We start from the raw sequence: 72,089 nt of genomic DNA, 5'->3' as shown, positions 1-72,089 counted from the left end.
CCGTCTCCGCACCAAAGATCCCATAGGGTGATTTCACGAAAGGTCACTGGATCATAGATCCTCACCCACGTGACCGCAAAATCCAACTGGGGTACAAGCGTCACTTCCAGTACATGTTATTGATGCTGAAAACGCGCACTTTCAAACCGGTTAAAAACCGCGAAAACGGCCCGTTTTTGAGCTGTAAATGACTGTGCCAGTCGGGGTGACCGTGAGGCACAATTATCTTACTTTAGAGTCCAAAAGATAATGAAAAACGAAGGTAAATACAAGAGGGAGTTGAAGGGGCAACAACAGCAGAAGTGTTTAGCGGATATTGGCCGTGGAGATATAAAGATAGAAAATATCGGGAATTATCGCCTTTGCTCACTGCATTTCATCAAAAGTAAGGCTTATGTTTTATCTTTATTCATTTGTTATATAAAAAGTTTTAAAAGTGAAAAATCCATCATTAAAATTGCAAAATCTTCCATGGTTCTCAGGTGGGTTTTAACATGCAAAAAGAAAATGTTTCTGAAGCTACATTTACCATTTAAATAATCGTAAACCATCAATGCGTTTTGAAATGAATTTTACTCAGATGCAAGCTAAGGAATGGGATAATTGTCAGCTGTTAATTGGATAATAATAATAAAATGTCCTGATTTTGTCCAATGAACAGCTGACAATTATCCCATTCCTTAGCTTGCATCTGAGTAAAATTCATTTCAAAACGCATTTATGGTTTACGATTATTTAAATGGTAAATGGAGCTTCAGAAGCATTTTCTTTTTGCATGTTAAACCCCAGGGCCAGGGAACCAGAAGCAAGAGTTACTCCAGGGAGTTACATAGAAACATAGAAAATAGGTGCAGGAGTGATTTGACTATGGGATGATCTTGCAGGAGTAGGCCATTCGGCCCTTTGAGCCTGCACCGCCATTCGATATGATCATGGCTGATCATCCAACTCAGTATCCTGTACCTGCCTTCTCTCCATACCCCCTGATCCCTTTAGCCACAAGGGCCACATCTAACTCCCTCTTAAATATAGCCAATGAACTGTGGCCTCAACAACTTTCTGTGGCAGAGAATTCCAGAGATTCACAACTACTCCAGATCCAGGGTCAGGGAGTGATTCTGCGTTGGTTTTCAGCGGTTGGGGCGAGGTGGCGAACGGACAGCAATGGCGGCCAGATCTCCCACAATTCAAAGCCAGGGAGAAAGTGCCCAGGGCCGACCAGTTGCCGTGGCAGTGCGCATGCGCAGGGGGAGGGTATGCTGGCTGTAGCAGTGCGCATGTCCAAGGCGGCCTGCCCTGCCGGTGGATGAGGAGTGAGTGGAGAGCGGGGCCCGGCGGTCCGGATACGGACGGCGGGCGGAGACTGACACAGACAAAGAGAGAGATAGAGAGGGGGGCCCCCCCAGAGTTGAACGGCTGGTGTCCTGCCTTGGTTGGAGGCCCTCTAGATTTCGAGGCCCTAGGCTTTAACCTATGAATCCTATACGTAAATCAGGCCCTGGCTAAATGTCTAACCAAGAATTCCAATCCCACTTGAGAATCTAAAATGCCTTTCCACAGTTAAACTAGAGGACAACAAAATAGTTATATTTCCTTACCCGGAGAGGCACTGAGAATGAGACCAGCTACCAGGATCACAAGGCAATTCATCTTTGGATTTGAACAGCTGAGCTTCGAGAGCAAGAGAGAGAACTGGAAAAATTTCTGAACAGAAATCTTCAAATTCCCTGAAATCTGTAGAAGGATCCCAACTGGAAACGTCACCAGTCCGTGTTCTCCAGAGATGCTGCCCGACTCGCCGAGTTACGCCAGCACTCTGACCTTTATTGAAAATACCTTGTGATTTTGACTATGGGATGGTCTTACAGAGGTAGATGGAGGAGGCAAGGAAAAGACCAAATTACTGATGACTACATGATACAGGCCTGTATGAAGCTTTTCAAAAAGGGGAATGGCATGACAGGATTACAACATCTTTTAATGTCCCTCGATGCTGGGGTCCTGGAAGCTCAGGGGTTTTAGATGCTCTCTGATGCATTCTGAGCCTTATTTTGGAGCATTTTTGCACCAAATTTATGACCAATATTTCAGAAATTAACAGGAATCTGAGAGGTAGCTTTTTCACACAAAGGGTGGTAGGTGTATGGAACGAGCTGCCAGAGGAGGTAGTTAAGGCTGGGACTATCCTAATGTTTAAGAGACATTTGGACACGGACATGGATAGGACAGGTTTAGATGGACGTGGTCCCAGCTGGGGGAGGGGGAGGAGGAGGATGACGTGGTCCCAGCTGGGGGAGGGGGGAGGGGGGGGAGGATGACGTGGTCCCAGCTGGGGGAGGGGGAGGGGGGAGGATGATGTGGTCACAGCTGGGGGAGGAGGAGGATGACGTGGTCCCAGCTGGGGGAGGAGGAGGATGACGTGGTCCCAGCTGGGGGAGGGGGAGGTGGAAGAAATGCGGTCGGCAGCCGGCCATGTAAATGGATCCATTCCGATTGGACATCTGCGAGCATCGGGCATTGCGACTGGACATCTGCGAGCATTGGGCATTGTGACATCGCACGACGGGAACGAATCGAAAGGCAGAAAGGCAGCCGGACGGATGTCGGACGGATGGGACGAGAGTTTTATATATTAACTAGACCAAGTGCAGACCCGTTGGGTCTGTTTCCCTAACGGCGTTTGCGGGGGGGGGGGGGGGGGGCTGCGGCATCACACTCACATTAACCACCCCCCAAAGACACAGGTGGGGGGAGGGTAGGTGAGAAGAGGGGAGGGAGGGGAGAGGAGGAGGAGGAAACGGGACAGATTTGGGAGGGAAAGGAGAGCGGGGTAGGGGGTGAGAGAGGGGGATGGGGAGAGAGATGTGGGGGAGGGGGAGGGTGGGGAGGTAGGGGAGGAGGGAGGGAGTGGGAGAGGGGTGGGGGGGAGAGGGGAAAGAGTGGGGAGGGAGAGGAGGGGGAAGGGGGAGAGGTGGAAGAGTGGGGAGGGAGTGGGAGAGGGGTGGGGGGGAGAGGGGAAAGAGTGGGGAGGGAGAGTGGAGGGGGAAGGGGGAGAGGTGGAAGAGTGGGGAGGGAGGAGGAGAGGGGTAGGGGGAGTGATGGAAGAGGGACAGAGGGGTAGGAGGAAGTGGGCGGGTGGAGAGAGGGAAGGGGGTGGCGTAGAGAGGGAAGGGGGGTGGGGGAGAGAGGGATGGGTGCGAGAGGGAGAGGGGTGTAAAGAGGGAAACAGAACCATAGAAATTAAGTGCAGGAGTAGGCCATTCGGCCCTTCGAGCCTGCACCACCATTCAATATGATCGTGGCTGATCATCCAACTCAGTATCCTGTACCTGCCTTCTCTCCATACCCCCTGATCCCTTTAGCCACAAGTGCCACATCTAACTCCCTCTTAAATACAGCCAATGAACAGGCCTCAACTACCTTCTGTGCCAGTGAATTCCAGAGATTCACCACTCTCTGTGTGAAAAATGTTTTTCTCATCTCGGTCCTAAAAGATTTACCCCTTATCCTTAAACTGTGACCCCTTGTTCTGGACTTCCCCAACATCGGGAACAATCTTCCTGCATCTAGCCTGTCCAACCCCTTAAGAATTTTATACGTTTCTATAAGATACCCCCCAATCTTCTAAATTCTAGCATGTACAAGCCGAGTCTATCCAGTCTTTCTTCATATGAAAGTCCTGACATCCCAGGAATCAGTCTGGTGAACCTTCTCTGTACTCCCTCTATGGCAACAATGTATTTGAGCATTGGGCATTGTGACATCACACGATGGAACGTTCACCGGGGGCTGGGGCTGGGGCTGCTTCTATGGGTGAGAAGCCAGTTTATTTTTGAAATATTGGGGGGGGGGGGGAAGGATTTGATTTAAAACGTGCACTTAAACACGACGAAATGTAATGAGGAGCGGATACTTAGAAAGAAAAGTGAAATCTCTACCGAAATGGAAAAGATGTCGGCGATTCTGCTTTCCCCCTTATCCTTATACTTTGACCCCTTGTTCTGGTCTTCCCCAACATCGGGAACAATCTTTCTGCATCTAGCCTGTCCAACCTGTGAGGAAAGAGTTAACAGACATGGTTGATTTAGACTAGGGATAGAAATATAACAGAAAGAAATAAGATGTCAGCAGAAGCCAGACTGCTAGTAGAATAGAAAGTAACGATACAAAGAACAGAGAGAAATTCTAGATAATAGCAGCAAGTACAGATGGTGACATTTCAAGGATGAGAGTCAGAAGATAACCACAGTCAGACAAGAACATAACGGGAACTGGGGGAAGGGGCATGAACTACTCTGTCATGCACTTGCTTGATGAGATTCCATGAAAATGTACTCACACCCACTATGACAAGATGCCTAATTTAAATGCACATGCGATGCATGTTAGGGGAGGTGCCTTTGACGTTGGGTGGGCGTTCCACGACGTTCTCGTGGGAATCTGGGCTTTATGTTATGATTGGAAGAAGCCCAATGGGGAGAGATGAGAATGTGATAATAATGAAAAGAAATGTATAAAGATAGAAGACATCCCGATCCTCGGTGTGCCTCTAGGGGACATCAGTGGAGAGGCACCTATTCTGCAGAATATGAAATTAATAAAAACACTTCTTTGTCTGAATTTGTCTCAAGAGCATTTGTGATTTTTGAATCTCACAACTTGGGGGCTCGTCCGGGATCCAATACTCTAGACAGCTGACGGGAGTAGACGGACGAAGGGAAGGTGCACCCTGCTGAGTTCAGCGGTCTCAGACTCCTTGCTTGCTGTCAGCTGTTTAAGCAGTAGTATCCGGACCAAACAGAGACTCGGCAAAGAAGTGAGAGTGATAGGAGATCGCGAAAATCGAGTGATTCTGTGCAGAGACCCCGGTAAGAAACTTTTACTATTATAGTATTACCTGGGCAATTTGATAAGAGATCGGAGAGGAATTCCGATCGAGAGAATGGGAAATGTAAATGAAAAGCCTAAAAGGGAGGGGAAAGGCCGTAAGCCAAATCCCCGCATTCTGCCCAATAGTCCGTTGGGGCGAATGCTGAACCGCTGGGGGACAGGAAATACCCAGGGGTTGGAGAAGACAACAATGATAAGGTATTGTTATATTGAATGGCCAAAACATCCGATAAAAGGAGCTTCGGTCTGGTGGCCGGAGGATGGGTCAGATGAGGATTGGGTACAGCAGGCATTGAGTGTATATGTGAAAAATAAACCCAATCCAATGATAGAAGAAACCATGTATGCCGCGGTATGGGAAACAGGATGTAATTTGTTGAAATTAAAAGAAGAGGTTGAACAGTTAAATCTCTCTGCACTCTCATGGAATTTACTGGAGAACCTAGCTCCTCCCTATGTACATCAATTACCCGAAGTAGCGCCGTCAATTCAACCCCCGCCCCCACTCGTGGCGACGGGAGTGGAAGAGGTGACACCCGGGTCCACTCTGGTGGTAAAGAGAAAGGTCAGGGTAAAACAAGAATTTAATGATGATGTTACTGACAGTGATGACACCGACAGTGACCTACCGGACCCCAGGAGTGAGAAAGAAAAGGGAATAAAGAGACAGGAGGCGGTCGGGGTAGATGAATTAAATCCCCTGTCACCAGGAGAGGGAGTCAGAAGGTCAGACAGAGTAAAAAGATCGGTAAAAATTAGACCTCTAAGAGAGGTACCCATGGGAGGACCCCAAGGGGGAATGGGGTTTGTTAATGTCCCCTTAACTAGTACTGAAGTGAGGAATTTCAAGAGAGAAATGAAAAGCCTCCTAGAGGATCCTTTAGGTCTGGCAGAGCAGTTAGATCAATTCCTTGGGCCAAACACTTATACATGGGAGGAGTTGATGGCCATTATGGGGAATCTCTTCACACCAGAGGAGAGACAAATGATTAGGGCAGCAGCAATGAAAAAGTGGGAACAGGAGAACCCTCCAGGGCAGCAGAATGCAGCGGCAGCAGATAAATTCCCAGTACAAGAGCCAATATTCAGGAGGGATAGAGAGAAAGGAAAAGGAGGTGGGGTAGCGTTGCTGATTAGAGAGGAGATTAACGCAATGGAAAGGAAGGACATTAGTTTGCAGGATGTGGAATCGGTATGGGTAGAGCTGCGAAACACTAAGGGGCAGAAAACGCTGGTGGGTCTTGTGTACAGGCCACCTAACAGTAGTAGTGAAGTTGGAGATGGTATCAAACAGGAAATTAGAAATGCGTGCGACAAAGGCAAAACCGTTATAATGGGTGACTTCAATCTACATATAGATTGGGTGAATCAAATTGGCAGGGGTGCTGAGGAAGAGGATTTTTTGGAATGTATGCGGGATAGTTATCTAAATCAACATGTAGAGGAACCAACGAGAGAGCAGGCTATTTTAGATGGGTATTGAGTAATGAGGAAGGGTTAGTTAGCAGTCTTGTTGTACGTGCCCCCTTGGGCAAGAGTGACCATAATATGGTTGAGTTCTTCATTAGGATGGAGAGTGACATTGTTAATTCAGAAACAATGGTTCTGAACTTAAAGAAAGGTAACTTTGAGGGTATGAGACGTGAATTGGCCAAGATTGACTGGCAATTAATTCTAAAAGGGTTGATGGTGGATATGCAATGGAAGACATTTAAAGACTGCATGGATGAACTACAAAAATTGTTCATCCCAGTTTGGCAAAAGAATAAATCAGGGAAGGTAGTGCATCTGTGGATAACAAGGGAAATCAGGGATAGTATCAAAGCGAAGGATGATGCGTACAAATTAGCCAGAAAAAGCAGCATACCGGAGGACTGGGAGAAATTCAGAGACCAGCAGAGGAGGACAAAGGGCTTAATTAGGAAAGGAAAAATAGATTATGAAAGAAAACTGTCAGGGAACATAAAAACTGACTGCAAAAGTTTTTTATAGATATGTGAAAAGAAAGAGATTAGTTAAAACAAATGTAGGTCCCTTGCAGTCAGAAACAGGCGAGTTGATCATGGGGAACAAGGACATGGCAGACCAATTGAATAACTACTTTGGTTCCGTCTTCACTAAGGAAGACATAAATAATCTGCCGGAAATAGCAGGGGACCCGGGTCAAAGGAGTTGGAGGAATTGAGTGAAATCCAGGTTAGCCGGGAAGTGGTGTTGGGTAAATTAAATGGATTAAAGGCCGATAAATCCCCAGGGCCAGATAGGCTGCATCCCAGAGTACTTAAGGAAGTAGCTCCAGAAATAGTGGATGCATTAGTAATAATCTTTCAAAACTCTTTAGATTCTGGAGTAGTTCCTGAGGATTGGCGGGTAGCAAACGTAACCCCACTTTTTAAGAAGGGAGGGAGAGAGAAAACGGGGAATTACAGACCAGTTAGTCTAACATCGGTAGTGGGGAAACTGCTAGGTCAGTTATTAAAGATGGGATAGCAGCACATTTGGAAAGTGGTGAAATCATTGGACAAAGTCAGCATGGATTTACAAAAGGTAAATCATGTCTGACGAATCTTATAGAATTCTTCGAGGATGTAACTAGTAGCGTGGATAGGGGAGAACCAGTGGATGTGGTGTATCTAGGACTTCCAGAAGGCTTTCGACAAGGTCCCACATAAGAGATTAGTTTACAAACTTAAAGCACACTGGCATTGGGGGTTCAGTATTGATGTGGATAGAGAACTGGCTGGCAAACAGGAAGCAAAGAGTAGGAGTAAACGGGTCCTTTTCACAATGGCAGGCAGTGACTAGTGGGGTACCGCAAGGCTCAGTGCTGGGACCCCAGCTATTTACAATATATATTAATGATCTGGATGAGGGAATTGAAGGCAATATCTCCAAGTTTGCGGATGACACTAAGCTGGGGGGCAGTGTTAGCTGTGAGGAGGATGCTAGGAGACTGCAAGGTGACTTGGATAGGCTGGGTGAGTGGGCAAATGTTTGGCAGATGCAGTATAATGTGGATAAATGTGAGGTTATCCATTTTGGTGGCAAAAACAGGAAAGCAGACTATTATCTAAATGGTGGCCGACTAGGAAAAGGGGAGATGCAGCGAGACCTGGGTGTCATGGTACACCAGTCATTGAAAGTGGGCATGCAGGAGCAGCAGGCAGTGAAGAAAGCGAATGGTATGTTAGCTTTCATAGCAAAAGGATTTGAGTATAGGAGCAGGGAGGTTCTACTGCAGTTGTACAGGGTCTTGGTGAGACCACACCTGGAGTATTGCGTACAGTTTTGGTCTCCAAATCTGAGGAAGGACATTATTGCCATAGAGGGAGTGCAGAGAAGGTTCACCAGACTGATTCCTGGGATGTCAGGACTGTCTTATGAAGAAAGACTGGATAGACTTGGTTTATACTCTCTAGAATTTAGGAGATTGAGAGGGGATCTTATAGAAACTTACAAAATTCTTAAGGGGTTGGACAGGCTAGATGCAGGAAGATTGCTCCCGATGTTGGGGAAGTCCAGGACAAGGGGTCACAGCTTAAGGATAAGGGGGAAATCCTTTAAAACCGAGATGAGAAGAACTTTTTTCACACAGAGAGTGGTGAATCTCTGGAACTCCCTGCCACAGAGGGTAGTCGAGGCCAGTTCATTGGCTATATTTAAGAGGGAGTTAGATGTGGCCCTTGTGGCTAAGGGGATCAGAGGGTATGGAGCGAAGGCAGGTACGGGATACTGAGTTGGATGATCAGCCATGATCATATTGAATGGCGGTGCAGGCTCGAAGGGCCGAATGGCCTAATCCTGCACCTAATTTCTATGTTTCTATGTTTCTATGTTTCTATTGGGACAAGGGAACAGAAGCAGGATGAAGGAATATGAAGGACCTGCGGGAGTTAATTATAAAAGGGATAAGAGAGGCAGTACCCAAAGGACAGAATTTCGAACGAGCATTTGAGAATGGACAGCAGAAAGATGAGGCCCCGACAGTGTTCCTTCAAAGACTCAGGAAGAACATGCAACAGTATTCTGGAATAGACCCGGACTCAGGGGCAGGACAACAATTGCTTAGTGCCAATTTCGTGACCAAATCCTGGCCTGATGTAAGGAAGAAATTAGAAAAGATGGATGACTGGAATGAGAAACCACTACCTCAGTTGCTTACAGAGGCCCAGAAAGTGTACGTGCGGAGAGATGAGATAAAACAGAAGGGGAAGGCAATGATTATGTTGCAGGCTGTAGAAAAACAGCAAATAAGGAACAGATAGAGACAGGAAAGTTCCTGAGACAGGATGATAAGGGAGTTAACCCGAAAGTAGCAGATAAGAAGACGGCAGAGGCCGCGAAAGGGGGATGTGATAGAAGACGGCAAAGGCCGGGGACAAGAGTGCAGGCAGGGAGAAAATATAAATTGAATAATCTATTTGAAGTAAGAATGAAACGAAGTGATTTGTTTGAAAACTGGTTTGGAACAAATGGTTAAAATGAGCAAGTTGTAAAATTGAACACAGACGCCCCGTGGCGGAGTTGGGAATTCCCACTGTGTTTGGGCCGTAGGGGATTGCGAACAAGCTGCAACAATGAACTCTTTGTATCCTGGTAACCTGAAAAAGAGAAGTTGTAAAAATCGTTTCTTGATGTTCTTTTAGATTTCTTGTCAGTAAAGTTAACTGGAAATAAGTTAATTGATGAAACATGACCAGCTTTTATGTTGTTTATGGTGGACATACAAGTTGAGAAACACAGACAGAGAGCGAGAGAGAGACACAGACACAGTACGAATAAGACAGTACCCCATTTCAACCGAGGGACGAAAAGGCTTACAACCAATCATTGAGAATTTATTAGAGGACGGGTTATTGGAACCATGTATGTCCCCCTACAATACTCCGATCCTACCAGTCAGAAAGACCGACAGGACGTTTAGACTCGTACAGGACTTGAGGGAACTGAACAAGGTGGTCCAAGCCCGACACCCGGTAGTGCCTAACCCTTACACCATCATGGGACGGATACCCCCAAGCCACAAATGGTTTAGTGTGGTAGATTTAAAGGATGCCTTCTGGAGCTGTCCGCTGGCAACAGAGAGTAGAGACTTATTCGCCTTTGAGTGGGAAAACCTAAAAACCGGGCGAAAGCAACAATTCCGGTGGGCGGTGCTCCCTCAAGGTTTTACAGAATCACCAAATTTATTCGGCCAAATTTTAGAGCAGGTATTGGAGGATTTCCCAGGACACGGGGAAACGCAACTATTACAGTATGTGGATGACCTCCTTTTGTCAGGAGAGAGAGAAGATGAAGTATGGGACGCCACAATAAGCCTGTTAAACTTCTTGGGAAGGAAGGGGTTAAGAGTGTCCCGTAACAAGCTTCAATTTGTGAAACAAGAGGTAAAATATCTGGGACATCTGATAAGTGGAGGTAAGAGACAAATCAACCCTGAAAGGATAGCTGGGATCACGGGAGTACCACTACCAAAGAATAAGAAAGAGACCCGAAAATTCTTGGGATTGATAGGATACTGTCGACTGTGGATAGATGGATCCTCCAGGTGCATAGATGGAGAAAGACATAGTGGGTACGGTATAGTGAACGGGGAAACTATGGAGGAAATTGAAAGTGGCAGGCTGCCTGGTAGTTGGTCAGCTCAATCTTGTGAATTATATGCATTAATGAGAGCTTTAGAATTATTGGAGGGGAAGGAAGGGACAGTATATACCGATTCAAAATACGCTTTTGGAGTAGTACACACCTTTGGGAAGTTCTGGAAAGAGCGAGGAATGATAACAACTCGAGGTAAAGAACTAGCGCATGAGCAATTGGTAGGACAGACACTGGAAGCCTTGCAAAAAACCAGAACGAATAGCCATAGCACATGTGGCAGGGCATCAGAAGGGTAACACCCTGGAGGCCAGAGGAAATAGGGCAGTGGATGGGGTTGCAAAAAGAGCAGCCACAGAACAGATGGTAGAAATGAAGTCACTAATACCGTTAAGGGAACCAGGGGAAAAGATACCTATCTTTAGTGAGAAAGAACAGGAAAACATGAAAGATATGGGGGCTCAGCGTACTTCAAATGGGAAATGGTGGACACCAAATGGAAAACAGCTATTGAACAAAAAAATAATGAGGGAGTTATTAGGGAGATTACATGGACAAAACCATTGGGGAACACAAGCCCTCTGTGACACCCTCCTCAGAACCTACGCTTGCTGTGGGATGTTTACCATGGCCAAACAAGTCATAAGGGGCTGTGTAATATGTCAGCGAATTAATAAGAAAATCATGAGAGCAGTCCCAGGAGGAGGACAACCATTAGCAGTTAGGCCCTTCCAAAGAATACAGATAGATTTTACCGAGCTGCCCCGGGTACGAACATGGAAGTACCTGTTAGTGGTAGTGGACCATTTCACCAAATGGGTAGAGGCATTCCCCACGGCAACTGCCACCTCACAGGCGGTAGCCAAGATATTATTAGAACAAATTATACCCAGATATGGGATTGTGGAAACAATAGACTCAGATAGAGGGACCCATTTTGCCTCCAAAACACATGAAATGATATGTGAAGCTCTGGGAATAGAATGGAAATTGCATACACCATGGCATCCCCAGAGCTCAGGAAAGGTGGAAAGAATGAATGGCACCTTAAAGACCCAAATCACCAAGTTGATAGAGGAAACGGGACTCCCCTGGACTAAGTGCCTCCCGATAGCCCTGTTGAGAATCCGAACAGCACCTCGAAAAGACATAGGGATATCACCATATGAAATGTTATTCGGGCTCCCATACTTAGGGAAGATAGAAGGAGTCCCAACAATACAAGGGAAGATTGATCACCAAGACGTCATGAACAAATTAATTTGCTTATTCCCCCAACAAGAATATCACAAGAAAAGTGAAATAAGTGAACAACACCAATCTTTAAAAATTACTACACGCAACAGATTTTCCACGAGACGTGTCTAGACATTATTATCTCCCCTTGAACATTGCGGAATCTAACTCAAGGACACTCTGTGCTCAAATGAGGAAAGACTGATAACATGGGAGTGAATCTGCTGAGCTGAGAGCGAAAAACATCACATGGCTTATATAGTTTTACAAAATATTGAGAATTAATAATAATTAATAATTAACAATACTAATATAGAAATAGCAACTGAAATTGATAAAAATGTGTTGCCTGCTTTATAACGCAGACAACCGTAATCACATATGTTCCGCAGCTCGAGTTGGGAGGGGAGGAGACTCAGGCACCTGGCATAATTCCAGGAGCCTGACTCCGGTTAACCCTTTCAGCGAACAACTCACTTTTAACAATACTAAAACCAATTACAAATAGTTAAGAGATAAAGAGTGAGGAATATATGTAACTGAATGCATGATTAGATTTGATAAGTCGGAATGAAACATATATATATATACTGCAAGTGGGTGAAATAGAACTGATTTGGAAACGGTACCGACCCCCTAGGTTTTGGGTAATAAAGGCAGCGGGGCTAACCTCATAACATCTACGCCGGAAGCGATATCGATGTCGTACCCCACAGACGAGTGTGCCACTCACTACGGTGTCCGAAACTCAGACACCGTAAATTTATTTGATATACTTTTTTTTTTATCACAATATGTCACATCTATGTGTTTTCTTTTCAAGGACAACCGCAGAGGGGAACTACCAAGGAAGTCTATATTATAAATGCCCCCAAAATAACCAGAGTCCTGAGGTATGAATGCACCATAATAAATAAAGTCATCAAAATAGGTAGAAATGTATGACGACAATCAAAAGAAAATGGGAGGAATCACACTATGTAGTTGGAATATAAGGGGTATTAATGAACCTATTAAAAGGGGCAAGATACTAGCTCAGTTGAAATCATACAACACGGATATTTCGTTTCTACAGGAAACGCACCTTAAATATCAAGATCAGACGAGACTGAGGGCGAACTGGATAGGCCAAACATTTCACTCTTCATTCACTTCCAAATCTAGAGGTACTGCTATCATTATTCGTAAAGGAATTCCATTTAAATCAAAGAATATTATTTCAGATAAGGAAGGGAGATACCTTATAGTAGCAGGAGAGATCAATAATATGCCAATTACGTTGGTAAACATATATGCGCCCAATTTTGATAACCCTCAATTTTTTAATAAAATTCTGAATATAATTGCAGAATGTACTTATCAAAATGTTATAATTGGAGGAGACTTTAACTGTGTTTTAGACCCTTATCTAGATAAATCGATGCAAAAACAAAAAGGCAATAGGAAATCTAAAACCAGTGAACTTTTACATACATATATGGAAAACACAAATATAGTAGATGTGTGGAGGATTGCAAACCCGACGGGAAGGGATTATTCGTTTTATTCAACGGTGCATAAAACATACTCACGGATAGACTATTTTCTTGTGGATACAAAATTAATTCCGCACACTATGAACCCTAAATACCACACTAATGCGATCTCAGACCACTCTCCGTTAACTTTTGTTTTAAAACTAGAAGGAATGTCTATGAATAAACCGTTCTGGAGGTTAAACTCGCAAATTTTAAAAGACCCACAAGGGAGTATATATCTAAAAAAACAGATGGACCTATTTTTTGAGATAAATGATACACCAGATATATCCCCCACGCTATTATGGGAATCCTTCAAAGCATTTATTAGAGGAGTCATTATTTCATTTCAAGCTTATCAAAATAAAAAGAATAAGAATGAACAAAGACATTTAGAAGAACAAATAAAACAATTAGATACAGATAATGCTAAAGATCCAACTATGGATAAACATAATAAAATCCTACTATTGAAATTCAAGCTAAATAAATTACTGTCAGAGAAAGTTATAACATTATTTCAAATCACAAAACAAGAACACTTCGAATTCGGGGATAAACCCCACAAACTTTTAGCACGCCAACTGAAAAAACGGGAAAAAGAGAATGCAATATTAAAGATTAAATCAGATAGAGGGGAATTATTAACATTACCCAAGGATATCAATAAAAGATTTGCTCAATTTTACCAGAATCTATACACATCTAAAACGTTAATAGACAATAATAAAATTTCAGAATTTCTAGATAACTGTAACCTACCACAATTAGAACTGAGGGAACAAGAGGAACTGGGAGCACAAATTACTTCTAAGGAGATAGAAGACACAATAAAAACACTAAAGAATGGAAAAACACCAGGACCAGACGGATTCAGTAATGAATTTTATAAATCTTTTTACGACATAGTTACTCCATGATTACAGAAAATGTATACATATGCTTTTAAAGAGCAAAGCTTACCTGAAACACTAGCAGAATCAACGATCATATTAATACTTAAAAAGATAAAAATATAGAAGAACCAGGTTCATATAGAGCTGTTCAAAAGGGAACTGCAGATGCTGGAATATCGAAGGTACACAAAATTGCTGGGGAAACTCAGCGGGTGCAGCAGCATCTATGGAGCGAAGGAAATAGGCGACGTTTCGGGCCGAAACCCTTCTTCAGACCTATCGCTTTGTTAAATACGGATCAAAAAATAATAGCGAAAACACTAGCCAGTAGACTAAGCAGGTATGTTAGTAGACTAATAAATGAGGATCAAACAGGATTTATACCTAAGAGACATTCATTCAATAACTTGAGACGTTTGCTTAACATAATGCACTCACATAAATCTCACGACCAAGAGTTAGCTATCATCTCACTGGACGCAGAAAAAGCGTTTGATCAAGTAGCATGGGATTATATGATTAAAGTATTGCAAAAATTCCAATTGGGAGAGAACTTCATTGCATGGATAAAACTATTATATAACAAACCTACGGCTAGAATACTAACTAATAATATATTATCCTCGAAATTTGAACTATCAAGGGGCAATAGACAAGGTTGTTCATTATCTCCGCTGTTATTTGCTTTGGTAATTGAACCCCTTGCTGAAAAAATAAGAACACACCTGGATATTTACGGTTATAATACAAAATATTCAAATAACAAAATATCCCTATATGCCGATGATGTACTACTGTACATCACAAAACCACAAATTAGTATACCGAATATATTAAATTTAATTGAGGACTTTGGATCCTTTTCAGGATATAGTATAAATTGGAACAAAAGTGAAATTATGTCGATAAAACCAAAAGACTCAACACACCTCAGGAAATTCCCCTTTAAAATAGCTACAGAAAAATTCAAATATTTGGGAATTGAAATTACTAGAAATTACCAGGATATGTTTAAAGCCAATTATAATCCCTTACTTAAGTAATTAAATAATTTGATTAAATTCTGGAAAACACTTCCGATGTCCTTAATAGGCAGAATAAACGCTATAAAAATGATTTTCTTACCACAAATTCTATACCTATTTCAATCAATACCTATATATCTCCCAAAAAAGTTTTTCAAAAAATTGGACTCAGACATTACAAATTTCATATGGGATTATAAACCCCATAGAATACAAAGAACACACCTTAATAAACGAAAAGAGTGGGGGGGGTCTAGCGCTCCCTAACTTTATGTATTATAATTGGGCAGTAAATATTAAAAATATGATTCACCTGCTGGACAATTCTGCCCAGCAGGCGGACTGGATGGTAATGGAAAAAGGGGACTGCTCCCCGAGTAATATAGGAGCGATTATCCTCTCACCAATAAATCTGAATAATAAAAATTATAATAAAAACCCAATTATACATAGCACAATTAGAACATGGAAACAAATAAAACAGAATCTAAAATTAAGAAACCTATCTCTCTCAATACCAATAGTCAATAACCCATCGTTTAAACCATCAATCATAGACAAATCATTTATACAATGGGAAAGAATGGGAATCAAAACGCTCGAAGATCTGTATGAAGTGGGAAAATTACTATCATTTCAACAACTACAACTGAAATATAATTTGAAAAATAACCAATATTTTAAATATCTTCAAATTTGTGATTATTTGAAAAAATACACAAAAGACTATCATAATATGCCTTCCGACTTACTGGATGAAGCAATGAAGACAAAGGCGGAATCAGCTAATCTAATATCGTACTTATATAATATCATTTTAAACATAGAAATACCCACAACAGATGGAATTAGAAGAGACTGGGAACAAGAATTAGCTATAAAAATTTCAAAAGAGAGCTGGGATAATCATTTACTACAGATGCATAAATGCTCGATCAATGTACGACATACGCTTATCCAATTCAAAACATTACATAGACTATATTATTCAAAAACTAAATTAAATAAAATCTTCCTAATGTTTCACCAATCTGTGATAAATGTCTGTGTCAAGAAGCTACCATAGCGCATTCTTTTGTTTTTTGTACAAAAATCCAAAAATTCTGGCATGGAATATTTGATATTTTTTCAAAATTAATTAAAATAAAACTGGTACCAAAACCTGAATGGATCATTTTTGGGATATCGGAAGGTATCCCTGAATTAAACGTGTATCAGAAGAATTTACTCAATTACGGGCTAATAATGGGAAAAAAGCTCATACTTAAATTCTGGAAAAATGCGCCCACACCAACAATAAAAATGTGGACATCAAATATGTTTGAAACATTACATCTGGAAGAGATGAGATTCCTCTTAGCAGGTAAAGCAAACCAATTCCAAAAGACGTGGTCTACGTTTATGGACCTATTACAAGCATGAGGTGCAATAGTAATTTTTAAAATAAATAAATAAATAAATGGTATCAGGACCTGGCAATGGGAGGTAAAACAACAAAAACAGACTTGGTTGGTAGTCTTTCTGCGGAGTTTAATGTTATAATAGAGCGATTGTCCTTACTTTCTTTTTCTTTCTTTTCTAGGGTCTACTTTCTTACTTCACTTCCTTCTCTAACTTCTTTTCTAAGGGGCTTTCTTTTCCCAACACTCTCTTGCACTTCACGACTCTTGCGCACCTTCTTTACTTTCCTTACTTCTATCTTTTTCTTAAAGCTTAAAAAAAAAATGAAGCGGAACAAAAAATGTATTAAGATATATGTGTTGTGTGTTATTGTAATTTACCGTACTTCTAATAAAAATAATTTAAAAAATAAATTAAAAAAAACAATACAAGGGAACGATGTGTTCCAGAGGAACTATTTACTGGCAGTGTCCCAATCTCTTGCAGAACTAAAAATTAAAGGATTGCTGGCCCAGAGCCCACCACTGGACTTTCCGATTCACTCAGTCAAGGCTGGAGACTGGGTATTAATAAAAACGTGGAAAGAAGAAAAGCTGCAACCTAAGTGGACTGGACCCTACCTGGTGTTACTAATCACGGAGACAGCAGTACGAACAAAAGAGAAAGGGTGGACACACGCAAGTCGAGTTAAGGGTCCTGTGGAGGCCCCACCAGACGATATCAGCCCGTGGACTGTGCGCAAAGCAAAAGAACCATTGACTTTAATATTTACCAAGAACCCGCAGGAAAAATGAAGATTTCGTGTTGGTGGGTCGTGTGTTGGGTGGTTACCCAACTTGTAAGTAATGTAACATGCATAAAAATCACAATACCACAGAATAGAAGGTCCACCACCATCCCATTTAATGTATGTAAAGGAAAATGGTGGTGCGGCTATAGAATGTATGTATGCACCCATCCCTGTAAAGATTGGCACGCGGTGTTTACTTCATCAAAATATGGGTGGCATCGGACCACCTATCAAACTGATAGGTGGAGAGTATATCAAAACCCGAACGAGAAATTGCCAGGACGCGTATATGTGAGCATACAGAGTGTCCAAATACAGGAAAGTGGTAGGTATTGGATATGTGCAGATAAAACAGGGACGGACGCATGTCTGAAGTTTGAGATAGAAGTAAAGTGAGCTGGGAAGATGGGAAGATACGAGGATAGGGGAGAGGTGTTCAAGATAGATGACAGTCAGAATAGGGATCCCGGGGCAACACCAGCACCACCAGTAGTCAGCAATGTCACCAGGGAAAATTAGTTTAAGGATCTGAAGATAATGATAGTAGCAGGAGAAACAGGATTAAGGCAGTTATATAAGAAAGGAATACCAACAGGGGGAAAAGGAGCCAACACCTGGCTTGCCTGGATGATGTACACAGCCAGAAGTATGCAACGAACCAATTGTTACGCCTGCGCCGGAGCTAGGCCTCAGCTGGTCCCAGTACCATTTCCCCTGAATTGGGATAGAACACCTAGGGCTATGACATGTATACTACAGCTATTCACGAATCCCCTCTTACCAAAGAATGTGATATGCCAGAGTTATCATTACCTATTTCCGGCCAGCAACAACAATACGAAGGGCCGAAGGGAAGACCCTCGACCTCCTCCATTTACCATTCCTTTTGGGGAGGAGGGGTTTGAGTGCTATACAAGAAATAACCCAGAGGGACAGGACATGGGGAGGTGCTCAACTGCAATAAGACGTATAATATAATGGCTGAGGAACAGGGGCCGCTGTTCAATAGCTCCTGGCTGAAAAAGCAGATAGTCAGTAGAGCCGATGTCTGGTGGTGGTGCGGGGAGAATACCCTGTGGCCCCGGTTACCAGGGTCATGGACGGGAACCTGTACCCTCATACAACTGATGATGCCCTTCACCATAGCAGTAGAACATGCTGTAGAACTCGATAAAGGAAGCCGACGACAAAAGAGAAAGGTGAGAGGATCATTCGACACACACATCTATATAGATGCGATAGGGGTGCCAAGAGGGGTACCCGATGAATTTAAAGCCAGAAATCAGATAGCTGCGGGCTTTGAGTCCATACTCTTCTGGTGGTCCACAATTAATAAAAATGTGGACTGGATCAACTACTTATACTACAATCAACAACGCTTTATAAATTACACTCGAGATGCAGTTGAAGGATTAGCGGAACAACTGACAGCTACCAGCCAAATGGCCTGGCAAAATCGCATGGCCTTGGACATGCTACTGGCTGAGAAGGGAGGGGTGTGTGTAATGTTTGGCGAACAATGTTGCACATACATCCCCAACAACACTGCTCCGGATGGGTCAGTGTCAAGAGCCCTAGCAGGTCTCACCTCTCTGTCTATCGAATTGGCTGAGAACTCTGGAGTAGACACCTCCTGGACCGGGTTTCTAGACTCCTGGTTTGGGAAATGGAAGCACATCTTTACATCTGCCCTAACATCAATAATAGTCATGGTAGGGTTATTGTGTTTGTTCGGATGTTGTATCATTCCCTGCGTACGGGGATTGGCTCAGCGATGATAGAAACAGCCCTGACGAAGAACAGTGCTGCCACCATAATGGCCTTCAGAACACAGTATGACCAACGAGAGGAGGATATGGAGGCGAAGAATCTTCTGCTAGCATTAGAAAATGAGGAGATAGTGTAAATCAAGGGTGCGTAGCAAAAAAGAAAAGGATGGATTGTGAGGAAAGAGTTAACAGACATGGTTGATTTAGACTAGGGATAGAAAAATATAACAGAAAGAAATAAGATGTCAGCAGAAGCCAGACTGCTAGTAGAATAGAAAGTAACGATATAAAGAACAGAGAGAAATTCTAGATAATAGCAGCAAGTACAGATGGTGACATTTCAAGGATGAGAGTCAGAAGATAACCACAGTCAGACAAGAACATAACGGGAACTGGGGGAAGGGGCATGAACTACTCTGTACAACTCTTGCTTGATGAGATTCCATGAAAATGTACTCACACCCACTATGACAAGATGCCTAATTTAAATGCACATGCGATGCATGATAGGGGAGGTGCCTTTGACGTTGGGTGGGCGTTCCACGACGTTCTCGTGGGAATCTGGGCTTTATGTTATGATTGGAAGAAGCTCAATGGGGAGAGATGAGAATGTGATAATAATGAAAAGAAATGTATAAAGATAGAAGACATCCCGATCCTCGGTGTGCCTCTAGGGGACATCAGTGGAGAGGCACCTATTCTGCAGAATATGAAATTAATAAAAACACTTCTTTGTCTGAATTTGTCTCAAGAGCATTTGTGATTTTTGAATCTCACAGGGGGATGGCGCACCGGGCCATCCCGGTGTTATCATTGTCACAAAGAAGGACACTTTAAAAGAGAATGTCCAAAGATAAGGCATGAAGTACAATCGTACACACTGATGGAGGAATAGGGGGGTCAGGGGTTCCCCTCCTTGGGGTGTGTAGGACGTACACGGGAACCCTTGGTAAACTTAAAATTAGGTCCCCAAGGAGAAGACACGGTATTTATGGTGGACTCAGGGGCGGAAAGATCAAGTGTAACCAGGATACCGGAGGGAATGGGATTAGGGGAAAAGCAAGTCAAAATCTCTGGAGTAGGGGGAAAGGTAATGAAAGCTCCCGAGATAGAAGGAGTAATGGTAAGATATGAAATGTTGTATCGCCGAAATGTTGCTAGAGTTTAGAGTTGCTAGGGTTTAGAGTGAGGGTTAGGGTTTAGAGTGAGGGTTAGGGTTTAGAGTGAGGGTTAGGGTTTAGAGTGAGGGTTAGGGTTTATAGTGAGGGTTAGGGTTTAGAGTGAGGGTTAGGGTTTAGAGTGAGGGTTAGGGTTTAGAGTGAGGGTTAGGGTTTAGTGTGAGGGTTTAGGGTTAGAGGTTAGGGGTTGGGTGTTAGGGTTAGGGGGTTACGGGGTTATGGGTAGGGTCAGGGTTAGGGTTAGGGTTGGGTTTAGGGTTAGGGTTGGGTTTAGGGTTAGGGTTAGGGTGTTAGGGTGTTAGGGTAGGGGTTAGGGTTTAGGGTTAGGGCTAGGGTTTTTGGGTTGGGGTTACGATTAGGGGGTTAGAGGGTTAGGGTTAGGGCTAGGGTTAGGGTTAGGGGGTTAGGGTCAGGGTCAGGGTTAGGGGGTGGGTTAGGGGGTTAGAGGGTTAGGGTTAGGGTTAGGGGGTTAGAGGGTTAGGGTTAGGGTCAGGGTTAGGGTTGGGGGTTAGGGCTAGGGCTAGGGTCAGGGCTAGGGTCAGGGCTAGGGCTGGGATCGGGTTTAGGGTTAGGGTTAGGGTGTGATTTATCGGACAGTGGGACAACATGCCCTCTGGTGCTTAGTGATCTCCCCCTGGAGATTCCTTTTCACTATGTACTGTCACTTGGTAGCTGGCCCACGGTTAGGGTTGGGGGTTAGGGTTTAGGGTTGGGTTTAGGGTTAGGGTTGGGGTTAGGGTTAGGGTGTTAGGGTTAGGGCGTTAGGGTTGGGCGTTAGGGTTAGGGTTGGGGGTTAGGGTTAGGGTTAGAGTTAGGGTTGGGGGTTAGGGTTTGGGTTTGGGTTAGGGTTGGGGTTAGGGCTGGGGTTAGGGCTAGGGTTTGGGTTAGGGCTAGGGCTAGGGCTGGGGTTGGGGTTAGGGGTTAGGGGGTTGGGGTTAGGGTTAAGGGGTAGGGTTAGGGTTAGGGGTTAGGGTTAGGGTTAAGGGTCAGGGTTAAGGTTAAGGGTTAAGGGTTTAGGGTTAGGGTTAGGGTTAGGTTGTGATTTATCGGACAGTGGGACAACATGCCCTCTTGTGCTTATTGATCTCGCCCTGGAGATTCCTTTTCACTATGTACTGTCACTTGGTATCTGGCCCGCGGTCTCATCACCCTTGTCCAAATCTCTTTGCCTTACACTTGCCCTTCTATAGATTTGTGGGAGTCGGTCAGGATCCACCCTAGGTTTGAGTTTGTCCATCCTGTTCGTGGACTGTTCTATTATATCCCCCCCATGGATTGGGTTTCCCCCTCCTTAGGGTTAGGGTCAGGGTTAGGGTCAGGGCTAGGGTCAGGGTTAGGGATAGGGTTAGGGTTAGGGTTAGGGCTAGGGTTAGGGCTAGGGCTAGGGCTAGTGTTAGGTTGTGATTTATCGGACAGTGGGACAACATGCCCTCTGGTGCTTAGTGATCTCGCCCTGGAGATTCCTTTTCACTATGTACTGTCACTTGGTATCTGGCCCACGGTCTCATCACCCTTGTCCAAATCTCTTTGCCTTACACTTGCCCTTATATAGATTTGTGGGAGTCAGTCAGGATCCACCCTAGGTTTGAGTTTGTCCATCCTGTTCGTGGCCCAAAGGGGTATAATTTCGGCAGCTCTGCGCCTCTGAAGTGGTCTATTATTGACTTAATGGATCGATAAAATATGTGTAGGTCCCCCTGCACTTGTTCCTTGTGGGATTTGGGAGTAAGGTCAAAGATGAGGCCTCTGTTCAGTACCCTCTCTTGGGTTTTGGTCAGGGAGAATGTCTGAGAAAAGTTGAAGATTGTTTTCCCTAATTGTAGGGCCTGCCTCTCTTGGCATGGTGTCGCTAACAGTTTAAATGCTTCATCCACTCTCTGATCATGGCTCGGGCTGTGGGTTCTGTCCAGTGGACGTGGTCTGTGACTACTTTAAACTGGCCGGTGGGAATAGTGGGAATGTGTTTCTTGGTCTGTATGTAGTCATTAAGTTGTCTGAGTGTGTCCTGCTCTGATGCTGGGAGTGACTTGCTGAAGTTGATCCTAGGGATCCATATGCTGGCATTAGAGAATTTACGACTGGCCATCTTGATTAGTGTTTGGAGTTGTTTGATGGCTGTCTGTGGTCTTTGTGTTTTATTATTAATGCCAAACGAGAGAATGACTTTTTGAGTTTCTGGGCATTGGCCCAATTTGCGAAGAATGGAAGTTCCGTGTATGAATTTTGCCCCTGGGTAGCTGTCCAATTGTATGTTGTTGTTGGGAAATTTTGGGATCCTGGAAATGTTGGAATCTCCAATTATTAAAACAGGCTTTCTGGGTTGTAGTTTCCAGGTAACATTTTTCTGACCTGTATTAGGGTGGTTGTTTCTTTCCCCCAGGGCTGGGACCCCGTGTGTTGGGGTGGAATGGGCTGGGGACAGGGAAAATGTAGCAGTCTCGGACATGTTTACCTGTGGCACTGCGGTCGTGACGTCCCTTCCGGCGGTCTCCGTGGTCAGTTCAGCCTCTCCCCGTGAGGGTCTGCGCTCGGCCCGTGGTCTCTGGGAGAGAGGGCCGTGGATGCTCTGGCATGAGGAGAGGCTCCGGTAGATAAGGGCGGACGTGCTGGGGGAATCGGAGCGTGTGGGTCGTGACCAGTCCTCCGACCAGGTCCCTGTCGCGTACCAGAAGGGGGCCTGGGGCTCGCATACCGGGGAGGGCGGCTGGGCCTGGTCCGGTTGCTGGGGTCGCAACCCCACGATCTGGGGGCTGGTGGGTGGACGTAGCGGGGTAGTGGGGGGGGGGTATGTCGGGGCTCGCGGGTGCAGAGACGTGGGCGGCGGGGCCGCGGGGTGCGGAGCGGGGTAGCTCGAGCTGGTTTTCCTGTGAAATAGTAAACAAGTCTTGCGGGATATCTACCGCTATATTAGACATTACAGCCGCTGGTCTGGGGGTCTGGAAATTTCGCAAGCTGCTGTGCTGTTCAGGCCCAGTCTCTGAGGTTAGATTCAAAACTCGATGTCTAAGGTCCTCCATTCTGATTTTAAATTTATCTCCCAAGGGCAAGAGAGAGAACTGGAAAAATTTTGAAACAGAATTCTTCAAATTCCTTGAAATCTGTAGAAGGATCCCAACTGGAAACGTCACCAGTCCGTGTTCTCGAGAGATGCTGCCCGACTCGCCGAGTTACGCCAGCATTCTGAGCCTTTATTGAAAATCCCTTGTGATTTTGACTATGGGATGGTCTTACAGAGGTAGGGGGAGGAGGCAAGGAAAAGATCCTTTGTGATGACTACAAGAAAACATGAATTACTGGAAGAGATGAGAATGTAACGGTAATTACTAGAGCCAGGATTTGCCATCAATGCCATGTGCCTTTTCATGCCTTTTATTTGATGATTTCACCAAGATGATGCATTTTTCACGATCGAGTGCCTAAATGACATTTTTTGCCGTTTTGCTAAAAGATCGTGCTATTTTCTCTAGTTGTACTGTGATTACAATGACATAGAAACATAGAAAAATAGACAATAGGTGCAGGAGTAGGCCATTCGGCCCTTCGAGCCTGCACCGCCATTCAATATGATCATGGCTGATCATCCAACTCAGTATCCTGTACCTGCCTTCTCTCCATACCCCGTGATCCCTTTAACCACAAGGGCCACATCTAACTCCCTCTTAAATATAGCCAATGAACTGGCCTCAACTACCTTCTGCGGCAGAGAATTCCAGAGATTCACCACTCTCTGTGTGAAAAATGTTTTCCTCATCTCGGTCCTAAAAGATTTCCCCCTTATCCTTAAACTGTGACCCCTTGTTCTGGACTTCCCCAACATCGGGAACAATCTTCCTGCATCTAGCCTGTCCAACCCCTTAAGAATGTTGTAAGTTTCTATAAGATCCCCCCTCAATCTTCTAAATTCTAGCGAGTACAAACCGAGTCTATCCAGTCTTTCTTCATATGAAAGTCCTGACATCCCAGGAATCAGTCTGGTGAACCTTCTCCGTACTCCCTCTATGGCAAGCATGTCTTTCTTCAGATTAGGAGACCAAAACTGTACGCAATACTCCAGGTGTGGTCTCACCAAGACCCTGTACAACTGCAGTAGAACCTCCCTGCTCCTATACTCAAATCCTTTTGACGTTTTCTATCCAAACGACGTTTTCTATGTTAACACATTATTATTAATGTTAAAATTAACGTGTTAATTACAAGAACATTTCCACTACCAGTGCGAAACTGGGGACCCCACCGTCGATCGTTCGTTCATTCGTGCTGCTGCCCGTTGCTTCAGTCTTCTCCAAAATCTATTTATTGCTTCCAATTTTGCAAACTTCCCACAAGCTTCCACTTCCCTTGAGAAACGTGGCGAAACATTTGCAAATAACTTGCAGGTTTTCATCAAAGTCACTGACGATATTCGTAAAGTTCCTGGCCATGTACGTAAAGACATACAAGGAAAATGTGAGAGTGATTTTAGCCACAAAGATCTTGAAGAAATACAAAACAATGGACAATAGGTGCAGGAGTAGGTCATTTGGCCCTTCGAGCCAGCACTGCCATTCACTGTGATCACGGCTGATCATCCCCAATCAGTACCCCGTTCCTGCCTTCTCCCCATATCCCCTGACTCCACAATCTTTAAGAGCCCTATCTAGCTCTCTCTTGAAAGCATCCAGAGAACCTGCCTCCACCGCCCTCTGAGGCAGAGAATTCCACAGACTCACCACTCTCTGTGAGAAAAAGTGTTTCCTCATCTCTGTTCTAAATGGCTTACCCCTTATTCTTAAACTGTGTGGCCCCTGGTTCTGGACTCTCCCAACATCAGGAACATGTTTTCTGCCTCTAGCATGTCCAAACCCTTAATAATCTTATATGTTTCAATATGATCCCTCTCATCTTTCTAAACTCCAGAGTGTACAAGCCCAGCTGCTCCATTCTCTCAGCATATGACAGTCCCGCCATCCCGGAAAATAACCTTGTAAACCTACGCTGCACTCCCTCAATAGCAAGAATCTCCTTCCTCAAATTAGGGGACCAAAACTGCACACAATACTCCAGGTGTGGTCTCACTAGGGCTCTGTACAACTGCAGAAGGACCTCTTTGCTCCTATACGCGACTCCTCTTGTTATAAAGGCCAACATGCCTGGATCAGAAAAACGGCAGAAATCGGCAATATATATTTCAATGGTATATGGACACACTGATCTATTCTGTATTTATTTATGCCTACTATATTCTGTTGTGCTGAAGAAAAGAAATAATTTCAATGTCCTATTTGGGACACATGACAATAAGCTCCCTTCAATCTTCAATCTTGTGTCACTTCCCTATTCTCGTATCAGTTCCCAGTCCTGTGCCCAGATATTACCACTCTTGATCTATCAGAGACTAACTTGAGCCTCGCAAGTTTCTATAGTTCAGCAATTTAGTCATGCCATGTTTCAACATTTAGCTCCTGGTCACGAACGCATTAAATATTGTTTCTTCTTTTCCTCCTTCACGCTCCCTCCCTCCATAAAATGGGATCCCATTGTGATGTCATTGTGGGGTGGAACACTGAGGAGCGGCAGACAGGTTTCTTTAACTGTTTTTTTTTTGTTTTAAACGTGAATAACTTGCAAAATATGGCATCAATCGGAACAAAATTATTTTTTGCACATCACAGAACAATGGTGAATAAGGTGGTGCAAAAAATTGTACCTATATCGTGTACTATTTTTGTGCAATTATAGGTACAAACAGGCACACAAATATAGAAACAAGATGAGAGATTTAGTAATAAACAAGACTAAGTGGGGGATGGATCTTTCTGGAGCGTTAGTGTGGGTGCTGTGGGCTGAAGGGACAGGTTTCCAGAGGGCTAGTATGGAGATTGTGGGCCGAATGGATTCTAGGGCTGGCAACTCAGTCACACAGGCCTGATGGGCTGGCAGCTCAGTCATTCGGGCCTGGTGGGCTGGCAGCTCAGTCACTCAGCCCTGGTGGGCTGCCAGTTCACTCACTCACTCACGGCTGGCAGTTGACTCATGGCTGGTGGGCTCACACACACACACCCTCCATCACACAATCACACTCTCACATGCACACACACCCACACCCTCCATTACACACATACACTCACACCCACACACACACACACACACTCCATCTCACACACACACACAATCCATCACACATACGCATACACAGCCACACACACCTAGACACCCTCGATCGCACACACACCCAAACACGCACACGTACACACACAATCCATCACACACACACACACACGCACATACACACACACACACACACACACACACACACACACACAATCCATCTCACATACACCCAAACACACACACACACGCACACACACACACACACACACGCACACATAATCCATCACACACACACACTAACACACAACATATATATGACAGTAAAGCTGTCTTGAATCTACTCACGCGGCTTCTGGAGTGAGCGGGACCTTTGGACTAAGCACAGTGCAGACCAACAATTCATTTCATTTCAAGCATGGTGCAGGCCAACAATTCATTTCATTTCAAGCACAGTGCAGACCAAGCATAGATTTCATTTCAAGCACAGTGCAGGCCAACAACTCATTTCATTTCAAGCTCAGTGTGGGAAAACGATTCATTTTATTTCAAGCATACAGCAGGCTAACAATTCATTTCATTTCAAGCACAGGGTAGGCTAACAATTCATTTCATTTCAGGCACAGTGCAGACTCACAATTCAGTTCACTTACAGCGTAGAATCACAGTTCTGGACTCGACTCTCACTCACCATCTTACTGGTGACTGACAAACGTCCAGCCATGTGGCTTTATTTTCCTGGCCTCCCAGGAAGGGGCGTTACCTTCATCATGGTGACTGACAGGCGAGAAGACCAATCTTTTTTTAAACATTCTTTTAAAAAAAATCATTTCACCAATCGTAAAAATACTTGTGGGGTTGGAGCGGACGAGGACAGCGTGTAAGATGCACAAAAAAATCATAGTGATATAGGGTAGCGTTTTTTCTAAAATGTATTGATAACGTAGTCATGAAGTGGTCAAGATGAGACCTTTAGTAATGGTATAGATAATAGACCAAGTGGGACACCTGTCAGATGGGAGGCATGGTCCCCCCCACGCAACCCGTTCCCCCAACACAATATTCCACCACTCACCCATAGCCTCCAACTGCGCAGGGGCTGCTAAATTTGCCATATTTACCCTCCCTCATTTTAAACTTAAAATAATGCAATTGCATTTGCTAGCTGACAGAACTCGGTGTACTGTGACTTTAAAAAAATGCAATTGCACTTTAAAAATATCTTTACTGCCAGGAATATACTTGCTGCAAGGATATTTTAAAAAGGGATTGCAATATTGTAGCTTCCCATTGCACTTGCTAGTGCTGGCAGGACTGAGTGTCAAGGATTGCAACATTGTAACTGGTAGTGTTACAATCCCATTGTGAAGTCATAGCTGCAGAGGGAAGAATTTGTCTCAAATCTGGATTTTTAAAATTAAAAAAGTGAAATAACTTGTGAAATATCACATCAATTGGAACGAAACTTCATACAATCCACCACAGGACAATTGTGAATAAGGTGGTGCAATTTCTTTGGCGCTATTGGGAACCGTTTTGGCGTGGTTCCGTGATCACAATTACACAGACACGCACACACACACATAGAAACAAACAAGATGAGAGTTTTAGTAATATACTAGACCAAGTGCAGACCCGTTGGGTCTGGTCCCCGAACGTACTTCGGTCTCCGAGTACGGGGAGGGGGGGGGGGGGGGATGGCCTACTCCTGCACCTATTTTCTATGTTTCTGTGTTTCTATGTTTCCTTCCCCTCTCCTCCTCCACTCCCTCATTCATCTCTCACTTCCTCTCCTTTCCCGTGCCCTCAATCACTCCCTCCATCCCTCCAGGTGGAGGCCATTTCCAAGAGAATGCCGCCACCTACGACCATCATTTTTGGACACCTCGCTCAGAGACCCCTCCGCCTTCCTGGACCAGAGGATTTTTCCCATCGATGAAAGATCAGAGAGATATTAATGTTTTTTTTTAAATTTCCCATTCTCACTGCTGCCCCCGCTGGCAGCAGGGGGGTCTATAAAACCCGGAAGTGTCGTGCCTCAGTCAGTCTCTATCAGACCCAGGAAGCGAGAGGGTCACGGCTCTCTGAGCTGCGAATAACACTGAACGCACGTCTACTCCACAGTGAGTCCCCTCGATGCAGCCCAATTGTTTGCCTCACCTTTTTTAAAAGGTTTGTGTTCACAAAATGAATTTTGGTTGTCAGGTGTGGCTGCAGCCCAGTTGTTTGACTCGCCTTTTTAAAAAAGTTTGTGTTCACAAAATGAATTTTGGTTGTCAGGTGGCTGCAGCCCAATTGTTTGCCTCGCCTTGGCTTTTTAAATCGTTGCAACAGTTGGCTACCGGTCCAAGAATCCATTCGGCCCACAATGTCTATACTAGCCCTCTGGAAACTAGTACCTTCGGCCCGCAACACCCATACTAGCGCAACAGACAGCCCCCCCCCCCCCCCTCCCCACTTGCGAGCAATATTGGAATTGGTGGAGAGGTGGAATATTGAGTTGGTGACCAGCCCGCCCGTGTGATGCTGGGACCCAACGGGTCCCACTTAGTCTAGTCCAATACTAAAATGCCAAGTAACTTTAGAACATGGTAAACATACAGGTAAACCGAATGATTCAAACGTTTAAAGCCTTCTGTAGAGGCTGCTGCTGCTGAAGCAAAAAGTGCTTTAAATAACGTCCAACAATCCCACTCACCATAGACAGAGCAGACAGCTCTCTTGAATTATTCAATGGCGTCTTCAATCTGTGCCTTTTGCAGTCAGCGCCATCTTGCCACTAACCGGAAATTACGCTCTCAGCTCCATCTTGCCGCTAACTGGAAATGACGTCATCGCCGCCATCTTGCCACTAAGCAGCCGTCACGGAATGAGCGCCAATTTTGCACTTAAACCCAGTCCTGATCTAATAAAATATTTATTCACGCTTTATCCATCCGAAAACTGTTGCAACGATTTTAAAAACCAAGACATGCCAATTTGGCAAACACTTTGCAAGCACATCGAGGGGACTCACCGTTGAGTAGACGTGCGTTCAGTGTTATTCGCAGCTCAGAGAGCCGTGACCCTCTCGCTTCCTCCGTCTCGCAGATACTGAGTGAGGCACGACACTTCCGGGTTTTATAGTCCCTCCCCCCTGCCGCCAGCGGGGGGCAGCAGAGTGAATGTCGGCATTTTAAAAAACATTAATAACTCTCTGATTTTTATTCAATGGGAAAAATACTCCAGTCCAATCCGGCGGAGGGGACTCTGAGCGAGGTGGCCAAAAATGACAGCCGTAAGTCGCGGTGTTCTTTTGAAATCATGCAACAGAACGTCAGAAAGCGGTCAAGATCTTAGTTTTAGTAATATAGATTGGAAAATTATCACCAATGCATCCACGATTTCTAGAGCCACTTCCTTCAGTGCCCTGGGATGCAGACCATCAGGCCCTGGGGATTTATCAGCCTTCAGTCCCATCAGTCTACCCAACACCATTTCCTGCCTAATGTGGATTTCCTTCAGTTCCTCCATCACCCTAGATCCTCTGGCCACTGGTACATCAGGAAGATTGTTTGTGTCCTCCTTAGTGAAGACAGATCCAAAGTACCTGTCATCTGCCATTTCCTTGTTCCCCATAATAAATTCATCTTTAAGTCTTCAAGGGTCCAACTTTGGTCTGGACTATTTTTTTCCTTTACACATACCTAAGAAGCTTTTACCATTCTCCTTTACATTCTTGGCTGGCTTACCTTCATACCTCATCTTTTCTCCCCTTATTGTCTTTTTAGTTATCTTCCGTTGCTCATTAAACATTACTCAATCCTCTTGCATCCAGCTCATCTTTGCTTCGTTGTACTACTTCTCTTTTATTTTTATGCTGTCCCTGACGTCCCTTGTCAGCCCCTTACTCCCCTTGGAATCTTTTTTCCTCATAGCTAAAGTTCTCAAAGGTCGTTGTAATGCATAAGATATCGACATGAATATAGAGTCTGTAGCTTGTTTCGGGTATGCACCAGTGACCTCTGCTGAGGTAGAAAGAAGTTTTTCACAACTGAAGCATATTCTGTCTGGCAGATGGCATGGTTTAACACCAGATAATTTGGAAAAAAATGCTAGTAATTATGTGCAATCAGGCAACTTTGGTCATTAAATATAGTATACCTTTATATTATCATTTTTAGCCATATTTTGGTGGTGGAAATACATGCTTTTTTCCGAACAAGATGTCCAATTTCCCTTGAAAACCAGGGCTCTTTCCAATTTTCACTGTTTCCTTTCAACCGAACAGGAACATAAAGATTCTGTACTCTTAAAATTTCCCCTTTAAATGTCCTCCATTTCTCTTCTACATGCAAGCACACAGCAGATTTCAACATTTGCTCCACGCCATGCAGCGGGTAGAGCTGCTGCCTCACAGCGTCAGAGTCCCGGGCTCCATCACGCAGTGGTTGTGAAAGTGGGGCAACATAGAACTCGTGTCAGAAGGTCATAAGGGATAGGAGCAGAATATGGCCATTCGGCCCATCAAGTCTACTCCGCCATTCAATCGTGGCTTATCTATCTATCCCTCCTAACCCCATTCTCCTGCCTTCCCCCCATATCTCTGACACCCGTACTAATCAAGAAACTATGCCTTAAAAATATCCATTGACTTGGCCTCCACAGACGTCTGTGGCAATGAATTCCGCAGATTCACCACCCTCTGACTAAAGATATTCCTCCTCATCTCCTTCCTAAAGGAATGTCCTTTAATAAGCAAACTCAGTATTCGAACTGCCCAGGTCATGGGTCATTCGGGATAACTGAATGATTCATGACTCCGCTATTTTTAAGCGCCCTATCTAGCTCTCTCTTGAAAGTATCCAGAGAACCGGCCTCCTACGCCCTCTGAGGCAGAGAATTCCACAGACTCACCACTCTCTGTGTGGAAAAGTGTTTCCTCATCTCTGTGCTAAACGGCTTACTCCTTATTCTTAAACTGTGGCCCCTGGTTCGGGACTCCCCCAACATCGGGAACATGTTTCCTGCCTCTAGCATGTCCAAACCCTTAATAATCTTATGTGTTTCAATAAGAATCCCTCTCATCCTTCTAAACTCCAGAGTGTACAAGCCCAGCCGCTCCATTCTCTCAGCATATGACAGTCCCGCCATCCCGGGAATTAACCTTGTAAACCTACGCTGCACTCCCTCAAAAGCAAGAATGTCCTTCCTCAAATTAGGGGAACAAAACTGCACACAATACTCCAGGTGTGATCTCACTCGAGTCCCATACAACTACAGAAGGACCTCTTTGCTCCTGTACTCAACTCCTCTTGTTCTGAACGTGCCATTCTCTTACTTCACTGCCTGCTGTATCTGCATGTTTACTTTCATTGACTGATGAACAAGGACCCCCAGATCCTGTTGTACTCCGCTTTTCCCAACTTAACACCATTTAGATAATAATCTGCCTTCCTGTTTTTGCCACCAAAGTGGATAACCTCACATTAAACTGCATCTGCCATGCATCTGCCCACTCACCCAACCTGTCCAAGTCATCCTGCATTTTCATAGCATCCTCCTCGCAGTTCACACTGCCACCCAGCTTTGTGTCATCTGCAAATTTGCTAATGTTACTTTAAATCCCTTCATCCAAATCATGGATGTAATGCCACATGATGGCAGCCTCTGCCTACAGTCTGTTTGTTTTTCTAACTTTTTAAAATTTTTAGTTTGTTAAAAAAATGTTCTGGAGGATTGTTTCAGTATTTCTATGTGGGGGGGAGGGGTAGGGTAAGGGGGAAACCATTTCCAAGTCACTTCCTGGCGAGGAAGCGACTATTTTCCGAATCTGGTCCTAGCCCCCCTCTCGCGACCTACCAACTGGATTGGCGAATCCTTTCATGCCGGGGACCGGGGACCGGACCAGAGCCACAGCGGCAGCGCAGCACTGGATTCATCGTGGAGCAGGCGATGCCTTACCTAGATCGCCATTTGAAGCTCCGGAGTGTTGGGCCTGCTGCCAGCACGGGCGGCGCTGACCAACACTCTCATGAGTCCTGGGAACCCTTTGCCGGGGGTCTGGTAAGAAGTGGCCGATTCGGAGGTCCAAGCCACTGAGGATGTTCTCCCATCCCGACATCGAAGTTCCATCATTCGGGCGAGCGGGCCTGAACATTGGGCCACCCATAGCGGCGACTACGGAGGGCTCGGGGCCCCGACCACGGCTGAACAACAGAGGACAACGGAGGAGGTGGACTGAACTTTGGTGCCTTCCCTCACTGTGGGAAACTTTGATTCTGCTGTGTAGGGATGCCTATGTTAAAGACTATTTTGTTCTGTGTTCATTTTTATTCGTATGGCAGTATGGTGACCACAAATTTCACTGTACCAATTGGTACATGTGGCAATAAATGTCTCTTGTCTTGTCTTGATGTATATTGTAAATAGCTGCGGTCCCAGCACCGAGCCTTGCGGTACCCCACTAGTCATTGCCTGCTCTTCTGAAAGGGTTCCGTTAATCCCTGCTCTTTGTTTCTTGTCTGCCAACCGATTTTCTATCTGTGTCAGCACTCTACCCCCAAAGGAACTCCACTTCCTAAAGGAACATCCTTTAATAAGCGGACTCAGTTTCGTCACATACACATACGAGATGTGCAGTGAAATGAAAGTGACAATGCTCGCGGACTTTGTGCAAAAAGACAAACAAACAAACAACCAAACAAACTATAAACACAATCATAACCACACACATATTCTTTTACATATTAATATAGTGGGCGGAAGGAAAAACGTTCAGTAAAGTTAGTCCCTGGTGAGGTAGGAGTTCACAGTCCGAATGGCCTCTGGGAAGAAACTCCTTCTCAACCTCTCCGTTCTCACAGCATGGCAACGGAGGCGTTTGCCTGACCGTAGCAGCTGGAACAGTCCGTTGCAGGGGTGGAAGGGGTCTCCCATGATTTTATTGGCTCTGGAGTTGCACCTCCTGATGTATAGGTCCTGCAGGGGGGCGAGTGAAGTTCCCATAGTGCATTCGGACGAACGCACTACTCTCTGCAGAGCCTTCTTGTCCTTGGCAGAGCAGTTCCCAAACCAAATTGTAATGTTCCCGGACAAGATGCTTCCCACAGCCGCTGAGTAGAAGCACTGGAGGATCCTCAGAGACACTCTGAATTTCCTCAATTGCCTGAGGTGGTAAAGGCGCTGCCTTGCCTTACTCACGAGTGCTGAGGCGTGTGATGTCCATGTCATATCCTCAGAGATGTGGACTACCAGATATTTAAAACAGCTCACCCTATCCACAGGATCCCCATTTATCCTCACTAAGGTCCCACTTAGTCTAGTATTACAATAAAACACTCTTGACTCTTGACTATTGTCTATTGCAAGCTCCAAATACAGTCCCCTAAAGGCTCAAAGGAATCACAGCTTTAATGAGTGCATTTTGCTGGGCTGGGTTGGAATCGAGGTTATTGGCTGCATCCATAACGGCGGATCCGAATACGTTCAGACCGTCGGGGTCACCAAATGTAGTGAGGCAAAATTTAAACTACACGGGCATCTGAAGAGCACAAGCTGGACAACTGACCACTGTCAACAGCCAGGTCTACATACACATGACAGGGTTCCGGCCTCTGACGAGGGTTCTGTACAAAGTGACGCCATCTGGAAACTTGAACTTTTCCATCAACAATGTCTTCGAAGCAGCTCAAATAACTGCTGGGAAACCCACGCAGGTCACGGGGAGAATGTACCAACTCTGTACAGACAGCACCCGTGGTCAGGATGTAACCCGGGTCTCTGGCACTGTGAGGCAGCAACTCTACCGCTGCTTCACCGTGCTGCCCTTAATCCCCTTGTATATCTGTTCAAGTGTAAAAACAAGGTGCAGGACGGAGATAGATTGTTCCCGGCAGTTTGGAAATGTGTTATTCATGTTGTGTAACAGCCTTCAGTCAAGGTAGTCTGCCTCGCGGAGATGTGATCTGTTCCAAGAAAAACTAATTGGAAATCTAAATCAAAACTGAAAGCAGCAAAAAGATTGTTCACGTGGCTTGGGATAAAAGACACAAAGTGCTGGAGTAACTCAGCGGGTTAGGCAGCATCTCTGGAGAATGTGGACAGGTGACTCCAGCACTTGGTGGAGTCTGAAAAAGAGTCCTGAACGGAATTGTCCATCCATGTTCTCCACAGATGCTGCCTGACCCCCTGAGTTACTCCAACACTTTGTACCTATCCATGTTCTCCACAGATGCTGCCTGACCCGCTGAGTTACTCCAGCACTTTGTACCTATCCATGTTCTCCAGAGATGCCGCACAGATGGAACAGTTTAATAACGACACATTAAAATCTGCCCTTCGGCCACTCGGCAAGCTGGGCTGATCTAATCTGACGACCCTCTCGCTAGCTCGCTGCGTGCCCGATCCTAACGCAGAACCTCCACAAAACCTTTGTGCTTCGGGTAACACCTGCACCAAGAGCCTCTGCTAACAAGGGCTGGTGAACCGTGCCGGTATACGTGTACTGGGCAAGATGGCTGGGGGAAACGCACCACACCCACCGCAAACTTGGAACAACACACACCCTCCACTCATCTATCCAATACTAAAGGGCAGGCATTTCACAGTTAAATGTCTTATATCAGATTGGCGGCTCCTTCACAGGGACAACCCTGGACTCAGTTTTCCTCGGAGATGAATCTTTGCCTTAAAGGTACATTCATGCCACCTGTAGGTGAAGCATCACACTGCTGGTTGGCAGACAGGAAACAAAGAGTAACATAGAAACATAGAAACATAGAAAATAGGTGCAGGAGTAGGCCATTCGGCCCTTCGAGCCGGCACCGCCATTCAATATGATGATGGCTGATCATCCAACTCAGTATCCTGTGCCTGCCTTCTCTCCATACCCTCTGATCCCTTTAGCCACAAGGGCCACATCTAACTCCCTCTTAAATATAGCCAATGAAGTGGCCTCAACTACCTTTTGTGGCAGAGAATTCTAGAGATTCACCACTCTCTGTTTGAAAAATGTTTTCCTCATCTCGGTCCTAAATGATTTCCCCCTTATCCTTAAACTGTGACCCCTTGTTCTGGACTTCCCCAACATCGGGAACAATCTTCCTGCATCTAGCCTGTCCAACCCCTTAAGAATTTTGTAAGTTTCTATAAGATCCCCCCTCAATCTTTTAAATTCTAGCGAGTACAAACCGAGTCTATCCAGTCTTTCTTCATATGAAAGTCCTGACATCCCAGGAATCAGTCTGGTGAACCTTCTCTGTACTCCGTCTATGGCAAGAATGTATTTCCTCAGATTAGGAGACCAAAGCTGTACGCAATACTCCAGGTGTGGTCTCACCAAGACCCTGTACAACTGCAGTAGAACCTCCCTGCTCCAATACTCAAATCCTTTTGCTATGAATGCTAACATACCATTCGCCTTCTTCACTGCCTGCTGCACCTGCATGCCTACTTTTAATGACTGGTGTGTAGTGCGTGGGTCTCAAAAGGAAGCACGAATTCCAGTGTTTTGAGAGGCACCTTTTATTATGTTCCATCCGGTTGTAGGGAAGACCAAACAAGAGAAAGATGGCACCCAAACCCCTGCCTTTAAACCCTCTGGCTAAGGGCCGCCTCCGGACTGAACCACTCCCGTGCCGAGGGGTTCGACAGTATGATGGCACGACCCTTGGGAGCCGCCACAGGTGTACCATGACACCCAGGTCTCATGCATCTACATCCACACCACCTGTAGGTGAAGCAACAGCCCACATCACACAGATACAGTCGCTGCCTGCCTCAGATTCAATATATTTTTACACATAAATTATGAATAAAGATAAGAAAATGTTTCAAACACAAGTAATATTTTCTTATTCCAGTAGCAAACACATTAAGGATTAAATGAAAATAATAAATTCTTTAACTTTATGAATATCTCATAATTGCAGATGAATGAACTGAACTAGAACTGGGAGTGTGTGAGTAGTGTGTGAACAGCAGAACAAGAAGGAGACTGAAGAAGGGTCTCGACCCGAAACGTCACCTATTCCGTTGCTCCATAGATGCTGCCTCACCCGCTGAGTTTCTCCAGCATTTTTGTCTGCTTTCGATTTCTCCAGCATTTGCAGTTCTTTCTTAAACAGAACAAGGACCGGAAGCTGTTAAGTTGACAGAATTCTAGATTACTTCCTTCGTAGAATAGTTCACAATTTATACACTGTTTATTCAGCGTTGAGTTAGCTTGTTTATCCCGAATGACCTTTGACAAATCCCATGATTCCTTGCGTTTATCGAGATACCGAACTCGCTTATTAAAGGACGTTCCTTCAAGAAGGAGATGAGAAGGAATTTCTTTAGTCAAAGGGTGGTGAATCTGTGGAATTCATTGCCACAGAAGGCTGTGGAGTCCAAGTCAATGGATATTTTAAAGACATAGACAGATCCTTGATTAGTACGGGTGTCAGAGGTTATGGGGAGAAGGCAGGAGAATGTGGTTAGGTGGGAGAGATAGATCAGCCACGATCGAATGGCGGAGTATTGATGGGCCGATTGGCCTTATTCTGCTCCTATCACTTATGACCTTCTGACACGAGTTCTATGTTATCTCACTTTCACATCCACTGCCTGATCGAGCCCGGGGCTCTGGCGCTGTGAGGCAGAACCTCCACAAGAGCTTTGGGCTTTGGGTAACACCTGCACGATATTGTCACCTTTTATCTTTGAATCTTTGAACTAAATGGCAAATTATTCGATTAATAGAATAGAACATGTTTATTGTCATTGCATAACAACTGTACAACGAAATTCCATTGCATCTCCTTCGGTGTGTACATAGAAGACACATGATAAAAGATTAAAAAAGAACAAAACACAACAGCCATTGACTCACATGTACACAAGATCAGTAAAGAAAATAATAAATAGGTATTAAAAATATTTTAAAAGAATATAGCGCATTATCTTGCACCCCAAATTATATTGTGCTTCCCCCAGTGTTCTCTGTTAGAGTTAAGTTCTTGGTTTCTTGGTCCTCCAAAATATTCCAAATGGAATTTAAACTGGAGGTGGTGGAGGGAGGACTTAAGCCAGAAAGGGTTATTGGGAAGAAAGAGCTACTTTAAATTTAGTTGCATCTGGTTGGGTAACTATAGTTGGGTGGAGATTATTCCATGCTTTAATTGTGCGGGGGAAGAACGAATTGCTGTATACATCTGTCTTTGTAGCTGGAATCACAAATTGGATCGAATGCCCACGTCTGCTTCTAATTGGTTTGGGTTTGGTGTTGGTCTTGTAGTCTTTTATCGCACATGGGTAGAAGTTATTTTTTAGTCTACAGAGACCTGAATCGCCTCCCAGAGGGTAGCAGAGTGAAAAGGTGGTTGGCAGGGTGGGATCTGTCCTGCTTGTTGTTTGTGACCCAACGCAAACATCAGGCCCTGTATATGTCATCCAGGGAGGGCAGTTGAGCGTTTGTAATGCTCTGTGCTGTTTTAATAACTCTCTGCAGTGCCCTCCTCTCAGCCACAGCGCAGCTAGCAAACCACACCAGGATTTCATAGGAGAGGATACTTTCCACGGCGTATCGGTAGAAGGACAGCAGCAGCGGCTGTGAAACGTTTGCTCTCCGCAGAGACCTCAGGAAATACAGCCGCTGCTGTGACTTCTTCACGGGAGTGACGGTGTTCACTGTCCATGTGAGGTCCTGGGAGATGTATATTCCCAGGAACTTAAAGTCAGTGACTCTCTCCACCATGTCTCCTTTGATGTAGAGAGGAGCAGGTTCCTCTCTCCTCCTCCTGGTCAATAACCAGTCCTTTTGTTTTGGTTGGGTTGAGTACCAGGTTGTTTTTAAAGTTTTTAATGACAATTCCTTTCCTTTCCAATGTCCAACTTTTTGTTGTCATTACTACACAGGTAGGTCGGAGTAATCTTACGCAGATTAAAAAGTACAGATCTTCCGTGGTTATTTCCAGATTAATCGCTTCATCACTGAAGTAGTTGTACAAACAAAGAGATGAACGTTCCAGGTTCTGGTTATTCTCATACAAGCTGTAGCTTTCTGTTCTCTCCCATCTGGTGAGAACTGTGTACTCTCCACATCCTATTCCTGGTCTGAGTCATTCCCTGTCCCCCAAGCCCAAATGTTACGCTGCTCTATCATCAAATGACCGCCCCAAATGTCCTCTATTGTATTGCTCTAGAAAATGCAAGCAATCACTCTTGTCCTTAGTTTTTCTTTCCACTCCTCTCATTAATGCCGTGATGAAAACTTCATTTAGCTGATGCTTCCCTTTGAGCAGTTCATTTATGCCCCTGTCCCACTTAGGAAACCTGTGCCCACCCAAGGTTCCCGTGCGGTTCCCGGAGGTTGCAGTTGGTTGCCGGAGGTTGCAGGTAGAGAGACTGACAAAAACCTCCGGGAACTGCACGGAAACCTTGGGTGGGGCGCAAAGTCTCCAAAAGTTTTCGTTCATGTTTCCTAAGTGAGACAGGGGCTTATATGGGTGACGTTTCGGGTGGAGGCCACTTCTTCAAGACTGAGAGTCAGGGGAAAGGGAAACGAGAGAGATAGGCGGTGATATTGAACAAATATTGAAGAGGTATTGCACAAATGTATGAAAGGTATGCAAAAAGGAAAAGATGATAAAGGACACAGGCCATTGTTAGCTGTGGGCGAGATGAAATGAGTTAATGCCCCTGTCCCACTTAGGAAACCTGAACGGAAACCTCTGGAGACTTTGAGACCCGCCCAAGGTTTCCGTGCGGTTCCCGGATGTTTTTGTCAGTCTCCCTACCTGCTTCCACTACCTGCAACCTCCGGCAACCACCTGCAACCTCCGGGAACCTTGGGTGGGGCGCAAAGTCTCCAGAGGTTTCCGTTCAGGTTTCCTAAGTGGGACAGGGGCATTACTCGCATAAGAACTCATCTCGTGAGATACGCTGCTGCTGCTTCCTGATCCCTTGGCCTCAAGTATATTGATCTTTGCTCCGGCTTCTGCCAGCTCCGTCTCTAGTTCCAGTTCTTCCATCGCTCTTTTGAATTGTTCCTCTTGTGCCTGTAGCTCAAGCTTGGCATTGGCTGCTGCCAACTCCTTCTCCCTTTTCAATTGCTCTTTTGGTGCCTCAAGCTTGTGCTTTTTGTTCATGGCGGCAGCCCGTTCCAGCAGAGCAGGCTTTTCTGCCTGGCAGAGGCCTACCGAGCAGAGGCGGTTGAAGATGCGCAAGATGAAGAATTAGATTTGTAGCTTGATCTTCGTTTTGAGATTTGAAACGCTGTCTTCAGGTCCAATTTCTTCTGATTCTACAACACTCTGTTGTATGGCACTTTTAGCTATAGAGTGTGTAATTTAATAATAATATAATATAATATTTATTACATGTCATTTGAACCTCAGTGAGGCTCAAATGAAACTCTGTTTCCACAGCCATACAGACAACTCCTACAAGACATACAAACAATTCAATTTACACAAACATCCATCACAGAGAATCTCCTCCTCACTGTGATGGAAGGCAAAGTCTTTTCTCTCCCCTGCACCATTTCTCTCCTGATGTTGAAGCCCCAGCCGGGCGATGGTAAGTCCCCAGGCCCAAAAGTTACAAAGATGGAGCCCCCGGCGGGCGCTGTAATGTCTCGCGGCCATTAAAACCGCTCCGGGCGATGTACGGCCCCGCTCCGGGTCGTTCCAACCCCGCGACACGGGCTGGAAAAGTTGCGTTGCGGGAGCTACGAAAAGCGGTTTCCCACCCGGACCCGTGACCTCCCGATGTCCCAGTCCACCGGACCTGCAGCTGCAGCTGGAGCCTCCGAGCACCGGGGTCGGGCCGTAGCAGCGACCCACCACCGCTCCCCATGCTCCGAGGCCGGCCAGCCCCACGATGGTAAGTCCGCAACTCCGCGACTGGAGCCCCCAGGTCGTCCCGGTTGGAGGCCGCTCCACGGTGCAAGGCCCCAACGACAACGGAGACCCGACAGGGAAAAGGTCGGGTCTCCCGTGCAGGGAAGAGATTTTTTTTAAGTTTCCCCCCCCCCCCCCCCCCCCCCCCACATATACACATTTAAAAACAGTATTAAAAAACACAAACAACTACATTTAACTAGACAAAAAAGAAAAAAAAGACAGACAGGCTGTAGGGGGCGCTGCGACGTGAGCAATGCGCCCACTTGCTGCCCAACTTCAGAAAACCACCTCTATACATCGAAATATTACTAAAACGCTCATCTTATTTGTTTGTTTGTATGCGTGCATGTGAGATCTCAAAACCCTGCCAAAACGGTACACGATGGCGCTACAGTTTTTGGCCCACCTTACTCATCATTGTCCTGTGATGTAAATGAAAGAGGTTTCGTTCAGATTGATGATATATTTTACAAGTTATTGACATTAAAACTTAAATATACTTAAAACAACGTGCCCACTTGCTGGCCGCACCTGCGCAGTTGGGGGAAGCCCATCACCCCTGCAGGTGCGCAGTGGGCCTGTTATCCATGCCTACGCAGTTGGGCCCTTTAATTTGGGGAGCGGACACAGGTACAGACTGGGCCCTAATCTGGGGTTGGAGACGTTGCGGGGTCCAAGGTCCATGGGTGGGGAGAGGCCGTGCCCGGGACCTGGGGCATGGGCGCTGGGGCCGGATCTGGGGGCGCCGTTGCTGCTGCTCCGGGCTTGCGGGGACGGAGAGGACCGGGACTCAGGGCAAGGACTAGGATGCGGCCTCAGCCTCTCCCTACCCATCCCCCAGCTCCAGGCTGCTCGGCCCATTCCCCCGATAGCCCCTGCCTCACGTACAACTTCATCACCGATGTGGTGGAGAAAACGGGGCCGGCGGTACTGTACATCGACATCCTGGGGAGGTGAGGAGGGAGAGTGGAGGGATTAAGGGATTGGGAGGGAGCGTGGTGGGATTGAGGGAGAGTGGGGGTAGGGAGGAAGAGGGAGGAGAAAATGAGGGAGGTGAGGAGGGAGAGTGGGCGAGGAGGGGGAGAGAGTGGGGGAGAGTGTGGGGGAGGAGGGGGATAGAGTGGGGGAGGAGGGAGGTAGGGAGGGGAGAGGGGTTATGGAGGGAGGGAATGACTGAGGGTAGGGGAAAGGAGAGGGAGGGAGTGGGGGAGGGGAAGAGGAGAGAGGAAAGAAGAGGGAGGGTGAAGAGGAAGGGGTTGGATTGCTGGGGGATGTGAGGGAATTGAGGAGGATAGGGATAGGAAGAGGAATGGCGAGGTAATGGAAATATTACACGCAAAGTTAATAACTTTAACTTGATTTCTGCCGTTAGTGCGGGCCTGTCATCCACGTATACGCAGTTTAGTGAACGGGACCCAACGGGTCCGCACTTGTCTTGTATAAAACCATTAACAGTTTCCATTCTTTGTTGAAACTACTGTTTGTTGCCTTTCAAGCTCCTTTTCAGGCAGTGGTACTTTCCTCAACGACTTGGCCTTTTCTCTGACTTCATTACAGAGCTTGATTAAATTGAACCAGGTTAGATTGTACTTAATTCACAGTTTCATCTGATTTCCTGAGCTCTTTCAGCTTCTCAATTAAATTGTTAACTTGTTTACATATCGAGTTTCTTGACTTCTGACACTTTTCCATAAACAATTCCCTTGCTCAGTGATTCTTCTTTGCTTTCCAGAATCCTGTCCAACATCGCCCCCTTGTGACTGAGCTTCATACATATTGGATCACTATTCCCTTGAGACGTGTTGACGTAAAGCTGTAAGTCTGCGGCTGGTATTCCAAGACAACTGATATCGCTCAGATCCTCAAGGTCGTTAGGTAAGCTAAGGGTTAGGTTAGGTAAGGGGGAGGTGCAGCGAGACCTGGGTGTCCTTGTACACCGGTCACTGAAAGTTGGCGTGCAGGTACATCAGGCAGTGAAGAAAGCTGATGGAATGTTGGCCTTCATAACAAGAGGATTTCAGTATAGGAGTAAAAAGGTTCTTCTGCAGTTGTATAGGGCTCTGGTGAGACCACATCTGGAGTATTGTGCACAGTTTTGGTCTTCTAATTTGAAGAAAGGACATCCTTGTGATTGAGGCAGTGCAGCGTAGGTTCATGAGATTGATCCCTGGGATGGCGGGACTGTCATATGAGGAAAGATTGAAAAGACTAGGCTTGTATTCACTGGAGTTTAGAAGGATGAGGGGGCATCTTATAGAAACATATAAAATTATAAAAGGACTGGACAAGCTAGGTGCAGGAAAAATGTACCCAATGTTGGGCGAGTCCAGAACCAGGGGCCACAGTCTTAGAATAAAGGGGAGGCCATTTAAGACTGAGATGAGAAAAAACATTTTTCACCCAGAGAGTTGTGAATTTGTGGAATTCCCTGCCACAGAGGGCAGTGGAGGCCAAATCACTAGATGGATTTAAGAGAGAGTCAGATAGAGCTCTAGAGGCTAGTGGAATCAAGGGATACGGGGAGAAGGCAGGCACGGGTTATTGATTGGGGACGATCAGCCATGATCACAATGAATGGCGGTGCTGGCTCGAAGGGCCGAATGGCCTCCTCCTGTTTGTCCTATTGCCCTGTGGGCGTGTCCTATGACACTGGGGACGTGTCCTATTGCCCTGGGGCGTGTCCTATGACACTGTGGGCGTGTCCTGTGACACTGGGGGCGTGTCCAATTGACCCGGGGGGCATCCTATTGCCATGGGGGCGTGTCCTATGACCATGTGGGCGTGTCCCAAGGCATGGGGGCGTGTCCTATGTCCCCAGTGGGCGTGGCCTGTGACATGTGGGCGTGTCCTATGTCCGCAGCAGCAAGCCTGGTCCTTCGTCCTTCGTCCTTCATTGTAGAGGTCTGCAAAAAATATAAGAAACAGGAAAAATCAGTCAAAAAGTCAAAGAACTCACTCCTATGTATGTATGTATGCATGTAGCTATGTCTTTGTCTTGTATCTGTGTGTCTGCACACTTACAATTCTCCCCAATCTGCCACACAGTCTTTGTCTGATTTTTAGATTTTTATTTTTTTTCATTTTTACAAAAAATTGCAAAGTGTGGAAAAAACAGCAAATATGTAGAAATGCAAGGTCTTTTTTGCAAACAATTCTTGCATAAAATTCAGATTTCTCCCCAATTTTCGACAGTGCAGCGAGCAGCAGACATGTGCGTTTGCCTGCTCGTTTCGTTTAATGCCTGCTCTGCTCTGCTCCACACATAAAAGTCGCTGCAAAGTGTGGAAAACGCTGGAAATGTGTACAAATGCACGGTGCTACACATGCCTGTGTGTTTATTGCAAATTTACAGCACAGAGAAATGAACATTAAAGGCATCTTTCACCATTTTATCGGCGGCTCAGCTCAGCTCAGCTAGCGGCTATTTCCCTTCTGCGAGAGTCTTTGTCTTTGTCTTTGTCTCCGGCGGCGGCGGTCGGGGAGGGGGGTCTCACATATTCGGCTCTAAACTGTGGAAAATAAATCACAATTCAACACTTTTTGTGCCAGGTACATTCATCTCCGCCTCGCCAACACACCCATGCTATTTCTGGGCAGATTCTCCCACTTATTCACCCACCCATCCATCCATCAATCTTTGATATCTTTGATTTTTATTTATATTCATATCTAGCTTTTCACTTTTTGGGACAAAATTCCACTGCTCTACATTCAATGCAGCCTCTCTCTCTCTCTCTCTCTGCATCGCTAGCTCTCTTTTCCCCCCATTTCTCTCTCTCTCTCTTTGTCTCTTTCTCGCTGCGCTGCCTGCCGGTGCCATTGCCATTGCCAGCAGCAGCAGCAGCAGGGGGGTGGGGCGGCTCACATAATCGCCTCTAAACTGTGCAAAATGAAACACAAATCAATACTTTTTGTGCTACAGACATTAATCTCCGTCTCACCGACACAACCACGTTATTCTCCGGGCAGATTTCACCCCTTTTTCATCCATCCATTCAATCAATCAATCATTTGATTATCAAAGATAATATATTATACATTATATATATTATATACACTTTTTGGCCAGAAATCACCCCCACCGCGCACCCATCCAGCCTCTCCTCTCTCTGCATCGATCCATGCAGCCTCTCTCTCTTTTGTCCCCACTTTCTCTCTCTCTCTCTCTCTCTATCTAAACAGCGGAGCGGCGAAAAGATTTACTCATTCTCAACCTCTGCGTATTTCTCTCTCTCTCTCTCTCTCTCTCTCTCTCTCTCGCTCTCTCTCTCTCTCTCACACACACACACACACACACACACTAGTTTCCAGCAGTCAGTCGGGCACAAGAACATTTGAATCTTACCTCAATTTCTCCCTTTTTCTCTCCATCTCCGTCTCACTCCGTCTCTCCGTCTCTGTCTCCGGCACCAAGTCACACGTTCAGCTCCTGTTCTCAGCTCACAATGAATCAAACTCAGCGCCAAAACGCCAAACACCGCCTCTTCACTCTTCCCATTGGAGGCAGCAGATTTGGCGCAATTCAGGACATCACATACACACAGACAAGATGAGTGTTCTAGTAATACTCGAAAGTGGGCTTTTGTAAAGTTTTAAATGTCAATAACTTGTAAAATATAACATCAATCTGAACAAAACTTGACACAGGACAATGGTGAGTAAGTTCAAGTGAGTTTATTGTCATGTGTCCCTGATAGGACAATGAAATTCTTGCTTTGCTTCAGCACAACAGAACATAGTAGGCATTGACTACAAAACACATGAATAAATAAACTGATAAAGTGCAAATAACAAATAATGGGTTATTAATGTTCAGAGTTTTGTCCGAGCCAGGTTTAATAGCCTGATGGCTGTGGGAAGTAGCTATTCCTGAACCTGGTCGTTGCAGTCTTAAGGCTCCTGTACCTTAAGGTGGTATTTTAGTGCTACAGTGTATCGTTATGGTCTAGTTCAGATCATGAAAAGCTGGAAAACATACAAACACGCTCACTCACAGACAAGATGAGATTTGCAATTGTACCAAGGCAATTAACCTACAAACCTGTACGTCTTTGTAGTGTGGCAGGAAATCGCAGCACCCGGAGAGAACCCACACAGTCGCAGGGAAAACGTGCAAACTCCGTACAGACAACACCCGTGGTCAGGATGGAACCCGGGTCTCTGGCACCGCGAGGCATCAACTCTACCGCTGCGCCACCGTGCCGCTGAATTATATAGTGTAGTAATAATAACATGTGAGGCAGTTTATAAAATTGCTTTGCAGAATTTGATAGAGGCTTTGACAGATTGTTCCTTAGTACAAGTGTCAGGGGTTATGGGGAGAATGGGTTTGAGAGGGAAAGATAGATCAGCAATGATTGAAGGGCGGAGTAGACTTGATGGGCCGAATGGCTTAATCCTGCTCCTGGAACTTATGAAAGAATGAAATACGCTCACATTTGATTTTGAAAATCAGTTCTTTATTGAGATGTGGCAACAGATGAACAGAGTAATGGTACACGCTCCAAGTTATATTATTATTATTATTATTATTATTATACAGATCATTAAAATATTGCAAATATCAAGCATGGTGTATTAGACAATAGACAATAGGTGCAGGAGTAGGCCATTCGGCCCTTCGAGCCAGCACCGCCATTCAATGTGATCATGGCTGATCATCCCCAATCAGTACCCCGTTCCTGCCTTCTCCCCATAACCCATGACTCCGCTATCTTTAGGAGCCCTATCTAGCTCTCTCTTGAAAGTATTAGCTTTGCCTTTGTCAACTTGAAGGAGGTTGTCCATGCGCTGCCATCATAACATGCTTGTCTAGCCTCCTGAGGTAAACACAGTGTTATAAGGTCATGCAGTAGGTGATAGGAGCAGAACTAGGCCATTTGGCCCATCAAGTATACTCCGCCATTCAATCATGCCTGATCTATGCCTCCATTCTCCTGCCTTCTCCACATAACCCCTGACACCCGCCCTAATCAAGAATCTATCTATCTCTGCGGTAAAAATATCAATTCCCTTGGTCTCCACAGCCTTCTGTTGGAGTTACTGAAGCTGTATATATATATGTAACCTGCTCCAAAACATAATTCAAATCAATAGCAAACTAAATAATAAATTGGAAGATTGAGGAATTACAGAACCCATAGAACTAACCACCATCGATGAACTAATCCTGAACCTGGATGAGGGTTACTGATTTTGGAATGAAAAGGATTTGCACATCAGTTAGATTAAGTTGCTCATCTCTTGGAAATCAAGTGTTAAGACTCATTATCCCTGATCTTCAGACAAAAAGCACCCAGAAGATTGCACTGTGCATTATTATTATGCACTTGCTTCACATAAATATTGCAAACCAGACAGAGACCAGAGCAGGGAACAGCAGAAGAGATAATTTAACTTGGTCACTCGCGTTACACAGGTCAGTATTACAACAGCTGACAGAGACAGAGACTTCTGTGATATTTGGCCGGATATTACATTCAGCATGGGAGCACATCCAGCGCGGTAACCCTTTACACCAGCTGGAAAAACAGAATGGTCAGTTAAATAATTTCTATATTCATAGTTCATGTATCATTTTAGAGTGTTACAGCGTGGATACAGGCCCTTCAGCCCAACTTGCCCACACCGGCCAACATGTCCCAGCTACACTAGTCCCACCTGCCTGCGCTTGGTCCATATCCCCCAAACCTGTCCGATCCAAGTACCTGTCTAACTGTTTCTTAAACATTGCGACAGTCCCTGCCTCAACTACCTCCTCTGGCAGCTTGTTCCATACACCCACCACCCTGTGTGTGAATACCACTGAGTTTTCACATTTCTATGAGTAAATCAGCTATTTATTCACAGAATCGTACAGTCTTAACATCTTTACGAGGATGTTGCCAGGACTAGAGGGTGTGAGCTATAGGGAGAGGTTGAGTAGGCTGGGTCTCTATTCCTTGGAGCGCAGGAGGATGACGGGGTGATCCTATAGAGGTGTATAAAATCAGGAGAGGAATAGATTGGGTATATGCTCAGAGTCTCTTGCCCAGAGTAGGGAAATCGAGGACCAGCGGCCATAGGTTTAAGGTGAAGGGGAAAAGATTTAATAGGAATCTGAGGGGTAACCTTTTCACACAAAGTGTGGTGGGTGCATGGATCAAGCTATATCTCTAAATAGAGGTGTGCATCTCAAATTCATTCGTACTTACCACCCTCTGCAACCACAAGGTAGCATCGCTCCCCCGCAGAGCAGTTAATAGTATTAGTCACACATCTTTGAGTTGATCCTAAGCAGAAATAACACTTCAAAGAGTTACCTGTACATTGAGAACAAAACAGAGGAGGTTGTGTGAGAGACATCTGCAGCTCGCTCTGCCGCTGCTCTGAAAACGAGCAACTCCTTTCAATAAACATAAAACAATACCGACACAAAATGCTGGAGTAACTCAGCGGGTCAGGCAGCCGCTCTGGAGAAGAGGTACAGGTGATGTTTTGGTCGAGACTCTCCCAAATCTTCTCGAGTCTCATTGTTTGTAACTCGTTTCATCTCGCCCACAGCTAACAATGGCCTGTTTCCTTTACCATCTTTTCCTTTTTGCATACCTATCATTCATTTGTTGAATATCTCTCGATATCACTGTCTATCTCTCTCGTTTCCCTTTCCCCTGACTCTCAGTGTGAAGAAGGGTCTCAATAGACAATAGGTTGCAGGAGTAGGCCATTTGGCCCTTCGAGCCATTCAATGTGATCATGGCTGATCATCCCCAATCAGTACCCCGTTCCTGCCTTCTCCCCATATCCCCTGACTACACTATCTTTAAGAGCCCTATCTAGCTCTCTCTTGAAAGTATCCAGAGAACCGGCCTCCACCGCCCTCTGAGGCAGAGAATTCCACAGACTCACAACTCTCTGTGAGAAAAAGTGTTTCCTCGTCTCCGTTCTAAATGGCTTACTCCTTATTCCTTATTCTTAAACTGTGGCCCCTGGTTCTGGTGCTGAAACGTCAACTATTCCTTCTCTCCAGAAATGCTGCCTGTCCCGCTGCCACGTCAGCCCATTGGATGTACTAGCTATACATGTATAGTTTTGGCTTTTGCACTATTATTGTTTGCTTCATGTGTGTGTGTGTGTGTGTGTGTGTGTGTGTGTGTGTGTGTGTGTGTGTGTGTGTGTGTGTGTGTGTGTGTGTGTGTGTGTGTGTGTGTGTGTGTGTGTGTGTGCGTGTGTGTGTGTGTGTGTGTGTGTGTGCGTGTGTGTGTGTGTGTGTGTGTGTATGTGTGCGTGTGTGTGTGTGTGTGTGTGGCAAGGAACTGCAGATGCTGGTTTACACTGAAGATAGGCATAAAATGCTGGAGTAACTCAGCGGGACAGGCAGCATCTCTGGAGAGAAGAAAGAAGGGTCTCGACCTGAAACGTCACAATTCCTTCTATCTGGGACATATAACAATAAAACACTCTGGACGTGACAATAACTAACTCCATATTCAGTAACAAACTCTCTACATGTGAACGAACACACAGCTTAATGTTTAACCAAGAATTCCAATCCCACTTGCGAATCTAAAATGCCTTTCCACAGTTAAACTAGAGGACAACAACATAGTTATATTTCCTTGGTACACAAAAATGCTGGAGAAACTCAGCGGGTGCAGCAGCATCTAGGAGCGAAGGAAACAGGCAACGTTTCGGGCCGAAACCCTTCTTCAGACCAAAGGATTCGCCCGAAATGTTGCCTATTTCCTTCGCTCCATAGATGCTGCTGCACCCGCTGAGTTTCTCCAGCATTTTTGTCTACCTTCGATTTTCCAGCATCTGCAGTTCCTTCTTAAACAGTTTTATTTCCTTACGCGGAGAGGCACTGAGAATGAGACCAGCTACCAGGACCACAAGGTAATTCATCTTTGGATTTGAACAGCTGAGCTTCGAGGGCAAGAGAGAGAACTGGAACAATTTTCAAACATAAGTCTTCAGATTCCCTGAAATCTGTAGAAGGATCCCAACTGGAAACGTCACCAGATTGTTCTCCAGAGATGCTGCCCGACTCGCCGAGTTACGCCAGCACTATGGGCCTTTATTGAAAATCCCTTGTGATTTTGACTATGGGATGGTCTTTTACAGAGGCAAGGAAAAGACCCAATTACTGATGACTGCTGATAGAAACATAGAAACATAGAAACATAGAAATTAGGTGCAGGAGTAGGCCATTCGGCCCTTCGAGCCTGCACCGCCATTCAATATGATCATGGCTGATCATCCAACTCAGTATCCCGTACCTGCCTTCTCTCCATACCCTCTGATCCCCTTAGCCACAAGGGCCACATCTAACTCCCTCTTAAATATAGCCAATGAACTGGCCTCGACTACCCTCTGTGGCAGGGAGTTCCAGAGATTCACCACTCTCTGTGTGAAAAAAGTTCTTCTCATCTCAGTTTTAAAGGATTTCCCCCTTATCCTTAAGCTGTGACCCCTTGTCCTGGACTTCCCCAACATCGGGAGCAATCTTCCTGCATCTAGCCTGTCCAACCCCTTAAGAATTTTGTAAGTTTCTATAAGATCCCCTCTCAATCTCCTAAATTCTAGAGAGTATAAACCAAGTCTATCCAGTCTTTCTTCATAAGACAGTCCTGACATCCCAGGAATCAGTCTGGTGAACCTTCTCTGCACTCCCTCTATGGCAATAATGTCCTTCCTCAGATTTGGAGACCAAAACTGTACGCAATACTCCAGGTGTGGTCTCACCAAGACCCTGTACAACTGCAGTAGAACCTCCCTGCTCCTATACTCAAATCCTTTTGCTATGAAAGCTAACATACCATTCGCTTTCTTCACTGCCTGCTGCACCTGCATGCCCACTTTCAATGACTGGTGTACCATGACACCCAGGTCTCGCTGCATCTCCCCTTTTCCTAGTCGGCCACCATTTAGATAATAGTCTGCTTTCCTGTTTTTGCCACCAAAATGGATAACCTCACATTTATCCACATTATACTGCATCTGCCAAACATTTGCCCACTCACCCAGCCTATCCAAGTCACCTTGCAGTCTCCTAGCATCCTCCTCACAGCTAACACTGCCCCCCAGCTTAGTGTCATCCGCAAACTTGGAGATATTGCCTTCAATTCCCTCATCCAGATCATTAATATATATTGTAAATAGCTGGGGTCCCAGCACTGAGCCTTGCGGTACCCCACTAGTCACTGCCTGCCATTGTGAAAAGGACCCGTTTACTCCTACTCTTTGCTTCCTGTTTGCCAGCCAGTTCTCTATCCACATCAATACTGAACCCCCAATGCCGTGTGCTTTAAGTTTGTAAACTAATCTCTTATGTGGGACCTTGTCGAAAGCCTTCTGGAAGTCCAGATACACCACATCCACTGGTTCTCCCCTATCCACGCTACTAGTTACATCCTCGAAAAATTGTATAAGATTCGTCAGACATGATTTACCTTTTGTAAATCCATGCTGACTTTGTCCAATGATTTCACCACTTTCCAAATGTGCTGCTATCCCATCTTTAATAACTGACTCTAGCAGTTTCCCCACTACCGATGTTAGACTAACTGATCTGTAATTCCCCGTTTTCTCTCTCCCTCCCTTCTTAAAAAGTGGGGTTACGTTTGCTACCCGCCAATCCTCAGGAACTACTCCAGAATCTAAAGAGTTTTGAAAGATTATTACTAATGCATCCACTATTTCTGGAGCTACTTCCTTAAGTACTCTGGGATGCAGCCTATCTGGCCCTGGGGATTTATCGGCCTTTAATCCATTTAATTTACCCAACACCACTTCCCGGCTAACCTGGATTTCACTCAATTCCTCCAACTCCTTTGACCCGCGGTCCCCTGCTATTTCCGGCAGATTATTTATGTCTTCCTTAGTGAAGACGGAACCAAAGTAGTTATTCAATTGGTCCGCCATATCCTTGTTCCCCATGATCAACTCACCCGTTTCTGACTGCAAGGGACCTACATTTGTTTTAACTAATCTCTTTCTTTTCACATATCTATAAAAATTTTTGCAGTCAGTTTTTATGTTCCCTGCCAGTTTTCTTTCATAATCTATTTTTCCTTTCCTAATTAAGCCCTTTGTCCTCCTCTGCTGGTCTCTGAATTTCTCCCAGTCCTCCGGTATGCTGTTTTTTTTGGCTAATTTGTACGCATCATCCTTCGCTTTGATACTATCCCTGATTTCCCTTGTTATCCACGGATGCACTACCTTCCCTGATTTATTCTTTTGCCAAACTGGGATGAACAATTTTTGTAGTTCATCCATGCAGTCTTTAAATGTCTTCCATTGCATATCCACCGTCAACCCTTTTAGAATTAATTGCCAGTCAATCTTGGCCAATTCACGTCTCATACCCTCAAAGTTACCTTTCTTTAAGTTCAGAACCATTGTTTCTGATTTCTCCCGGCAGTTTGTAACGGGTTATTCGTGTTGTGTAACAGCCTTCAGTCGTGGTAGACTGCCTCGCAGAGATGTGGTCTGTTTCACGAAAAACTAATTGGAAATCGGAATTGAAACTGAAAGCAGAAAAAGATCATTCGCGTGGTTTGGACATTGTTGAACCCTTGGTTAAATTTGAGAAGACTTGGGGGAAATGTATTCAACACTTTCACACAACATAAATTGCTCCCTCTCTAAACGTTATAAAAACTATTTTACCTCTATAGGGTGGAACAGACATGACGACAAACAGACTTAAATTGTTGAAATTCTCAGCTCACATTCTGTTTTGCTTTGTTTTGTTTTTCTTTAGTTTAGGTGGGGTTTTGTTTTTCCCTTTTTCTTTTTTCTTTCTTTTTATATTTTTGGTTTTTTTCTACATATATAAGTTTTCTTTTAAAGCTTTAATTATATTTACATAGAGACCGGGAGGTCTATATTCACTGTGTATTTTGACACTGGACTCATATTTAGGTTATACCTGGTATTAATGTAATCCTGATCCCTCTGTATCAATATCTCAGTCACTCTGTACTCACAGTCACCTGATTCTGCGGCTTTGCACTGACAATTTAATAACTCTGGTACTGGCCACTCAAATCAGCTGCCCTGGACATTTTAATGATTGGTTTTACTGTATTTTAATGTTGCTGTTTTACCTGCTTTTAACTGTTTCATCAGGGATTGTTTTTACAGTTATTATGTGTGAAATGTTTAAGTTTCATGTGCGATGCTCCGGTATTCCCTGGGAAACGTCTTCTCATTTTGCATTGTACAACTGTTGCTTTGCAAGATGACAATAAAGGTTGATTGATTGATTGATATCATTGTTATGTTTATCAATATCCATCCATGTTCTCCAGAGATGCTGCCTGACCCACTGAGTTACTCCAGCATTTTGTACCTATCCATGTTCTCCAGAGATGCTGCCTGACCCACTGAGTTACTCCAGCACTTTGTACCTATCCATGTTCTCCAGAGATGCTGCCTGACCCACTGAGTTACTCCAGCACTTTGTACCTATCCATGTTCTCCAGAGATGCTGCCTGACCCACTGAGTTACTCCAGCACTTTGTACCTATCCATGTTCTCCACAGATGCTGCCTGACCCACTGAGTTACTCCAGCACTTTGTACCTATCCATGTTCTCCAGAGATGCTGCCTGACCCGCTGAGTTACTCCAGCACTTTGTACCTATCTGTGTTCTCCAGAGATGCCGCACAGATGTAACAGTTTAATAACAACACATTAAAATCTGCCCTTCGGCCACTCGGCAACCTGGGCTGATCTGATCTGACGACCCTCTCGCTAGCCCTGGGTGGAACACTGTTGACGGGCAGTTTATGTAAATTATATCCCATTGTGACGTCATTGTCAGGTCTCGCGTTTGATCTAGTTTCTGTTTCTTATTGGTTTTTAGTATTAGAGTTTGCATTCTTGTTTTATTTTGGTGTCTCACATCTCCTCTTGTTTCAGGTCCCATTTCCTGTCAGGTCGTTTACCCTCATGTGATTGTTGGCCACGCCCTGATGTGTTTCACCTGTGTCTCGTTATCCCCTGCTAGTCTGTATTTAAGCCTTTTGTGTTTTACTTCCCATTGCCAGTTCGTGGTGTATGCTACTTGGTATCACCTCGTTCCAGCTCTCGAAATCTTGTGACCTTGTGATCTCGACCTTTGCCTGTATTTTCGACCACTGGTTCTTGCCTGCTCCTATATGGTACTGTTGCCTCTGTTTTGCCTACCTGTGTACTGACTTGGACCGATTAAACGCAGAAGACTGATCTGCCCTGTGTCTGAGCCTGCATTTGTGTCCTCCTCCTCGTTCAGTTCTGACAGTCATACGCTGCTAACTGCCAATGGACACTGCTGACAAGCAATTTATGTAAATGAGATCCACATTTTCTCAAAGTGGCATTTTGTAAAGTTTTAAATGTGAATAACTTGTAAAATATACCATCAATGTGAACGAAACTTGATACACCACACCACAGGAGAATGGCGAGGAAAGTGGTCCAAATGTTTTAGCGCTCTAGTGTACTGCTTTGGTGTAATTCAGGCTATGACGAACACTCACGCACACATACAAGATGAGTTTTAGTAATATACTAGACCAAGTGTACTCAGTTTTCCTCAGAGATGAATCTTTGCCTTACCGGTACATTCACGCCACCTGTAGGTGAAGCAACAGCCCACATCATACGGGGACAGTCGCTGCCTGCCTCAGATTCAATATATTTTTACACATAAATTATGAATAAAGATAAGAAAATGTTTCAAACACAAGTAATATTTCCTTATTCCAGTAGCAAACACATTAAGGATTAAATGAAAGTAATAAATTCTTTAACTTTATGAATATCTCACAATTGCAGATGAATGAACTGAACTACAACTGGGAGTGTGTGAGTAGTGTGTGAACAGCAGAACAAGAAGTAGACTGAAGAAGGGTCTCGACCCCAAATGTCACCTATTCCTTCGCTCCATAGATGCTGCCGCTGAGTTTCTCCAGCATTTTTGTCTGCCTTCGATTTCTCCAGCATTTGCAGTTGTTTCTTAAGCAGAGCAAGGACAGGAAGCTGTTGAGTTGACAGAATTCTAGATTACTTCATTGGTAGAATAGTTAACAATTTATACACTGTTTATTCAGCATTGAGTTAGCTTGTTTATCCCGAATGACCTTTGACAAATCCCACGATTCCTTGCATTTATCAAGATACCGAACCCGCTTATTAAAGGACGTTCCTTCAGGAAGGAGATGAGGAGGAATTTCTTTAGTCAGAGGGTGGTGAATCTGTGGAATCCATTGACACAGAAGGCTGTGGAGGCCAAGTCAATGGATATTTTAAGGCATAGATAAATTCTTGATTAGTACGGGTGTCAGAGGTTATGGGGAGAAGGCAGGAGAATGCAGTTAGGTGGGAGAGATTGGTCAGCCACGATTGAATGGTGGAGTAGACTTGATGGGCCGAATGGCACATGAAGAAGAATTAGATTTGTGGCTTGATATTTGTTTTGAGACATTTGAAACACAATCTTCAGGTCCATTTTCTGATTCTACAACAATCTGTTGTATGGCACCTTCAGCTATGGAGTGTGTAGTTTGTTGTCCTACTTCAGATAACCACCTCTCTACATCTATCTATTATTATATTAAAAGTCTCATCTTGACCACTTCCTGTCTATGTTAATTGATTTTAGAAAAAACGCTACCTATATCGCTATGATTTTATCGCCATCTTACTCGCAGTCCTTCCTATGGAAATGGAAATGAAAATGAAATGAGTTATTTGGCCTGCCCTATGCTTGAAATTGAAATGGAAAAGTCCAGAAAAAGTGCCTTTCTACTGTAATTTCACTCAGATTTTTAATAGAATCCCTTCGGCCCATCAGGCCTGTACTAGCACTAGTGCAGTTTCTTTGGCCCATCAGTAAGTATTCCCCCTGCAAGTATTAAACCTCACCCCAGTATTTTTCTGCCTCCCTCATTGGCTCCCTGTGAGATCCAGGCCAGGATAGACTTTCCTCCTTCATTGCTGTGATCTCCAAAAAAAGATGAAAAATGTCTAAAATTGATTCACCGCCGTCTCCCCCTTCTCTCTCACAGAATCTCTTACCTGTTTTGGGCAGAATTTCTGGCAGTTTCTGAGCTGCCAGCCCACCAGGCCTGAGTGACTGAGCTGCCGGCCCAACAGTCCTGAGCTGCTAGCCCAAGAATCCATTCGGCCCATAATCTCCATACTAGCCCTCTGAAGTAGTTGTACAAACAAAGAGATGAACATTCCAGGTTCTCCTTATTCTCATACAAATTGTAACTTTCAGTTCTCTGTGATATGATGGGAACTGTGTACTCTCCACTTCCTATGTCTGGTCAGAGTTCCTGTCCCCCAAGCCCAAATGTAACCCCCCTCTATCATCAAATGACTGCCCTCAAGTGCCCAAAATAATACTGCTAGAAAAATCTAGACAAAATAATAAAATATGCCAACAGTAACTGGCCTAAATATAAATGGCTCCTACATTATTTTTGTGGTTCTGTGACTGGATTTTAGGTGTAACAAGACCAAGTGGGACCCGTTGGGCCCTGTTCCCCCAACCCATTATTCCACCACTCACCCGTTCCCCAAAGCAACCCGTTCCCCCAACACAATATTCCACCACTCACCCATAGCCCTCAGCTGCGCAGGTGCTACTCATTTCCCTTCATCCCCCAACACTTCATCCCCCTTCTCTTCACCCTCCCTCTTCTCTCCCCTCTCCTCTTCCCTCCTCTACTCCCTCCCTCACCTCTCCGTCCCTCTCCTATCTCCTACCTTCTGCCGCTCCCTCCCTCCTTCCATAACCACTCTCCACTCCCTACCCCCATCCACTCCACCACACTAAACACAATGTTTAAATAACATTTCTACTCCTCCCCTCCCGCACTCGCTCCCTCTCCTTACAACAATGTAAAAAATATCTCATTGCACTGGGTGGAACACTGTTGACAGGCAATTTATGTAAATTAGATCCCATTGTGACGTCATAGCTGCTAACTGCTATTGCAGATGGAAGACATTTTTCTCAAAGTGGCATTTTGTGAAGTTTTAAATGTGATTAACTTGTAAAATATACCATAAATGTGAACAAAATTTGATACACCACGCCACAGGAGAATGATGAGTAAGGTGGTCCTAAAATTGTAACACTATCGTATACCGTTTTGGTATAATTTCAGAATCACATGGGCAGCCATCTACACACAGACAGGCACACAGACAGGCACACAGACAAACACCATAGAAACAAACAAGATCAGAGTTTTAGTAATATACTCGATCAGGACCTGTTGGGCCCTGCTCCCCCAATGTAATATTCCACCACTCACCCGTTCCCCCAATGCAACCCATTTTCACCACTCATCCGGTCCCCCAATGTAACCCATCCCCCCAACGCAATATTCCACCACTCATATATAGCCCCCTACTGCACAGGTGCGGCTCCTTTCACCTCATCCCCTAACACTCCTTCCTTTCCTCTTCACCCTTCCACTTCTCTCCTCTCCCTCTCAAAGATAAATGGAGGTCTGGCTTTGCCAAATTTCTTATTTTATTTTTGGGCAGTCCATATTAAAAACATGAATTTCTGGCTGGAAGAAATGGATCAACAACCAGATTGGCTAATGATGGAAAAGGAAGACTGTCTACCTTTTGATATTGGACCGATCATATTTGCCCCCACAAAACAGCACAAAAAAACCTGCACAAAAAAACCTATAAAGAAAACCCCATAATACATAGTGGAATACGAATTCTCTAAAATAAAACTAAATAGAATCTTCCCACAAATCTCTCCTATTTGTGATAAATGTCTATATTTAGAGGCTAATTTAACACATACGTTTGCAAACTGTATAAAACTTAAACATTTCTGGACTGATATTTTTGAAATAACTTCAGAAGTTATTAATACAAAACTGGACCCAGACACAAAATTAATAATGCTTGGAATATCAGAACAAAGCTTAACACTCACAACAAACCAAAGAAATTTCCTCAATTACAGTATAATAACCGGAAAAAAATTAATATTAAAATTTTGGAAAGGCCCTACAACCCCCACAATTAAAATGTGGATTACGGAAATGTCGGAGACCCTATACTTAGAAAGAATTAGACTTGTCTTAATGGACAAACAAGATCTTTTCCATAAAATTTGGGCTCCATTCATTAACTATCTGAAGGGATAGATTGGCACAGCACGAGGACCCAGCTGAAACTTGAACTCAGGAATAGATGAAAAACTATACTTTATAACCTACGAACCTATCTCCATTGATGTATTACAGGTAACCCATTCCACCTCCCTTGTTTTTCTGTTGTGTGTTTTTTTGTTTTTTTTTGCTATCTTTTTTATTTGTAACTTTCTACCCACTCTTTTTCCCTCTTTCGATAAAAAATAAAAACACTAGAAGCAGAAGTAATTGATAATGGAAAATTTTAATAATGTATGACTGATGTATATGAAAAGTTTTTTTACTATAATATGTAACTACATTTTATAATATGTCTACTTCTAATAAATAAATAAAAAAATAAAAATAAAAAAAATAATTTCAGAATCACATGGGCAGCCATCTACACACAGACAGGCACACAGACAGGCACACAGACACACACCATAGAAACAAACAAGATCAGAGTTTTAGTAATATACTCCATCAGGACCTGTTGGGCCCTGCTCCCCCAATGTAATATTCCACCACTCACCCGTTCCCCCAATGCAACCCATTTTCACCACTCATCCGGTCCCCCAATGTAACCCATCCCCCCAACGCAATATTCCACCACTCATATATAGCCCCCTACTGCACAGGTGCGGCTCCTTTCACCTCATCCCCTAACACTCCTTCCTTTCCTCTTCACCCTACCACTTCTCTCCTCTCCTCTTCCTCTCCTCCTCCCCTCATCCACTCCCTCCCTTACCTCTCCTTTCCCCTACCCTCAAGTCACACCCTCCCTCCCTCCCTCCATAACCCCTCTCCCCTCCATACCCCCTCACCCCTCCCTGCCCCCTCCTCTCCCTCTATCACCCTGCTACCCTATCCCACTCTGCCATTAAACACAATGTGTAAATAACAATTCTCAATCAACCCCATGTGCGGGGGGGGGGGGGGGGGAGGTGGAAAGCGACTGTGCTCACTGCCCCCCATCCCACCCCTAAACAATTAAAATAACGAATTAATTTTGTAAATGAACCCCCTACACTATTCCACCCCTCCACAATGAACAGCGCAATGTTTTTTAAATGAAACCTCACATTGGGGGTGGCGTCGGCTCTCACATCCCCCCATCCCACCCCCACACAGGGATAATTCTAAATGAGATTAGCGATCCCAGATTTGCAATTTAATGAGATTCCATTGTGATGTAGTGGTGTTTATGTAAATTAGATCCCATTGTGACATCATAGCTGCCAACTGCTACTGCACTTGAAGTTATAATTATATGAAGTTAAAAATGTGAATAACTTGTAAAATATAACATCAATATGAAGGAAACTGTGATAAAATACACCACGACAATTGTGTGTAAGATGGTCCAAAAATTGTAGCACTATTGTAACCATTTTGGCGTAATTCAGTACATCACATGCACACAGAAAAGATGAGTGTTTTAGTAATATACTAGAAAGTGGGGTTTTGTAAAATTTTAAATGTCAATATCATGTAAAATATAACATCAATCCGAACAAAACTTGACACAGGACAATGGTGAGTAAGATGGTATTTTAGCGTTATTGTGTACCGTTTTGGCGTAGTTCGGATCATGAAAGCTGGCAAACAAACAAACACGCTCACTCACAGACAAGATGAGATTTACAATTGTACCAAGTCGATTAACCTGCAAACCTGTACGTCTTTGGAGTGTGGCAGGAAACCGCAGCACCCTGAGAAAACCCACGCAGTCACAAGGAGGACGTGCAAACTCCGTTGAGACGACACCCGTGGTCAGGATGGAACCCGGGTCTCTGGCGCCGCGAGGCATCAACTTTACCGCTGCGCCACCGTGCCGCAGAATTACACAGTGTAGTAATAATAACGTGTGAGACACTTTATAAAATTGCTTTGAAGAATTTGATAGAGGCTTTGACAGATTCTTGATTAGTACAAATGTCAGGGGTTATGGGGAGGAGAGGTTGAGAGGGAAAGATAGATCGGCCATGATTGAAGGGCGGAGTAGTCTTGATGGGCCGAATGGCTTCATCCTGCTCCTGGAACTTATGAAAGAATGAAAACGCTCACATTTTATTTTGAAAATCAGTACTTTATTGAGATGCGGCAACAGATGAACAGAGTAATGGTACACGCTACAAGTTATATTATTATTATTATTATTATTATTATACAGATCATTAAAATATTGCAAATATCAAGCATTGTGTATTAGACAAGGGACAATAGGTGCAGGAGGAGCCCATTCGGCCCTTCGAGCCAGCACCGCCATTCAATATGATCATGGCTGATCATCCCCAATCAGTACCCCCTTCTCCCCATGTCCCCTGACTCCACTATCTTTAGGAGCCCTATCTAGCTCTCTCTTGAAAGTATTAGCTTTGCCTTTCTCAACTTGAAGGAGGTTGTCCATGCGCTGCCATCATAACATGCTTGTCTAGCCTACTGAGATAAACACAGTGTTATAAGGTCATGCAGTAAGTGATAGGATCAGAATTAGGCCATTCGGCCCATCAAGTCTACCCCACCATTCAATCATGGCTGATCTATCTTCAAGTTCAAGTTCAAGTGAGTTTATTGTCATGTGTCATGAAATTCTTGCTTTGCTTAAGCACACAGAAAATAGTAGGCATTTACTACAAAACAGATAAATGTGTCCATATACCATGATATGAATATATACACACATGAATAAATAAACTGATAGTGCAAATAACAGAAAGTGGTTGGTAATAATCAGAGTTTTGTCCGAGCCAGGTTTAATAGCCTGATGGCTGAGGGGAAGTAACTATTCCTGAACCTGGTTGTTGCAGTCTTCAGGCTCCTGTACCTTCTACCTGAAGGTAGCAGGGAGATGAGTGTGTGGCCAGGATGGTGTGGGTCTTTCATGATACTGCCAGCCTTTTGAGGCAGCGACTGCGATAGATCCCCTCGATGGAAGGAAGGTCAGAGCCGATGATGGACTGGGCAGTGTTTACTACTTTTTGTAGTCTTTTCCTTTCCAGGGCGCTCAAATTGCCGAACCAAGCCACGATGCAACCGGTCAGCATGCTCTCGACTGTGCACCTGTAGAAGTTAGAGAGAGTCTTCCTTGACAATCCGACTCTCCGTAATCTTCTCAGGAAGTAGAGGCGCTGATGTGCTTTTTTGATGATTGCATTAGTGTTCTCGGACCAGGAAAGATCTTCAGAGATGTGCACGCCCAGGAATTTGAAGCTCTTGACCCTTTCAACCATCGACCCGTTGATATAAATGGGGCTGTGGGTCCCCCTCCTACTCCTTCCAAAGTCCACAATCAGTTCCTTGGTTTTGCTGGTGTTGAGGGCCAGGTTATTGCGCTGGCACCATATGGACAGTTGCTCGATCTCTCTTCTGTACTCTGACTCATCCCCATCAGTGATACGCCCCACAATAGTGGTGTCGTCAGCGAACTTGATGATGGAGTTCGCACTGTGGTTCGCTACGCAGTCATGGGTATAGAGTGAGTACAGCAGGGGGCTGAGCACGCAGCCTTGAGGTGCTCCCGTGCTGATTGTTATTGAGGCTGACACATTTCCACCAATACGAACAGACTGTGGTCTGTGGACGAGGAAGTCGAGGATCCAGTTGCAGAGGGATGCGCAGAGACCCAGTTCTGCGAGTTTGGTAACCAGTTTGGAGGGGATGATTGTGTTAAATGCCGAGCTGTAATCAATGAATAACAGCCTGACATATGAGTTTTTGTTGTCCAAGTGGTCCAGTGCGGAGTGGAGGGCCAGCGAGATCGCATCCACCGTTGATCTGTTGTGGCGGTACGCGAACTGCAGTGGGTCCAGGTTTTTGTCGATGTAGGAATTGATTTGCTCCATGATCAACCTCTCAAAGCACTTCATCACCACCGGCGTTAGTGCCACTGGTCGATAGTCATTGAGGCATGTCACCTTACTCTTCTTGGGCACCGGTATAATTGATGCCCTTTTAAAGCAGGTGGGGACCTCAGACCTCAGAAGTGAGAGATTGAAAATGTCCGTAAAAACTCCCGCCAGTTGGTCCGCACAGGTTTTTAGAACACGGCCGGGTATACCATCAGGACCAGGTGCTTTTCGGGGGTTCACCCCTCTGAAGGATTTCCTGACATCGGCCTCTGTGACTGAGACTGAAATGCCATCGCAGCGAATGGGGGATCGGGAAGGCACATCAGTATTCTCCCTGTCAAAGCGTGCGTAAAATGCATTGAGCTCGTCAGGGAGTGATGTTACACCGGCATTCGAGCTGCCTCCTGGTTTTGCCTTGTAGGAGGTGATTGCATTCAGACCCTGCCACAGCTGCCGAACATCTGTCTCGTCCTCCAGTTTGGAGCAGAAGTCCCTTTTGGCCTTTCTGATGGCCTTACCAAGGTCGTATCTGGTCTTCATGTAGGCCACTGTATCATCGGAGGTGAATGCCCTGTGTCTGGACTTCAGGAGAGTGCGGATCTCAAAGTTCATCCAAGGTTTCTGATTGGGAAACACTCGGAAGGTTTTTGTAGGGATGCAGTCCTCCACACATTTCTTTACAAAGTCTGTAACGACTGTGGCGTATTCGTTCAAGTCCGTTGACGAGTCCTTGAACATTGCCCAGTCTACAGACTCCAAACAGTCCTGGAGTTGTTCTTCTGCCCCCCCCCCGACCAGCTCTGTGCTGTCCTCACTTCTGGGGGTGCGCTCTTTAATTGCTGCTTGTAGGCAGGAAGAAGCAGCACCGCGGTATGGTCGGATTTACCGAAGTGAGGGCGAGGGATAGAACGATAGGCATTCTTGATGGTGGTGTAGCAGTGGTCGAGGGTGTTTGGTCCTCTGGTGCAGCAGGAGACATGTTGGTGGAAGTTGGGGAGTGATTTCTTGAGGTTCGCCTTATTGAAGTCCCCAGCAATGGTGGTAAATGCCTCGGGGTAAGACGTCTGGTGTTTGTTGACCACGGCCTGCAGCTCCTCCAGTGCCAGACGGACGTCTGCCTGGGGTGGGATGTAGACCGCGGTCAGGATAACGGAGGTGAATTCTCTCGGGAGGTAGAAGGGACGGCACTTCACCTCCAGATGTTCGAGGTGTGGAGAGCATGAGTTGGACAGGACTGCCACGTCGGAACACCACGCAGAGTTGACCATGAGGCAGACGCCCCCTCCTCTCCCTTTCCCAGATGCCAGGGTACGGTCCATGCGGTGGATGGAGAACCCTTCAGGCTGGACCGCTGAGTCTGGGGAGCTGGGGGTGAGCCATGTCTCTGTGAAACAGAACACAGAGCATTCCCTCAGCTCCCTTTGATAAAGCAGTCTTGCCCTTAAGTCCTCCACTTTGTTTTCAAGGGACTGTACATTAGCCAGTAGGATAGTAGGGAGAGGGGGCCGGAGGCCCCTGCGCTTCATTCTGACCTGAAGTCCTGCCCGACGGCCACGTTTCCGGACACAATGGAGGCTTCCCCTTTGTTTCCAGGTGCTGTTCTTGCTGTACCTGCTGTTTCTGCGGACCTGCGCTGGAACGGGGATTCCCTCACAGACGGCAGCTCCAGCTCCGTAACGAACAGGGGTTCCCTCAAAGTCGGCAACTGCAGCTCCGTTGTTGCTGGGAGATCCAGCCCGTCGGCTCTGGGGGTCATCCCGGGGTTTCAAGGCACAGTACCTGGGATCCGCAGTCGGGTCGGGAGTTCCACAGCCAGTGTGGGAAAGTTTAAAGTCCTGGATTCCCGCAGCTGCGGGAGCTCGCGAAATTGCGAGAGCCTTGAGGATCTCAAGCAGCTTGTCCGAAACGGCACCGATATCTGCCGTTTTTCTGATCCAGGTAAGTTGTTGGAAGTTGTAGTTGAGCCTTTTATTTTCCGGAGCTCCGCAAAAGTCTATTGCTATCTCTCCCTCCTAACCCCATTCTCCTGCCTTCTCCACATAACCCCTGACACCCGCCCTAATCAAGAATCTATCTATCTCTGCGGTAAAAATATCAATTCCCTTGGCCTCCACAGCCTTCTGTTGGAGTTACTGAAGCTGTATATATATGTAACCTGTTCCAAAACATAATTCAAATCAATAGCAAACTAAATAGTAAATTGGAAGATTGAGGAATTACAGAACCCATAGAACTAACCACCATCGATGAACTAATCCTGAACCTGGATGAGGGTTACTGATTTTGGAATGAAAAGGATTTGCACATTTGTTAGATTAAGTTGCTAGTCTCTTGGAAATCAATTATTAAGACTCATTATCCCTGATCTTCAGACAAAAAGCACCCAGAAGCTTGCACTGTGCATTATTATTATGCACTTGCTTCACATAAATATTGCAAACCAGACAGAGACCAGAGCAGGGAACAGCAGAAGAGATAATTTAACTTGGTCACTCTCGTTGCAGAGGTCAGTATTACAGCAGCTGACAGACAAAGAGACTCCTGTGATATTTGGCTGGAAATTACATGCAGCAGGGGGAAGACATCCAGCGCGGTAAGCCCTTACACCAACTGGAAAACAGAATGGTCAGTTAAATAATTTCTATATTCATAGTTCATGTATCATTTTAGAGTGTTACAGCGTGGATACAGCCCCTTCAGCCCAACTTGCCCACACTGGCCAACATGTCCCAGCTACACTAGTCCCACCTGCCTGCGCTTGGTCCATATCCCTCCAAACCTGTCTGATCCAAGTACCTGTCTAACTGTTTCTTAAACATTGCGATAGTCCCTGCCTCAACTACCTCCTCTGGCAGCTTGTTCCATACACCCACCACCCTGTGTGTGAATGCCACTGAGTTTTCACATTTCTATGAGTAAATCAGTTATTTATTCACAGAATCGTACAGTCTTAACATCTTTACGAGGATGTTGCCAGGACTAGAGGGTGTGAGCTATAGGGAGAGGTTGAGTAGGCTGGGTCTCTATTCCTTGGAGCACAGGAGGATGAGGGGTGATCCTATAGAGGTGTATAAAATCATGAGAGGAATAGATTAGGTAGATGCTCAGTCTCTTGCCCAGAGTAGGGGAATCGAGGACCAGAGGACATAGGTTTAAGGTGATGGGGAAAAGATTTAATAGGAATCTGAGGGGTAACCTTTTCACACAAAGGGTGGTGGGTGCATGGAACAAGCTATATCTCTAAATAGAGGTGTGCATCTCAAATTCATTCGTACTTACCAGCCTCTGCAACCGAAAGGAAGCATCGCTCCCCCGCAGGGCAGTTAACAGTATCACCCACGCATCTTTCCGTTGATGCTAAGCAGGAGTAACACTGCAAAGTGTTACCTGTACATTGGGAACAAAACAGAGGAGGTTGTGTGAGAGGCATCTGCAACTCGTTCTGCCGCTGCTCTGAAAACGAGCAACTACTTTCAATAAACATAGAACAATACCGACACAAAATGCTGGAGTAACTCAGCGGGTCAGGCAGCCGCTCTGGAGAAGAGGTACAGGTGATGTTTTGGTCGAGACTCTCCCAAATCCAAACTGGTTGTACTGGTTTAAAAGTCGTCTTGTCGAGTCTCATTGTCTCTAACTCGTTTCACCGCGCCCACAGCTAACAATGGCCTGTTTCCTTTGTCATCTTTACCTTTTTTGCATACCTTTCATTCATTTGTTGAATATCTCTCGATATCAACGTCTATCTCTTTCATTTCCCTTTCCCCTGACCATTAGTCTGAGGAAGGGCCTCAACCCGAAACGTCACCTATTCCTTCGCTGCCTCACCCGCTGTTTCTCCAGCAGTTTGTGTCTATTTTCGGTGTAAACCAACATCTGCAGTTCCTTCCTGTAGAGCCCTCTGATGTTTACAGCATGTAAACAGGCCATTCGGCCCACCGAGTCCGCGCCGACCAGTGATCACCCCGTACACTAGCATTATCCTACACAATGCCTAAGTAGAATCTAAACTACATATACACGTATAATTTTGCCTTTTTGCACTATTATTGTTTGTTTTATATGTGTACATGTGTGTGTGTGTGTGTGTGCGTGTGCGCGTGTGTGTGGCAAGGAACTGCAGCTGCTGGTTTACACTGAAGATAGACATAAAATGCTGGAGTAACTCAGCGGGACAGGCAGCATCTCTGGAGAGAAGGAAGAAATGTCTCGACCTAAAACGTCACCATTCCTTCTGTCTGGGACATATAACAATAAAACACTCTTGACTTGACAATAACTAACTCCATATTCAGTAACAAACTCTCTACATGTTTTGGTCGAGACCCTCCCAAATCCAAACTGGTTGTACTGGTTTAAAAGTCGTCTTGTCGAGTCACGCACAAGCTAAATGCAGGGCCGGATTTAGATGAAGAGAGGCCCAAGGCTGTTCCACTTGTGAGGCCCCTCCCAATCCCGCACCCCCACGATGAGAGGAAGATGGTCCACCAGATTGACACCGATTTGCAGCCGAGCATGGCCAATGAGAGAAGTGGCTGGAAAGCTGCGATATTTATTTATTTATTGCCAGTGCTAGTGTCGAGTTATCGGCTTAAAACACTATTATTCTGAAATGGAGGGCAAGGAAAATTACTGAAGGGTTGTTTAGAGACTACAGTGCGTTGTGACAGCATATGTAAGAAAGGCCTATGACAGTGTCAAAAATATTATGCACCTTGCAATTTTTTTTTCTCTGTTGTCAGCCGGGCAACCTAGGCATCTTTTTAAGTTGCCAAATGACAGTTTAGGTGGTCATTTAAGACGGCTTGCATGACGTGTGCGATAATGTGCTCGGACGAAGTGCGTAGTTACCAGTCGGAATTATGCTCAATGAAGCATTCACATATTATTTCTGTTTCAAATTAAGTCACAAACTAAACATACTCACCAATCAAGACATGATATATACCACAATGACATGCAGGAAAATTATAATACTGTATCTCAACTCTTTTTACACGTTCCAATAATGCAATTTCTATTATTTCTTTCCACTTCCAAACAAAAATGTGGTTGGATTATTCAGCGTATGATCAACCTCGGTGAGACCAAGCGCAGGCTTGGCGATCGCTTCGCACAACACCTCCACTCAGTTCGCAATAACCAACCTGATCTCCCGGTGGCTCAGCACTTCAATTCCCTCTCCCATTCCGAAACTGACCTTTCTGTCCTGGGCCTTCTCCGTGGCCAGAGTGAGGCCCACCACAAATTGGAAGAGCAGCACCTCATATTTCGCTTGGGTAGTTTACACCCCAGCGGTATGAACATTGACTTCTCTAATTTCAGATAGTACTTGCTTTCTCCCTCCTTCCCCTCCCATTCCTAGCTCTCCGCCATTGACCATATATACAGTGGCTTGCAAAAGTTTTCATACCCCTTGAACTTTTCCACATTTTGTCACGTTACAACCACAAACGTAAATGTATTTTATTGGGATTTTATGTGATAGACCAACACAAAGTGGTGCACAATTGTGAAGTGGAAGGAAAATGATACATAGTTTTCAAATTTTGTTACAAATAAAAAACTGAAAAGTGTGGCGTGCAAAAGTATTCAGCCCCCCTGAGTCAATACTTTGTAGAACCACCTTTCGCTGCAATTACAGCTGCAAGTCTTTTGGGGTATGTCTCTACCAGCTTTGCACATCTAGAGACTGAAATGTTTGCCCATTCTTCTTTGCAAAATAGCTCAAGCTCAGTCAGATTGGATGGAGAGCGTCTGTGAACAGCAATTTTCAAGTCTTGCCAGAGATTCTCAATTGGATTTAGGTCTGGACTTTGACTGGGCCATTCTAACACATGAATATGCTTTGATCTAAACCATTCCATTGTAGCTCTGGCTGTATGTTTAGGGTCGTTGTCCTGCTGGAAGGTGAACCTCCGCCCCAGTCTCAAGTCTTTTGCAGACTCTAACAGGTTTTCTTCCAAGATTGCCCTGTATTTGGCTCCATCCATCTTCCCATCAACTCTGACCAGCTTCCCTGTCCCTGCTGAAGAAAAGCATCCCCACAGCATGATGCTGCCACCACCATGTTTCACAGTGGGGATGGTGTGTTCAGGGTGATGTGCAGTGTTAGTTTTCCGCCACACATAGCATTTTGCATTTAGGCCAAAAACTTCAATTTTGGTCTCATCTGACCAGGGCACCTTCCTCCACATATTTGCTGTGTCCCCCACATGACTTGTGGCAAACTGCAAACGGGACTTCTTATGGCTTTTTTTCAACAATGGCTTTCTTCTTGCCACTCTTCCATAAAGGCCCGATTTGTGGAGTGCACGACTAATAGTTGTCCTGTGGACAGATTCTCCCACTGAGCTGTGGATCTCTGCAGCTCCTCCAGAGTTACCATGGGCCTCTTGGCTGCTTCTCTGATCAATGCTCTCCTTGCCCGGCCTGTCAGTTTAGGTGGACGGCCATGTCTTGGTAGGTTTGCAGTTGTGCCATACTCTTTCCATTTTCGGATGATGGATTGAACAGTGCTCCGTGAGATGTTCAAAGCTTGGGATATTTTTTTATAACCTAACCCTGCTTTAAACTTCTCCACAATTTTATCCCTGACCTGTCTGGTGTGTTCCTTGGGCTTCATGATGCTGTTTGTTCACTAATGTTCTCTAACAAACCTCTGAGGCCTTCACAGAACAGCTGTATTTATACTGAGATTAGATTACACACAAGTGGACTCTATTTACTAATTAGGTGACTTCTGAAGGCAATTGGTTGCACTGGATTTTATTTAGGGGTATCAGAGTAAAGGGGGCTGAATACTTTTGCACGCCACACTTTTCAGTATTTTATTTGTAAAAAAATTTGAAAACCATGTATCATTTTCCTTCCACTTCACAATTATGCACCACTTTGTGTTGGTCTATCACATAAAATCCCAATAAAATACATTTACGTTTGTGGTTGTAACGTGACAAAATGTGGAAAAGTTCAAGGGGTATGAATACTTTTGCAACCCACTGTATATATATCCACAATAAATAAACAGATAAAATGCAATAACAGGGTCTGATTAGGAACAGTCAACATGGATTTGTGCCTGGAAGGTCATGTTTAACTAATCTTCTTGAATTTTTGAAGATGTTACTCGGGAAATTGATGAGGGTAAAGCAGTGGATGTTGTGTATATGGACTTCAGTAAGGCCTTTGACAAGGTTCCTCATGGAAGGTTGGTTAAGAAGGTTCAATGGTTGGGTATTAATGGTGGAGTAGCAAGATGGATTCAACAGTGGCTGAATGGGAGATGCCAGAGAGTAATGGTGGATGGTTGTTTGTCAGGTTGGAGGCCAGTGACGAGTGGGGTGCCACAGGGATCTGTGTTGGGTCCACTGTTGTTTGTCATGTACATCAATGATCTGGACGATGGTGTGGTAAATTGGATTAGTAAGTATGCAGATGATACTAAGATAGGTGGGGTTGCGGGTAATGAAGAAGAGTTTCAAAGTCTACAGAGAGATTTATGCCAGTTGGAAGAGTGGCTGAAAGATGGCAGATGGAGTTTAATGCTGATAAGTGTGAGGTGCTACATCTTGGCAGGACAAATCAAAATAGGACGTACATGGTAAATGGTAGGAATTGAAGAATGTAGGTGAACAGAGGGATCTGGGAATAACTGTGCACAGTTCCATGAAAGTGGAATCTCATGTAGATAGGGTGGTAAAGAAAGCTTTTGGTGTGCTGGCCTTTATAAATCAGAGCATTGAGTATAGAAGTTGGGATGTAATGTTAAAATTGTACAAGGCATTGGTGAGGCCAATTCTGGAGTATGGTGTACAATTTTGGTCGCCTAATTATAGGAAGGATGTCAACAAAATAGAGAGAGTACAGAGGAGATTTACTAGAATGTTGCCTGGGTTTCAGCAACTAAGTTACAGAGAAAGGTTGAACAAGTTAGGGCTTTATTCTTTGGAGCGCAGAAGGTTAAGGGGGGACTTGATAGAGGTTTTTAAAATGATGAGAGGGATAGACAGAGTTGACGTGGAAAAGCTTTTCCCACTGAGAGTAGGGAAGATTCAAACAAGGGGACATGACTTGAGAATTAAGGGACTGAAGTTTAGGGGTAACATGAGGGGGAACTTCTTTACTCAGAGAGTGGTAGCTGTGTGGAATGAGCTTCCAGTGAAGGTGGTGGAGGCAGGTTCGTTTTTATCATTTAAAAATAAATTGGATAGTTATATGGATGGGAAAGGAATGGAGGGTTATGGTCTGAGCGCAGGTATATGGGACTAGGGGAGTTTATGTGTTCGGCACGGACTAGAGGGGTCGAGATGGCCTGTTTCCGTGCTGTAATTGTTATATGGTTATATGGTTAATAGGCTGTTATTGTTCAGCCCTCCATCACCTCCAGTTTAAATTCCATTTAGAATATTTATGGAGGACCAGGAAACCAGGAAACCAGAAGCAAGAGTTACTCCAGGGAGTTACTCCAGCTCCAGGGTCAGGGAGTGATTCTGCGTTGGTTTTCAACGGTGGCGGCGAGGTGGCGCCGGACAGCAATGGCGGCCAGATCTCCCACAATTCAAAGCCAGGGAGAAAGTGCCCAGGGCCGACCAGTTGCCGTGGCAATGCGCATGCGCAGGGGGGAGGGTATGCTGGCTGTAGCAGTGCGCATGTCCAAGGCGGCCTGCCCTGCCGGCGGATGAGGAGCGAGTGGAGAGCGGGGCCCGGCGGCCCGGATACGGACGGCGGGCGGAGACTGACACAGACAAAGAGAGAGATAGAGAGGGGGGCCCCCCCAGAGTTGAACGGCTGGTGTCCTGCCTTGGTTGGAGGCCCTCTAGATTTCGAGGCCCTAGGCTTTAACCTATGAATCCTATACGTAAATCAGGCCCTGGCTAAATGTCTAACCAAGAATTCCAATCCCACTTGAGAATCTAAAATGCCTTTCCACAGTTAAACTAGAGGACAACAAAATAGTTATATTTCCTTACCCGGAGAGGCACTGAGAATGAGACCAGCTACCAGGACCACAAGGCAATTCATCTTTGGATTTGAACAGCTGAGCTTCGAGGGCAAGAGAGAGAACTGGAAAAATTCTGAACAGAAGTCTTCAAATTCCCTGAAATCTGTAGAAGGATCCCAACTGGAAACGTCACCAGTCCGTGTTCTCCAGAGATGCTGCCCGACTCGCCGAGTTACGCCAGCACTCTGACCTTTATTGAAAATCCCTTGTGATTTTGACTATGGGATGGTCTTACAGAAGTAGAGGGAGGAGGCAAGCAAAAGATTGAATTACTGATGACTACATGATACAGGCCTGTACGAAGCTTTTCAAAAAGGGGATGGCATGACAGGATTACAACATTTTAAAATGTGAAATAATGTGCGCGCTGCGCACATCACGAGCGCAAAGTCCCTAGATTCCGGGGTCCACGCCCCGCTTAAGGGCACTGGAAGCACTGGGGTTTTAGATGCTCTCTGATGCATTCTGAGCCTTATTTTGGAGCATTTTTGCACAAAATGTATGACCAATATTTCAGAAATTAACAGGAATCTGAGGTAGCTTTCTCACACAAAGGGTGGTGGGTGTATGGAACGAGCTGCCAGAGGAGGTAGTTAAGGCTGAGACTATCCTAATGTTTAAGAGACATTTGGACACGTACATGGATAGGACAGGTTTAGATGGATATGGGCCAAATGCATGTGAGTGGGACTAGTGTAGATGGGACATGTTGGTCGGTGTGGGCAAGTTGGGCTGAAGGGCCTGTTTCCACACCACATCACTCTATGACTAAAAAGTTAAGAAGAAAAATGCATGTAGATAAGTAGAGCAGATTTGAAAGAGTGAAATGTAAAGGCAGAGAGAGGTTTATGGGTGGAAAGGAACATAGGAAAGGAGGGGGGAGAGTGGGCTTGGGCAGATGCGTGAAGGGAAAATAGTCACAAAGTGCTGGAGTAACTCAGTGGGTCAGGCAGCATCTCTGGAGAACATGGATAGGTGACATGTCAGAGTGCTGGAGTAACTCAGTGGGTCAGGCAGCATCTCTGGAGAAAAGGTATAGAATATATTTCGGGTCAAGACCCTTCTTCAGTAATATGCATGATGTGACATGCATAGACATTCCTGAATGTTACACAAACCATCGTGAGCTACTTTGTTACGGTGCTTGCCCTCTCCTATAACATCTCTGCTGTCTTGGGTGATGCAGGACAGGACACAAGCTTTGGGACATGGTGTGAAGCTGTTGCAGTCTGTCCCAGCCTGGTAAAACCTGGATGGAGTGGATGTGGAGAGGATGTTTCCACTAGTGGGAGAGTCTAGGACCAGTGGCCACAGCCTCAGAATGAAAAGACGTTCCTTTAGGAAGGAGATGAGCAGGAATTTCTTCAGTCAGAAGGAGGTGAACTGTGGAATTCATTGCCACAGACAGCTGTGGAGGCCAAGTCAATGGACATTTTTCAGGAGGAGATTGATAGATTCTTGATTGATACGGGTGTCAGAGGTAATGGGGAGAAGGCAGGAGAATGGGTTTGATAGATAGTCATAGAGTGATACAGAGTGGAAACAGGTCCTTCGGCCCAGCACGTCCCATCTACACTAGTCCCACCTGCCCACGTTTGATCCATATGCCTCCAAACCTGTCCTATCCATGTACCTGTCTAACTGTTTCTTAAACGGTGTGATAGTACCTGCCTCAACTACCTCCTCCGGCAGCTTGTTCCATACACCCACCACCCTCTGTGTGAAAATGTTGTTCCTCAGATTCCTATTAAATCTTTTCCCCTTAAACTTACGTCCTCTGCTCCTCGATTCACTTACTCTGGGCAAAAGACTCAACCTGATCTATTCAACTCATGATT

General features: G+C 45.1%; 1 protein-coding gene and 1 long non-coding RNA gene across 4 annotated transcripts; both read right to left on the bottom strand.

Moving 5' to 3' along the window:
- Window positions 1-46,278: 46,278 nt before the first annotated feature.
- On the bottom strand, window positions 46,279-70,445 carry LOC116990371 (CD59 glycoprotein-like). Of its 3 annotated transcripts, none has more exons than XM_033048018.1 (3): window positions 70,220-70,445; window positions 64,527-64,634; window positions 46,279-46,773 (listed from the first exon to the last, which is right to left on the bottom strand). In XM_033048018.1, the coding sequence occupies exons 1-3, from the start codon at window positions 70,269-70,271 to the stop codon at window positions 46,574-46,576; spliced, it is 360 nt and encodes a 119-aa protein (XP_032903909.1). In that variant the 5' UTR covers window positions 70,272-70,445; the 3' UTR covers window positions 46,279-46,573. The 3 variants fall into 3 exon arrangements, 2 of the variants coding, with proteins under 2 accessions (XP_032903909.1, XP_032903993.1); XR_004416552.1 differs by lacking the exons at window positions 64,527-64,634; window positions 70,220-70,445 and adding exons at window positions 47,446-47,553; window positions 49,084-49,296 and having other exon boundaries at window positions 46,717-46,773; XM_033048102.1 differs by lacking the exon at window positions 46,279-46,773 and adding an exon at window positions 63,614-63,857 and having other exon boundaries at window positions 70,220-70,439.
- LOC116990566 lies at window positions 47,998-59,899 on the bottom strand. The gene is made up of 3 exons (XR_004416577.1): window positions 59,731-59,899; window positions 53,356-53,361; window positions 47,998-48,042 (listed from the first exon to the last, which is right to left on the bottom strand). It is a non-coding gene; the product is annotated as an uncharacterized LOC116990566 (long non-coding RNA).
- Window positions 70,446-72,089: the final 1,644 nt, after the last annotated feature.

This window comes from Amblyraja radiata, chromosome 1 (assembly GCF_010909765.2).
Source record: "Amblyraja radiata isolate CabotCenter1 chromosome 1, sAmbRad1.1.pri, whole genome shotgun sequence".
NCBI classification, from domain to species: Eukaryota; Metazoa; Chordata; class Chondrichthyes; order Rajiformes; family Rajidae; genus Amblyraja; species Amblyraja radiata.
This window is presented reverse-complemented; position numbering and strand designations above follow the sequence as displayed.

What these genes read in the sequence shown, in the direction of transcription:
- LOC116990371 (XM_033048018.1), bottom strand. Translation starts at nt 70,271, where the DNA reads ATGAATTGCCTTGTGGTCCTGGTAGCTGGTCTCATTCTCAGTGCCTCT. An exon ending in CATTCTCAGTGCCTCTCCGG is followed by an intron (nt 64,635 to 70,219) that starts GTAAGGAAATAT and finishes CCCAATGTACAG; the next exon opens with GTAACACTTTGCAGTGTTAC. An exon ending in CCTTTCGGTTGCAGAGGCTG is followed by an intron (nt 46,774 to 64,526) that starts GTAAGTACGAAT and finishes CTGTTTTTCCAG; the next exon opens with CTGGTGTAAAGGGTTACCGC.